The following is a 71,518-nucleotide window of genomic DNA, read 5'->3' on the forward strand; positions in this document are numbered from 1 at the left end:
GGCCAGTGTGTTCCTAGTAGGAGAAGTAGCCTGGCTAGCTGTCAGAGTTGCTGGGAATGGAATGGACTCAGAGTCAGACTGCGGTTCTGTTAGTATGTGGTGACCTGAGGAAGGGAAGACAACTACAGCTTTTTTTTTTTTCACTTTTTAAAAAAATTATTCATATTTTTATAAATTATAGTTTATTCACTGTATATCCTCACTGTTGCTCCCTCCCTTATCCCTTCCCAATCCCACCCTCTCTCCCTCATCTCCTCCCAAGTCCACTGACAGGGGAGGTCCTCCTCACCTTCCTTCTGACCCTAGCCTATAAAGTCTCATCAGGACTGGCTGCATTGTCCTCCTCTGGGGCCTGGTAAGGCTGCTCCCCAGTCAGAAGGAGGTGATCAAAGAGCCAGTCACAGAGTTCATGTCAGAGACAGTACTTGTTCCCATTACTAGGGAATCCACTTGGACACTGAGCTGCCATGGGCTACATCTGTGCAGGAGTTCTAGGGGTTCTAGGTTATCTCCATGCATGGTCTTTGGTTGGAGTATCAGTCTCAGAAAAGACCCCTATGCCCAGAATTTTTTGATCTGTTGCTCTCTTTGTGGAGCTCCTATCCCTTCAACATCTTCCTATCTCCCCTTTCTTTCATAATTCCCTGAACTCTGCCCAAAGTTTGGCTATGAGTCTCAGCATCTGCTTTGACACTACAGCTCTTGAAGTGGGAAGTTGTGGTGCTGTAATATCACTGGCCATTATGCACACACGGGCATTTATGTTTTGGGAAGATAGATTGTAAAATTGATGGTCTGTAGAAATTCTGAACATTACATTCCACTTTTAGGTTCGTGTGATAAGTTTTAGAAATTGTCTAGAAACTCTTAGGAAAAGGGTGTTGGGGATCATTCTTAAGCAACACTTAATTATAATGCTTTTAAATTTCTGCTACAGCCAGCCACAATACTGTGATTCAGGGAAATTGAGTTCCAGGATTTAAAAAAGTTTTTGAGCTGCAAAGGTTTGGAGCTCAAACCTTTGAGAAGGGTGGAGAAGGGTGGATGGATAGGGCAGATTCCACATCATGTACCATAGTCCCTGTGGCAGGACGCAGACATTACGTTCTTCTTCAACGTTGTTTTTGTGTAAGCATCAGTGGGGGCAGGGTTTGCCTGAAATTACAAGGGGGCATGAGAGGGTGCAGAGCCTCAAGAGACCTTTCTGATCACCTCTGTTTGTAGAGAGAGCTCCAGAGCATAGGACCTCTCTGTTTGAAAGAGATCTTAGTATTGGAGTGTCAATAACCTAACAGCTTAGGAGCCATGTTGAGTTAAGTTTGTCAGGTTGTGAAGTCTGTTTTTATTTAATTTCTATACAGACAATCATAGATAGTCAGGTTAGATTGGTCAAGAGTATACTTTTCCTGACTGAGTTTTTGTAGATATTTTGTTTAAAACTTGACTGTATTTTTATGGCTTTGTTCTTGGCTTTTTTTTTTTATTTCATCCTTTTATTCTCTCACAATATTGTACACATCCATGATTGTTCTAGTTTTGTGGTTAAGTATAGATGTCACACTTTGTCAATGTATGTACTAACTCTCCATAATCCCTTTGAGAATTCTGTTTACACTTGGTATGTAACTTTAAAGTGACCTTTTCTGTTTTAAATTGTTGGAAATTTTCTTTGGACTGTACTGAATTTATGGTACAAATTCAACAATGCAACATTTTAATATTGATGCATCATATTTCAAGGGATCATTTCATTCATTTGATTAATTATGTAGTTAATCTTTGAAAGATATAGTTGATTGGATAAAAAGTACTATGTGGTTGGGCAAGTCATTCAGCACATATTCTTCTTGGGGATGACCTGAGTTCAGATACCATCACCCAAGTTGGGAGGTTCATGAAGAGCTGCTACTCTAGATCCAGGGAATCTGAAACCCTCTTCTCTGATGACTTACCTCTATCCATACACGGAGTACTCTCTCTCTTTCTCTCTTTCTCTCTCTCTCTCTCTCTCTCTCTCTCTCTCACACACACACACACACACACACACACCCCACAACACCAGTGATTCTAACAGACACTTTTTTCCTTTACCATAAGAAAATGAGACACTTTTAGTAGTCAAAAGTATTTTCTCCAATGTTCTCCATCAGAACGCTTGAAGCCAATCTCTCCAATTTTGGTGGAACAGCCATCTTCACCCAACCCATTTTCTATTTCTGGAGTGCACAGTGATTCTTTTTTTTTTTTTTTTTGACTTTGAGTTTGATTAGAATCTTATAGTTCTTGTATAAGTGATCATGATATATTTGTAGATATCTTTGTGTCTCATTTTGTCATTGGTGACATCTATGTTGTATAATTTTATTAACTATAACCTAATTATATGATTTCTCTGAAAAATGATTGACCTTTACCAATTTTGTATTCAGAAAATTTACTATATTACGTTATGAGTTTCTTCAGTTTCTTGTTTGTTTGTTTTTTATTTGGGGGTTTTGTGTGGAGAAATAGTTTTGGCTTCTTCCTCTTGGTCTTAGAGGCTCACCTACTCTCATTTCTTGGCATCTCTATGTTTTTCAGTTGTTGCCATCATGATTGTTTGTATTTTGCTGCTTAGTTGATATGGCTACTATGCTGGTTTTAGATTTTAAAGCACTGTCATATAGAATTGTCTCTGTGGTTGACTTAGCTTTTGCTATCAACATGACTTACCTAGAGTTATCCAAGAGAACATCAGTTGACAGCATGCCCAGTGAAGAAAGGCTGTTCACCATGTCTAAGAAATTGTGTTGATTGAGAATTGATGGGGGAAGGCTTTTCCATTGAGGTGGCAATGTCCCTAAGCAAGTGGGCCTGGGTTGAGTAAGAGAGCTACAGGAGCATGAGACAGTGACCAAGCGAAAGAGAAAACCAGGAAACAATGTTTGCCCACAGTTATTGCCTTCATTTTCTAGCTTGGATTTCTATCCTATGCTCTCACAATGATGGATTGTGAGCCAGCATTATCAGTCAAATAAACCTGTTCATTTCCAGCATTTCATTGTAGCAACAGACAAGCAAGTTAGGAAAAAAAAAAAATAGTACCCTAAAAGTGAGTTTGTTGTTGCAAAGAACCTGGGAATGTTGATTTTGGAGGAATGTGAATGATATCATGACTTTACATGACCAAAGCCACGAGAGCTATACACAGAGCTTAATAAGCCATTCTTGCAGGACCAGGATAATAGGAGTGTCAGGAGGAATGTTGAGAGTGGAGATTCATGCCTCCCCACTAGAGCCCTCCCCATACTTAGCCTTTCTGGATGTGTTGATTGTAGCATGTGTGTGTGTCTGTATGTGTATTTGAGACAAGGCCTCACTATAAAGCCCTGGCTAGTTTGGAAATCATTCTGTAGCCTAGTCTGATCTTCATTTTACAGAGATCTGCATGCCTCTGTTTCCTGAGTTCTGGGATTAAAGGCATGTGCCAACACACAGGTTTATTACTACAATTTTTTACTATGCATACAAAATAATGGGTTTCCTCCTGACATTGTCATCCATAATCACTGTACTTGCTCTTCTGTATCCATCTGTTCTCCTACCATCCTTTTTGTGTTCTTCTTCTCCCTCCCATCTTATTCCTTCTGCTTTCATGTTTTTTGTGTGCATGTGCGTGAAAACATGTGAATGTGTTGGATATCTATAATTGTACCTATTCGACACAAATCTCTTAGGAAATCAAGTCCTTGAGCAGAGCACAGGTTCATTTTAGTAAAAAATAATATTTAAGAATTAAACCCAAAAGAATGAGAAGTTCCAGAATGTACTGCATTTAGTATATCAATGTTCTTCCATGAACCCTTTGTTTAAAATGTGTGACTATACAGTTGGGGTGTGGTGTTACAGAATGAGAAGGCCCAGCACCTTCTGGGATCTAGTAAGCATGCCTATCACAAAAGAACTGAAGAAACTACTTTGGTAGTCCATGCATGCTTATAAAACATGTATATTTCCTCTTGTTCTGCTGTGCTTCTGCGATCAGCTCAGCCCCTCCCGGTGTCCACACACTGCTGCACACAGAGCTGGAAAGAATGAACTGGAGTCTGGAACTAGTGGGGTCTGCAAGTTTCTAGGTCCAGCTGGGGGTTGTGAGTGAAAGCCCTTCTTTAATGAGTGTTAAGCTCTTTCATGCAGGTGTTTCTGGTCCTTTGCCAGAGGTCTGAGAAGTGTAGTAGTCGGGCAGCCAGTACTGGGTGGCAGCAGCATGGCAGTCAGGTCTAGCTGGCAAGGCCACCGGGTGGGCAGGTCCGAGGGTCCAGCGGTGAATGTCTTCAAGTGTTATAGCTCAAGTGAGTCAACAGCTCGTAGATGATCTTCAGTGAATCAGATTGTGCCGGCTAGTGAAGCAACTCAAGTCCCTCTTTTCCATAAATCTTGGGGAATAGGGAGGAATTTGGGGAGTGAATACTATTCCCTGGTTGGGGCTAGCATGCTGGTGATGTTTTATTTGAATCGTGACTGCTTGTGACTACTTTGAGAGCTCGGGGTTGCCAGTCTCTGTGTCCTGGGGCATGCGCACATGGAAGCAGAGAGGAAACAGCCCTACTCCTACCAGGCTCAGGATGAGAGTTTTGGTCTCAGGTGTGAGATTTTTAGTTTTGGACACTTCTCTGACCTCCCTCTAGAGCAATGCTGTTGTCTCTGGTCACCCAGGCCACATGCGCACATTCTCCCTACGTCTACCCAACACCTTTAGATCTTCCTTCTTCCCCATAGTCCTCTCTCTCCCTCTGTGTGTGTTTGCCGCATGCTTGTGTGTGCTGGCATCAACATTGGGTTTCTTTTTCTATCACTAATTTTTGAAATAATTTTAGTTTCTCACTAAAATAGGAGTTCACTAATTCAGATAGACTGGCTGGCCAGGAAAGCCTTCAAGCTCTGTCTCTCTGTGTGCCAGTCTCTGCCCCAGCACTGAGGATACAGGTGTATGCAGCCACACCAGCCTTTTGATGTGGGTGTTTCTGTTTTAGGAGTCTGTTGGCATACCTTTAAAAAAAAAAAACTTATTTATATTTTTTTATACCTTTTCCTGCCTTCTCCACCCCTGTTCCTTCCAACACTCCAATACTGGGTAGGAGAGAAAGAAGGTTAGTGGGGACTGGGGGCGGAGTTCTCTTAGGCTATTTCCTGCTGCTTAGGGTCATCAGGCTCTTTGGTGTAAGTCTCCTCTTCGTCAAACCACAACAGCAACCAGGAGCAGCAGGAAGCAGCAGCAGCCTTCTCCTTTCTCAGAGCCCTCTCCACACTGTGCTGGCCTTTATTCCCTCTCAGAGGCCTCAGAATTAAACTACCTTCAGCTGGGAAAGAGCCCCTCTCAGAGCCTGAATGAGGCAAATACTTTGCTGCTGTGAACCATCTGAATCAACCCCATATCCTATACCTGGGATCAAAACAAAAGCACGTTTCCATCCACAAAGAAGTCAGCATTCCTGATTAGACAACCTTATTTTAAAATTGAAAGATATTACTTCATTACAGAAACTGAGGTATGCAGATGACTAACCGTGAAATTTAATATGGGACAAACAATGCTCAGAGGAAGCCTCGAATTGGCTGAGTACTGTTTCTGGTTGCTAGGAGACAGCTTCTTTCATGTTCATTCCCTTCCTTTGGCACTTGTTCTCTTATTCTGGAATTTTCTTCTCAATCTACATTTTTGTACTCCTGTTAGCTTGACTTTGAATTCAGCAAGGATTCTTGCAGATGTGCATGGGCATTCAAAATAGCTCACTGAGTTCTTTTGTGGTGAATTCTCACTTGTGAGAAGCAAATGAATTCTGGAGTGAATATGTTTTGTTGATATGAGCACAGCCCCTTTAAGGACCCCAATGCTTTAGCCTGATAGAAATGGTAAAGCCTTCCTTGGGTCCATGTCAGAATGTTGACTGTGTGCAGGAAATGACCACCGAAGCTGTCTTCCCCCATCACGTTTACATCCTTCCCCACATACTAGCCCTGCCTCCCTGTGTGTCTGCATGTGATAGTCCCACTTCCCTGTTCAACTGTACGGAATAAAGGTGTTGAACTGTGGGGAGGAGAGTGGTCTGTGGCTTCTCCAAGAGCCCACCTGATCCCAGTTTATCTCTGTATGTGTGCTTGCCTTTTGTTCGTTCCCTCATAGCCTCTAGTCAGGGTTCAGGTACACAAGCTGGGCAAGGATGAGGTCCTCATGGAAGAGGGTCAGTCCTTCCTCTTCACATTTTAAATCTCTACACATTCAACAGCTGACTGGGTTTTAACAAAACAAAGAGTTTATGAAACAGCATTTACCTTTACCAAGCACAATGCATTCTGGTATTTCTCCTTGTTAGAGCCGATGCTTAAATGCGTTGCTGCAGATTTGATTATAGGGATGGAAAAGTTCTCCAAAGGAAATTATAAACCATATCTGTTGGTTGCAGAATAGTTGCCAAAGAGCATTTTATCCCCAGGTCAGGTGACAAAGATTTGATTTTTGATTCGACAGAGGTTCCCAAATTTTGCATGAGAAAAAGATATCTAGGTGACATTTATGAGATGGTTTGCAGCGGCAGCCAGGGGTGATGGTCAGGTGTTGCACGTGTGTTTATGCACATTTGTGTATGTGCAGGTGCCTGGTGGTGTGGAAACAGGAGGTCAAGAGCACTGTGACTTCTGCAATTGCTTCCTGTGATGGCTAACCTTGGTCGTCAACTTGACTACACCTGGAATTAACTAAAACCTAAACAGCTGGGCAAATCTGTGAGGGAGTTTCCTTCACTGGCTCATTGGAGGTGGGAAGATCCACCCCAAGCTGGGCCACACCTTCTGTTGGCAGCTTATGTGAAAGAACTTAGAAAAAGACAGCTTTTGCTTTTTGGCCCTCTTGCCCTCACCCTCACTGGCAAGTTCATCTATTCTGCTGCTGACAGAATCTTTCTTGTAGTAGAACTTACTCCTTTGGGAGTAGCATAGACTGGAGACCAGCTGAGACATCCAGCCTCATGGGCAAAACAACTATTGCATTCTTGGATTCTCCACTGGGAGACAGCCACTCTAATAAATTCCATATATTCATATATATATATTCATTCTTGTAGTTCTGTTTCTCTAGAGAACCTTGACTGATACACTCTCCATCTTATTTTTCTGAGGCAAGATCTCTCACTGAATGTTGTAGTTTGAACTCTGTTGCTGTTAAAAAACCCAAACTCAAAGCAAATTGGGAAAGAAATTGATTTATTTCATCTTTCATTTACAGTTAAATTACTGAGGGAAGCCAGGGCAGGGACTCAAGCAGGAGCTGAACGCAGAAAAGATGGAGGGATGCTGCTTACTGGTTTTTCTAGCTTTCACTCAGCTAGCTGTGTTAGATAGATCTAAGTTTATCTGCCCAGGGATGCTACCCCCCAAAGTGGACTCCACCCCCTCAATCAATTAGCAATCAAGAAATTGCCCCAGGGGGGTGTGGTAACATATGCCTTTGGTCCCAGCACTCAAGAGGCATAGGCAGGCAGATCTCTGTGAGTTCGAGGCCAGCCTGCGTCTACAAAGTTCAGAGTACAGGACAGCCTATACTGTTACAGAGAAGCCCTGTCTGGAAACAAACAAACAAAGAAACAAGAAAATGGCCCTTCAGACATGCCCACTGGCCAATCTGATCAAGGCACTCCCCACACTGAGACTCCCTGGGATAATTCTGGGCTGTCAAGTTGACAGATGAGGCTAACTAGGGGACTGAACTTAGCATTCATTGTGTTGTCTGGACTGTCTGGCTACCAAGCTCCAAGGTCCACCCTCCACACTCGCCTAGTACTGGGGTGTCAGGCGTATGCCACCATGCCTGGTTCCTCTCTAGGTGCTGGGGATCCAAATTCAGGTTTTCATACTTAGTAGTTTGCCCACTGGGCTGCCACCTGCCCAGCCCTAACTAAACTATTTCAATAACACATTTAAATAATTTTTGATAGTGGTGATTATTTTGTATCCATAAAATATAATTCTAGGAATATATGTACATAAATAATCAAAAATGCTCACAAAATATTCAGTGATCATGAGCTTTGTTTTCAGAAAAAATTTCAGCTCCTTTCAGCTCAGTATAGCATTTTATTTTATTTTTCTCCTGTGATCAGGTATTACGTAATTCTACATATTTTTTTAACTATTATTAAGGATTGGTTTCTACATTACTGTATATTAAAACTCTAATATTTGTGAATTAATTATTCATAGCAGCTTTACCTATAGCCACCAAAGATAGGAGAAAAAGAAAGAAAGAAACATTGAAAGGATAAAGAAAAATGGCAGAACACATGCCATGGTATAGCATTCAGCCTTAACAAAGCAGGAATGCTAACACATACTGTAACATGGATGAAACTCTTACACAATATGCTAAATGAAATTAGCTACTCCCAAAACAGACACAAAGGAGGTTGATTACATCTAACTGAGCTACCATTTAACTAAAGTAGCCCAGGTCACAAGGCTAGGGGATAGAATGCCGTTTGCTCAGGTCTGGAGAAGGGAAGACAGTGAGTTTTACTATGGTGTTTAGGCAGCACCCCTGAAGAATCCTCTCTTGCACTACAGTTCACTGTTTACTTTCTGCATAACCTCCATGAGGGACGTCATGGAATTCCCTTGAGGTCTCACGAGCCCTGTGAACTAGTCTCATGAGCGTCTCCGCTCCTCCCATGGAGAAGTGTTAACAGGCCAGATAGTTCATGGGACTCATGTTGGTGATCCCAGCTCATGCCAACCTGGAAGGAACGACTCCCCAAACAAGGAGAAAGTAGGAGAACAAATGGAGGTCAGGGCTTACGGACTACACAGGGTTTGGCTCTAAAATGCCTTAACTGTATTATTGCACAAGTGTGTGTGTGCTCATACGCACGTATGGCGATGGGAGGGCAACTCCTCTGTGGGGTCGGTCTCTCCTTCATCTTAAGGGTACTCCACGCATTGGCATCAGGTCACTGGGATTAAACTCAGGTTGTCAGCCATGCTTGCTAAGTGGGTCTACTTACTGAGCTACCTCAACAGCCCCACGTATTTGGCAGACCGAGGAGCCACGTGGAGGGTTTGGAACAGACCTGATCTGACATGCTTAAAAGGGGACCCCCACTGAGACATAAAGAGGGCATGGAGCAGGGTGAGAGGTAGGGGTGGGGTGACAAAGAATTAGAGGATTTTTCAATAAAATGTTGCAGTGAAGCCAAGTCAGTTGCCGAGGAACCGGATACAAGTCATCCGTGCAAGAGAGTTGACAATGACTTCAGCCTGCACACGTGACTCTGATGTACAGTGCAAGTCCCTTTGGCACTCTCCTTATAAGTGGCTTGGCAGAATAATCTGCCTATTTTTCCGTAAGACACACTGATCAGTGCATGAGCTGCCTGACCTATGTGGCCATGGGAAGCCACTCTTCAGTGCTCCTTCATTGGGATAAACCACCTCTCGTCCCCATCAAGTGACTTGTTCAGTACCGAGAGTTACTGACTTTTTCTAAAACGGTGTTCTACCTTTTCTTTCAATAACCAAGTGGAAGGGCTGTGGAGACAGCTCAGGAGCTAAGAGCATAAGCAGGGAGATCCACATTTGGAAACCTGGACTCAGGCATAGCTGCACATGCTTGTACTTCCGCATTGTGGGCTAGAGACAGGCAGATTGTGAGAACTCCCTGGACAGCCAGCATAGCTAAAACGCTGACCTTCTGATTCAGTGGCAAACTGTCCTAAAGCAGGAAGAGAGGGGCAAGAGACAAAAACATCCAATGTCCTGGCCTTTGTATGTGTGCATGGACACACAAACCTGCACACTCATATGCATTCACCAAACCAAAACACACACAACACACACACATACACACACACGTTCATGGATTAAATGTAATCTGAAATAATGAAAGTTGAGTTTAAAAACAAAAAAATGAAGGCTTCTGTAAGCATCTCAATGACTCTTATATATTGAATATAAAATAGTTGTAGAAATAGAAGAAAATGACAAAACTAGAGAAGTATTGTGCCTCAGACTTCCTGTAAATAATTTTAAAGCTTTGCCTGCAAGTGAATTTAGAAAGCAATACCCCACCACACACATAGACTCAAGTTCACTCATGCTCAAGTTCATTGTGTAAAATGAACGAGTAGATGCATCTAACTACTCGTTGAGGGCTGGTCTGCTGCTATGCATAGAAGTGTTAATTTCTGGACCCTAAGCTCTGATTGCTGTCCAGAAGAATACATTTTCACTTACACCAAATGATGCTGTGTAAACTTTACTCCCCAATAGTCTCTGGTTGGTTAAGTAAAATAGGGTGCATAGCCTGTAACTTGGCAGAAGGAATTGGAGCTTCAGTTTCTGGAATTGGGGTCTTGGGGAGGAACCAAGAGTTGGGGGAGAAGATCATAAGATGAAAGGGGAAGATGGAGAAAGGAAACATGACCTTGATGGAGCAGATCCAGGCCAGACAGGACAACGTGTTGACAAGTAATTTGGGCAGTGCAGCTGGGAGATAGCCAGACTGGCTTAGAAAAGATGAGATACTAGCTCACCCTTTGTAGCTCAATATAGCATGCATACTTCAAAGCATTAGCCATGTACAACATAAATTGTCAGTTCATTTCTTGAAGAATAAAAGAAGAAACAAACAAGTCTGACTTTTAGCCAGTAATCTGTTACCGTGAAGATATGCAGAATGGCCATCAGTAGCCAGAGAGCTGAGGAGGGTTGGAAGCCTCTTGAAGGTTTGTTTGATCCCTATGGTTGACACTTCCAGGGCTGCTAAAGAGCACTGCAGCCACCATCTGTGCCCAGCTCCCAGAGTAGTCAGTGTGGCAAACAGAGGGCTGCATTGGTATTACATCGAGAGTATAAATATGGAAAATAGAGAGAGCTCTTTCCTTCACCCCCTTCTGCTTTACCCATGGTAGGGGACCATTTGTCACCTGCCTACCTACGGATGTATGTATGTATCTTTATCTAGCTGTCTGTCTGTCTACCTATCTATCATCTCTTCTATCTACCAACCACCTATTTCATGTTCTCTCTTTCTCCAGTCTCTGTATGTCTCTCCTTTTTGTTTCCTGATTTCTAACCCTTCCTGTCTCAATGGGTGGAAACCCTCAGTGCCCACTCTTTCTTCCTTCCTTCTTTCCTCCCTTCCTCTTTTTTTTTTTTTAATAGGAAACACAAGAAAACTATTGAAAGTATATGAACTTGGCTATATTATTCAAATTCATAGTTTTAAATCTTCTGCCTCAGCCTAAACCCACAGATTTCTTCTTCAGGACAAAAAATAAAACCGAAGGCAACCCTGCCTGGATCCCCGAATAGCTGGGTATTTCGTCATTGTACTTGAACTAGACATTCTTGCTTCTCCTTTGGTATTTTATTGAAGGGTTCCAGATAACATTAACAGTACAATGGTCACTATAATAATATCATATGCCAACTTAATTATGACATGAATGTTAATAATTTACTGAAATTAACATTATGAACACATATGGGAAAATGTTCCTCCAAAGAGGAAGGTAAATATTAACAAATGGACAAAACTATCTTCGAGAGATAGAGATAACAGGGAAGGGTTCAGTTTGGTGTAAGGGCTTGCTGAGGTCAGAGTCCTATGTTTGCGTCTTCAAAGTCCCGAGGTTTTGAATGAGGCAGCGCAGGAAGGTGTCCAGCCGGCTCCTGGACCTGTAAGCTATCAGTCCTCCCTTGTTGGCCCAGAGATCCACCCCAGAGGCACCTTTGTTTTCCATGTGATACAGCAACTGTGGCAAATCCAGCCCCGTTTCTGGACTTCTCTCCAAGCACTCCTTCATGTCTACGATGCCCCCACCCATGGCCCTCAAGATGGCGTGAGCAGCGCAGGAATCCCACTTGTACGTGGTGTCCTCTGAGAAGATGTAAATGTCGGCCAGGCCCTGGACTACACAGAGACTCTTGTAACCGGCTCCGGCAGCAGGGAAGACACTACCTCCGCACACGCGCAACAGCGCGGCTTTGATGGTCTCTTTTTCACTTGTACTGATGACTGCCGAAAAGGGGCGGGAGACCTCACTGTCTGAGTTTTCAGTCTGGGTTTCTCCATCGTGCCTTTGAGAGATGGCGAGCTGCAGGGAATGGATGTTGGTCCCCATGTAAGAAAGGCCCCAGAAGCACTGTCCCTTCCACCTGCAGGAAACAGGGTTAGCTGGTGATTACCATGACTGTTCTGTTCATGCTGCTTTCTAACATAATGCTATGAAAATGTACAACACTTCAAAGCAAAATGAGCGTGCAGCTGCCTATGTTATTGTGAGGGGTAAACTGACATTTTACCTCACTATGGTATCCAGCCGAGGTAACACGAAAATACTGGTGGAATTTCTGATCGCCAAAGTTCAGTACTGCTTCTGCTTTTATATGAAGTCTCAGAAGGAAAGAAAATAGCACCCAAGTCCTGTAAGTCCCTCACAGTCTTCCTGACAGTCCTTCTGTCACCACCCTCCTCCTCTGTGAGCTGACTCAGTAGCTCCCCTTTGTTTTGAACACCAAGTAAGATGGACTCTGTTGTTATTCTTTGCATCAATAGTAATAACAACTTTGTTTACCCACTTTTGCCCTCTCTGTCAGGTTTACAGATAAGAGGCTAGGACTGGGGAACTCAAATAACTCCATAAGGCTGCCTGGATCCTTAGGTGGTGGAGCTTCGTTCAAACCCAGGGGCTCTCCCTGAATCTGTGGCGCCCTGAAGCTGGCCTTGGGGCCTCTGTATCAGGCTCTGAAGTGCTGGGCTTACAGGTGTGTATCGCCATGCCCAGTTTTAACATCATCTTTTAAACATTAACAAAACATATTTGTTCTGAAGAAAACCAGATGAGAGGAAAATTCCAGAGGTTTAAACTTTTAACTCCTAAACAGCAAACGATCCTTATATGAAGTAAGCCAAAGATTAATAAGAATAGGCAATCCTATTTGACAGAGATTACAAGTTGTTTTTTTTTCCCCCAAGGGAGAGCAAAAGGTTCTGCTTCTACTTCACTATGCCCTGGAGTCAGCCCCTCAGCACAGAGGCTCCTGGCCATTCTCCAGGCTGTGATGGGGTCAGTAGAAAGGCAGGGACAGAGGGGACAGGAAGGGAACTGACGCTGGTAGTACCTGAAAGAAGGTAGAGCCGATCCTGACCCAATCCCTCTGCTGAATACTCTGTACATTTTGTTCTTACTTCCTCTTCCATAATACAGAAATTCATCTGGCAATACGGCAGTGGCACCTACTCTGTTCCAATATATCTGAAGACAGTGTTTAGCATACTGAAGACAGTATGGTTTTGAGTGGATGTTAGAAAAAGGAACAGAATTGCTATATCTCAAATTCAAAGCCATGATTTCCCCAAGACAGCAATTCATTGGTTTTTAAAGTTCAGCGTGCACTTAGCCCAAACAACACAGTGCCAACTCCAGGACTGAAGACAGAAAGCCTTTTAGTGCAGCCCTGTAGACTCACCGTGGGAATGCCCCACAAAATCCAGCATGGTGGGGGGGCATGTAGAATGCCAATCCTAGGGAGCAAAGCTGACGCTAGATGACCAAAGCAGAAAATACCCATCATTTACCTTAGAGTAGTTAGGTTTTGAGACACAAAAGGCTGATTGATGACTCCCATCAGTGGCATGCCTGTCTGTATGTCATAGACGCCAATTAAAATGGTCACACACTGAAGTCCACTGGGGAAAATGCCTTGGTTGGATTTAACATTGGTAGAACCTTTAATATACTGATAGGTTGAATCTGAAAAATGAAGCAAATGTGCAGGTACAGGTTGTTTAGAAGATGATGGTGACTACAACTATGCGCTTGTCCTGTATAAGCTCCCCGGCCAATTTAGTGACCAATCAGATTTCACCACTGGGTGTGGCCTGCAGTGAATTATCTGAGCACTCATGCTTGAGCTACTTATGTTTCACTCTCTGAGTATATGAGAACTTAGCAATTTTTTAAAATTGTTGTCTTGAGACAGGGTCTCCGTTAGGCTGGTCTCTAACTGGAGATCTTCCTGCCTCTGCCTCTTGACGTGGAAGACATAGTTGCAGTCCTGTGGGATCTAGCCCAGCACCTTGCAGCAGCCCAGCATTGTCCTCAAGGGCAGTGAGGGCCAGAACAGGACTCAATGGGAAAAGTACTTCTTCACCAGCTTGGACACTTGCACTTGGATTCGCAGCACCCATGTAAGGTGTGGGGCAACGTGGTTCACACCTAGAACTCCCAGTGCAGAGAAAGGGAGGCAAGAGGACCCTGGGGTCCGCTGGCCAGCCAGGCTAAGTGAGTCAGTGAGCGCCTCCTCAGGTGGAGAAGGAATGAGGAGGACATCCCAACTCTGGCCCTCACGGGCCATGTGACCAGGAGCTTATCCACACTCCATTAAATGCATTTAAAACTCAAACAACTCCTGATAAGTGTGGTGGGCTTCTGTTTGCTTTTCATGTTTGTGGTTGTTCTCAGAAATTGTTATTAGTCAGGATTGTCACTATCTGAGGTGGAAAAGACTTTCTAGGGATCTGCCAGATGTGGGAAGCCTATTATAGTTGTTATAATTTGCCTCCCCAAGTTGTAAGAAAGGAGAAAATGAAGGCAGCATGACAGAGAAGAAGTTAATGGGCCTTGTGAGGGTTGGTTGTCAACTTGACTGGATCTGAGAGGAACTAAGGCAAGAGGATTAGCTGGAAGCATTACTTGAAAGTAGGACAATCCTCCCTCAGAATAGGCGGCACCTTGCAACAGACCAACTGTAAAGAGGTCTGAGGGAAAACAGTACTGATTTTGACTGCCTACCTTCCTCCTTGCTGGTGCCAGAATCTACTCTGCCGCTGCTGGCATGCTTCACTGAGGTAAGAATGTTAGTGTCTGTAGGCCTCTAACATGGACTGAAGACCAGTGGTTTTCAGGAATCCTCTAGACTCTCGGTAGCTTGTTGGGCTATTGAGGCATCCAGCATCATCAACTGAGCAGCTACTGGCCTCCCCAGTGTGCCACAGCCACTGCTGGCCTCCCCAGTCTTTATCAGTCTAATCTTCTTTTGGTAAGTATTCATTCCATTGCTACTCTCCCACCCCATGAACTAGCACACACTGAAGATGGGTCTGGTCCATGACCCTGAGAACCAGATAAACAACTCTGCAGGGTGGAAGTAAGGCAGAGGAGGTCCTGTCCCTCAGAATTGTGACAAATGTCAATTTACCCCTATGTGAAGGAAGATCTGGGGAGAAAGTCCTAGTGTTCATGGACAGGACATTGGCTGGGTGTTATGTCTGATGTGAGATTGTGTTGTGCTAATGTGCTTGCAGGATAGGGTGGTGACACAGTGGTCTGACTGAGCATAACGAAGGTTTCCAGTTGGGTTGAGCAGAGTTTACCAGAGACGGGAAAGTGAGGAGACTTTAGTCTTAGGACTTGGCAGTGATGGTGCTGTTGAGGAAAGAGGCTACGCTTTAAAAGCAATGCCTCAAAATAACAATTCAGCCACAAGAAGGACAAGAATTTAGTAAGCTTTGTATCAGCTCGCAAGTTGTCCAAAACACATTCGGCTGTTTTGCTCCACCATGGTTGTGATTATCGCCTAACGGTGATCAATGACTTAAAGCTAGGATTTGGGGTTAGTGTTTTAAAATCAGAAGGTCTAGCCTGTCCTTACAGATGGTAAGAAGCTGTTGGAGCTGAGCTCTCTCTAAGTGCTATGCATTGCTGTCACTTCACACTCACTGATTTACCAGTCTGAAGCCATTTAAAGATTAGTTAGTTCACATCGTGTGTGTGTGTGTGTGTGTGTGTACATCTCACAAGCATCTGTAACCCCAGTCTTGGAGTGTCTGAGAGTATCTGATGCTCTCTCCTGGCCTCCACAGGCACTGCAGCACACAGTCTATGAGTGTTTTGCCTACCTCCACACACATAAAACAAAAATAAAAGCACATCTCCAGACAGGACATGGCTACTGCACACATAAACTCAGCAGTGGTCACTGATATAAGAGCTGCATGAGATCAAGCCAGCCAAACTGCCAGCACAGTTGGGAGAGGGACTTGAGAGAGAGGAGCTGTTGGACTTGTGACAGCTACTAGGGGAGGAAAAATTATTCTTTTTGGGGGGGAGTACTCATTTGTAGTAGTATGCTCCAGTGGATGGCCTGTACTCAGGGACCTAGTGGGCAGCATGGATGAGACTTAGCGAGTTTCTAAACTAAAATTTAAAAGGACATGAAATTAGGAGGGGAACATGTTGGGGAGCTCGAGGGAGAATTGGGGTTATAAACATATTTCATTGTATACATGTGTGAAATTCTCAGACAACAATTAAAAACCAAGCCTTCCAGCAGATCTAGAGTTCCGACAGTTTCTCTGTCTTGGAGCTGCCCTGACCACTGAGAAGAACACTGTGAGCAAGAACAAGAGAGAGCATGCACCCGGGGCAGTCCTACACTCACCTATGGGATCCACCCAAATCCCAAGAATGTCCTGCGGGATCCTGATCTCCAGGGACTCCAGACTGGGGTCAGTTAAGTCCACGTCCTGATGGACCACCTTTGCCAGAGCTTCAGAAGCCAGTACATTTCCGTCGAGGACTCTGAGGAGGAGCTCTGCTGTGTCCTCTTCTGTGGACTTCAGTTCCACCGTGATCTTCTCCCCTAGAACACAGACGGACTAGAGTCAGTGCTTCTTGAGAGTCCGGGAGGACGGACGGCAGGAGGCAGAGGGGCAGGGGTGGGATGGGCGGCGGGGCTGAGCTTTTAGGCTAGGTAAGAACAGTGTATCCACAGTGATGGTTCTGGAACCTTGCCGACTGCCAGGATCCACTGCAGCACTTTACAAAGCCATGGATGCTGGTGGCTCCACGCCCTTCACCTCAACCTGCTTCCCAGGAAAAATCTACAAGGGCAAAGTTGTGCATTCAACCTAAGGGGCCCCACAGGCCAGATGAAAGTCCTCAGTCTCAGGTAAGGACTGGTCTGGTCCTCAGTTTTGCCTTTTGACTTTTCATGTGTGTGGGTTGCTCTGGCTGTGTTGGAATGTTCCTGGAAAAGATGTAGATTTTATCCATATATGGAAATGCTTTTACTTCTGTAAAAGCATTTTACAAAAATATTTTATGTTCAGTAGTATCTGTTGTGGTTGATCTCGAGTTACTATGTATTCAAATGTTAGTTACTGGTCCTCCAAGATCTGGCTACATCCCAGGTAAGCACCTTCTCACAAACACCAAGTGATGTTGTATAACTTTGCCTCCTAAATTATTCCTGCTTAACAAAAAAAAAAAAAAAGTTTGCCTATAGCCTGGACTGGGCAGAAGAAAGGCAGGCAGGGTGAAGGTTTGCATGCTTTGGGGGTTGCAGAAGGATGAAGGGAGAGTGATCTAGGAGAGAAAAAGCAAGCAGCAGGATGACCTGGGTTAGGTGAACCAGGAGCAAGTGGCCAGGAGGAACTTGGTCTAGGGATTGACATGATGGGGAGAAGCAGCACAAATGGAAAACATGTGCAAATATTTATAGGGGGGTCTTGGCTGGGGAGCAGAAGGATAGCTTATAGGGTTAAGATGTCCACATCGCTAGCGTATGGAGGCTTATTAAAAAGCCAACAGATTTCTGTGTCTTATTTAGCAGGTTAAAGAATAATTGTCACTGAATTAACAATTAGCATTAATTAATATTAATTAAATAATTTATTTTACATTTATTATATTAATAATCATACAAATTTATTACTATATTAATAACCATACAAATCAACATTATTATTAATCTTTCTACAAGTATCAGATGAGACATAATAATCTTTGAATGCAAAAAAAACTTAGTGCCTCAAAATAACACAGAAAAACTCTCCTCCCTGAAAGCCACTGGAAGCCGGGTATGAGCTGAACCCCTCTCCCACAGAAACAGAGGAAAGAGGTCTGATTTCCATCTCTTCCAACATGCATCTGGCTGGCAGCCTCCAAGACAAGAGAAAGCAAAGGCTGGGAAAATAGACAAAATTAGCTGGACATCATGGTGCATACCTAAAACCCCAGCACTTGAAGGTAATGTCAGAAGATTGGGACTTTAGGTCCAGCCTTGGCTATGTAGCAAGTGGAAGATCAGTGTGAGCCACAAGAGACCCTGTCTCAACAGTAGCAAAGGCACTGGAAGACCTGACAGCTGAGCTGAGTTTGGTGGGACACACCTTTAATCCCGACACTCAGAGGAAGGCGTGAGGAAGGCCTGGGCTACCTATGGAGACCTTCTTAAGGAAAAAAAGACAAGTGCTGGGGCGGGGTGCAGGTCCATGCTCCCATCTACCCCAGCAGTTCTAACCAGCACCAACTGGGAACTCATTGGAAACATTTCAAGCACCACCTGGATGTACTGAATTTTCAGAAAAGTCTGATAGGATCAGCACAGCTCAGGACCCAATGGGAATCGATCTATCACAGCCATAACTCTGGGAGTTTTGCTTGTTTGGGGATGCTGGCGATTCGGCCCAGGTCTCCAGGAATGCTGAGCAGCTCTTCTACCACAGAGGTGCCTCTCAAGCCTACAGCAGTGACTCTGAGCCACCAAGTGGAAGTCACTGAGAATGTGTACTTAAATTTATGTGAGCTGGTAAAGTTGGGGGTTGGCAGTCACCGTGTGGTGCTTCCACCTACTAAAACGCGTGAGGCATTCAAACGCACAAATCACAACTCCTGTGCGTCACCACACTCCTGCCCTGACCCAGCCACTACAGCCTGTACCACAGCCTTGCCCGCCTCTCCCTGTTTCTCTGTCCTTTTGCAGACAGGAAAATGAATGTGGAATGCTGTTTGCCTCTTTGGTTCTGGACAAATGAAGCATTTGACTGTTTATGAAATAGTCAAATGTAGGATTGTAAATTAGAATGTATTGTGAGTTGATCATTATAGTTATTTCTAACTATCAGAAGTTTAAATACGACTTCTGTCTGTTTTCTGAGCATCAAAGAAATGAATATAAAAGCTTGGTGCAAGCCGGGTGGGCGGCTCCTGCCTGTGACCCCAGCTACTCTGGAAGTGAGAAGATCATAGAAGCTGACAGTTTGAGACCAACCTAGGCAACAGAGCAAAGTTCCTCATCAACAGAACAGAAAAAATAAAATGAAAAATTTGTAGGAAATAGAACCTTCTAATTAATCCAAGTACCTTTACAAAGGTTCAGAGACAAAACTCAGGGGCAACTGGAGCAACAGCAGGCATTATTTCAGGACTGAGGTATCTGCTACACTCCTAGCCAGGAACTGTAGAGTCCAAGGTGTCCACAAATAGGTTTAAATCCCCATCCAGACACTGTCTGCCTGATCGTGTAAATTAGCATCTCTCTGGGGCATCAATGACCGCATTAGACTGTCAAAAGGCTGTAGAATTTTCCCAAATGCTAGGTCACACTTATTAAAATGCTACAGTTTAAATTTAGAGTGATGCATAGACTGCTAAATCATCCCAAGAAACCACCTCTCATCACTCTAACTTAAATGTCATGATATTCGGAGGTGGAGCCTAAGTAAAGTTCACACATAAACATGTTATGCTGCTTAGACCAAAAAGCTCCCTATCATTCATTCATTTTATGGTCTGAATTAGAGATTCAAATATGATAATTAAGTGACAAAACACGTAAGATTCTTATACTTACCCAAGTCATTTGTAAACTCATTGGATTCTTCTCCAAAAATTTTGTTCCCCAAGCCTGGAAACTGAATGAGTCAGAGGTTGACAAAAAACCCAAACCAAAACCAAAACCACTCCCCACACAATCAGTTCTGAGGGGAGTTCCCTGAGCACAGTTAGATTTGAAACTCACTCAAAAACTTTCACTGTAGGAGTCACCATGAACACAGAAGGAAGTCAGCTTGGATCTGTGCTTAGCATTCTAATAGTTTCCCGCTCCTTTCTAGTCTAGAAAGCCTACTCCATGGCCGAGGTCTTTCCAGCTTTCTGCTGGAGAGCCACATGCTTGGAGACACATGTTAACCCTGCTCATCCGCACTACCCGTGAATGCTCATGCTATTGTCCAAGCGCCTAAAGTAATTGCTTTTCAAAAACCAGATTTCTTTATGCTTGTATGTATTTTACGTACATGGGGACTTTGTCTGCATGTATGTCTACACGCAATTAGAGCTGTTGTGTGGGTGCTTGCAGTCCAACTCAGGTTCTCTGGAAGAGCAGCCAGTGCTCTGCCCTTAGCCGCCGAGCCAGCCCCCCAGCCCCCCAGTCCCTAAAACAATATCCTAAGGGTGAAGAGATTAGAAGGCAATCTTCAGATTTTAGTTCTATCTTCAGGTACACCTCTGTACCGGTCACGTATGTCATTAGCTTTCAGGCTAGACGATGACAGAAAAAAGAAAAAGAAAAGGAAAGAAGAGAAATACTGTAGTGATCTATGACTTAAGCATCAATACAGTATACATAAGGGATCAAATGAGACTTCTCTCTCTCCTCTGCATCAGTGACCCTAAGAAGACACTGCACCCTCTCAAAATACTGCTGACTCAGATATTCCTGATGTATTTGGAAAGGAATTGCTGCAGGTACTTAACTTGCCCACCCCAGATGGTCAAACCATCATAACGGCCACACCACCTGCTGTTCTTTTTTCTCTTTTGCAAAAGAGAACAGACCTACAAGGGCTGGCAATCTGCCAGTTCATGGGCTCTGACACGTGCTCACAGAGCTGTTTAGAGGAATGAAGACAGAGGGGGACCTAAAATTAGAGTGTCTAAAGTAGCTCGAACGGAATATATCTGTTTCATAAATTCTGTCATTACTTCATGAACAGTTGTCTGGGCTTGTTCGAATGTTCAGGGCACATGTTAACTCATAGAAGTAATGTCAACACATGCAGTCCATTTGCTCAACCAGCGCTTGTAGCCCAGTGTCTCCATCAGTGACAACAGAAAACTAGCTTCCTTTACTTAGCTCACTGAAGCCAGGAAGTAATGGCATGAAGAAAATATAGTCTGTGATGATTTCACAAAATTTATTTATTCTCTTCTCACACATGTGACCAAGATTTTACTTAATTATAAAGTAGTCCTCAGATTTAAAAAGTTCACAAAAGCTGGGTGTGGTGGCACACACCTGTAATCCCAGCACCCTCGGAGGCAGAGGCAGGCAGGTCTCTATGAGCTCGAGGCCAGCCTGGTCCACAAAGCAAGTCTAGGACAGCCAATACACAGAAAAACCCTGTCTGGAAAAACAAAACAAAACAAACAAACAAAAAATTAAGTTCATTAAAAGTATTGAAATATTTTCTGACATAAAGCTCCAACCTTCCAAATTAAAAAATAATAACAATAAAAAAACGAGTAGGGAGGACTCACAGAAAGGCAACAGCATTCGCAATGAGACAGAGTCAGGAACGATTGTCTATGTTCGAGCTCTCAAGCTGTCATGCTGTGCTGTGTAACTTCAGGCAACTGAGTCCGGCGCTCTGTGACACCCTCACCACAGCAGAACAGCTCTGAAACTGTACGGATCTGGTCTAGGGTGAACAAGCTCGCCTTCGTAAGGCCTGGCACGCAGGCACTTCTACGTGCCTGCTGCTTTTACTGTTAAGGTTTCAGAACGCTGGCTTTTTCTAGTCACTTCCGCACACAGAATCAAAATCACTCTTGTGTTCACCTTGTTTTTATAGTAGAATTAAGGCAGATTTCACCTAACTCCAAGCCCATAAGCAAGACAAAACATTACATAAATGGTTTAGTTGATAAACCAGACACGGGACAGTGTTTCGAAGTGCGACAGGCCACGGCCCACAAGAGAAGCTGCAGTGAGTGGTCCCCAGAGCATGTGGCTCAGTCATGCTCTGCTGCAGAGGACTCAGAGACCAGGCATGATTTATGCACAAGAAGCGCATGGATAAGTAAGAGGGTCAGTACTGTGTGCTCACGGTAGGACTCTGTGTGTTCCCATGCTCATTGCTCTTCTCTTCAGATTTCCTGAAAAGACCATGTCCTCAACATGGTAATGAAAACAAAGGAGAGCTGAAGGATGTCTGAACCCAAGAGACTGTAAGGGTCAGAAAAAGACTTGCTGTCTCTCAGCCACCTTGGCCCTGACCTCTTACCTTATTCTCCATGTTGTGTTTTATGACTTCCTGCACCAGCACATCCGCCAGAGTCTTGAAATCTGCAGTGAACTTCTTGTTCTTCTCTGCATCTTTCTTCTCCTGGATGAGCAGCTGGAAGAGGGCCTCCTGCTGCCGGCAGGCCCTGGCAATGTTAGCAGCCTTCTCGGAGACTCGGAGCAGCTCCCGGAGGATGTCTGACATTTCTAAGGCCGGCTGCTCAGCCTCCCCGCCCTCTGCCTCTCAGCTGCAAAAGCACAAGAATGCAAAAGAGAAAGCAGCTCAGAGATCCATGTCAGGGTGTGTCTCCCACTAAGTCCCGGCTGGCAGCGACCTGGCAGCTCCACACACCTGCTAGTGAATTATATCACAGTTTCAGCATGCAAGACTGAAGTTGCAGTCTGAAAACTGGAACTTCTTTCTCAAAATCCTGTCAAACAATCACACTCTCAAAAACCCCTCACTCAAAGAACTGAATTTACAGTGAAAAAAAAATCTTTGAATGACAATCTATACTACAGAGCCCTAGAGAAACAGTATCATCACAATGTCAGAGGGAAGCCGGATTCTTGAAATGACCTTTATGGTAATACAGCCTTAGCATGAGGACTAAAGCAGCAGTCTCTCTGTGAGACGGGTGAGGGGTGACATTCATGCGGCCAGCTCCATGTGCTAAGTGGCAGAGCAGCAGGCCTCGTGTCCTGCAAGGCTCTGAAGCCACTTTTGGGCTAGCACAGTAAAGCTTCTCATAGCCAGCTTCATTATAAACATTCCCCTGACATAAGCCATCTGCCAGCAAGTGGCAGCCTATACAACAGAGTGAGGGGAAACTTACACCTTGTTGGGACTTGACAAGTTCTGGCTTCTAAGAAGATTTAGTATGCCCAATCTTTCTTCCTGGTTTTCTTTTCTTGTGTGTAGCCCTGGCTGTCCTGGAACTCACTAAATGGTGAGATGGTGTGTGTCGCCAGGCCCTGCTGCTATCTCCTGGGCCTGCCTTGAAAGGCAGCACTCTTCTTCAGCTTCCACGCTGAGAGAATGGTTGTGAGGGTTATCCTGCCCGTATTACAGCTCAGACACTGAAGCTGGGGGGGTTGAGTAACTCCCACAGGGTTACTGAAGACTAGTGGGTGAGGCTCAGACTGTCCACACACACACACTAGGGTTCTTTATTATCCTCTAGGCTGAGAATCCACTCGGCTATGAAAATGCTGATGCAGGGGCGTGCTGAGATGCTATAGCCTGTTTGTCTTAAGTATGCTCAAATTTTTCTTAGGGTCCTGAGAAAATATGTCCCTCAACAGAAATGAAGGAAAAGTGGAAAAATAACAGTACTTGTTTTACTGTCAGTGGTCATCTCTGGAGGACAGCAGTAGGACAGGTGCTAACCCTGACAACTGGGCTTGTAAACACACAGTTTCCAGGGAGCAGCTGACATCATCGGGCCAAATCCCCACCCAGGACTCCCTCATCAGTCAGCAACTTTAAGTCCTTCCTTAACCTGAATATAAGAAATAAAATATTTTCATACAAGGCACATTAAAGTTGTTTAAGGTAGGGAAGACTAGGATAACAGGCTCTGTTTTCTTTTGGAGGCGGGCTCTCCTGTTGCCCAGGCTGCCCCTAACTTGCTCTGTACCTGACCTTGAGGGCTTAATGTTCCAGCCTCCCCTTTCTGCTGTGAATCACAGGCGCGTACCAGTGCTCCAGTTTGCCTTCTATTACCGTGTAAGCCCCATGCCTAAAACCAACCTGGAGAGGAAAGGGTTTATTTGGCTCACACTTCCTGGGTCATCATCCATTCCTGAGCAAATTCAGGGCAGTAACTGAAGCAGGAACTATACAGAACTGGTGCTGGCCTGTTCCCTGCCTGCTGCTCCGCTAGCTTTCCTGCGCAGCCGAGGACAACCCGCCTAAAGGAGGGTGCCACCCACAGCAGGCTGGGCCCAATGAAGTTAAGAGAACAGACATGCCCACAGCCCTCTCTGACGGAGGCAGTTCTTAAGTTCTCTCCTCCCAGCTATGTCCAATTGACAATAAAAACTAACAAGAGCTACGAGGTCTGGCCAAATGATGCTCTGTGTTTATGTATATGTGTTTAAGTGCGTCTTGAAGGTGACATGTGTATGCGGGTGTATGGCTTCTGGGTGTGCATATACATGCATGTGCATGTACGTGTGCACATGTACGAATGGGTGTGCATGCGGGTACATGCGTGTGGACGTAAGTATGCGCAGGTGTGCATGCTGTGTAGATTAGGTTGGCATTTGGTGTTTTTCTTAAACTCTTCGCAATTTGTATTAGACAGAGTATCTCATTGAACCTGGAATCCACAGACTGGCCGGACTGGCGGGCATCCGCCTGCTCCTGCTTTCCGAGTGCTGGGAGCAGAGGCCTGCGGCACTCCAGGCCTCCCGATGTGCATGCTTTCCTCACTGAGCCCCTCTCCACTCCTACCTCCAAACCTCAAGTTTGGCAAAACGTAAGAAAACTGTGTGGCCCGGATATGTTTCTGAGAAATGATTAGTTAAAAAACACAAGTGCTATAACATTAAATACAAACTGACGTATAGCCGTATTTGCGCGTTTGTATTTTACTATTATTATATTATCAGTTTGTCATTATATTATTGATTTGTGTGAAAGGGACTAATAGGTGATGTTCTCAAGCTAGTCGGTTTATACTGTAGTTGTAGATTACTTAATTTGACTTTCCATAATAAAATATTCATTATAATTCTACAAGAAATGACATTATTTGGGGCTTTGTGTGTTGCAGGTGTGTGACTGGGGCTGAACCTTGGGTCTCACACATGCTTACAGATGTTTCACGCTGAGCTACCTTCCTAGCTGTAAATGTTTAATATCTGAGACTGTGTCTTGCTAACATGCCCACGATGGCCTCAACTGGATAGATGTCCTGGCCAACCTTGAACTTTAGATTTCTCACCCCAGACTCCTAAGTAGCTGGGATTACCACCCTGCACCAAACACCAGCAAAGAAATGACATTGAAAAAAAAAAGCTAAAAATGGCCAAGTGGTGGTAACACATAATTCCAGTATTTGGTAGACAGAGGCAGGTGGATCTCTGAGTTCGATCCCAGTCTGGTCTACAGATCTAGTTCCAGGATAGCCAGATCTACACAGAGAAACCCTGTCTTAAAAAACCAAAAGAGAAAAAAAAAAACCTAAAAATGAATTTATAAATATTTCTGGGCTTCTTGATGCCATGGTCCAAGCAAAATGTGCCTATGATAAAAACAGAACTTTCTAGATCTACAGGATAAGAAAAAGCTCCTTTATTTCCAGACTTGACCCTGTTAGAAGGTTCTTTGCTGTGGACCTACACACTAAGAAAAGCAGCATTCATATAGCAAAGAAATTATTTATGGCATCTATTATATAAATACTTGCCACAAATTATAAGTTATATGTTCAGAAAGATGCATAAGTATTCTCACATTAACACATGAGTCATAAGAGTATAAATTCAGTGACCTTAACTTTGATATTAGCAAATATTCTGCAAGACTGTAAGAGCAAAGAGCCAATGAACCAAGGCCATCTAAGTCCCTTCTTCTTTAGGAGCAGCACGGGGACATAAAGGAGCTCACTTTGGAGTAAAGTACACATCATCCGCTGTCACATTCAACAGCACTAAAGTAATGTTTATCCCCCGTTTTTATCTGAAAGAACATATTGTACAGTTACACTATTGGGCAAGCTTCTACACAGCCACCTCCCAGAACCCGGAATCTGTCCACTCAAGTCCTCAGTTATTCTAGTGGTCAATTCCCCTACCTGAACAGACTTTACTTAGCAAGTACAGGACCTGGCCAAGAGGACAGACTTTCGGCTGTGAGCTGTGGACTGTGACTCATGGGGGTACGGGCTCTAGAAATCTGAGTCCACATCTGGGTTTTCATATCCAGACTCACCCTACCGTGTCAATCCTAACCTCTTCTTCTCCTGGCCCAAGACACCACTGTGACATTTTGTCAGGCTCCAGATGTCTCTGGGTTCCTTGGCCAGTTTCAGTTGAGACTTTCTCCAGCTGGCTTAACTAACATAAGCACGTCTCCAGCTCATTCACGTTCTCTGTTCTCTGGGATCTCAGGTCCCTGAATAACAACCTCCTACAGCCTACACACACAACTTTCTAAATTTCCAGCAGTGTTATAAGTTTACATTCTGGGAGATGGATGCAGCTAATCCCAGGAGTTTGAGGCCAGCTGGGACAACTTCCTACTTAGCTGGCTGACCTACTACTTTCTGGCTGGAATGCTCATTTCTTCCCCACAGACTCACCCTTGTGGGCCTCTGTAAGCTCCTTTCTTATCTCTGCCAATTTATCTTGAGCTCATTCATGCAGATAAGAGAATAGCCTTGAGCACTTCCCTGTACCTGGAATACTCGAGACAGGCTGTTTATGAAAAGAACTGGGGGGAACACCAGCACAAATTTCTCCACTTTTCTATGGAAATTATCTTTCAAATCACTTTAAAAAGCAACTTTATTTGTCTTACTCATTTTAGATGGCCTCTTTTGGAGGCCGTTTGGCACCTGATGGCAGGAACCTTAGTAGAACTATACATGGAAGAGGATTCATAGACAAGATTAGGCAGGTTGTTGGTAATGGTTGTTTCAATTTTAATAATGCGCGTGCTCACCGGAATTATTACACAGTAAAGGCCTGAGCATGCGGTAAGTATTCTACAATAAGCTACATTCCTGGTTCTTGGGTCTCACTGTGTAGCTCAGGCTAGCCTTGGGCTCAATCTGATCTGTATGTCACTATTTAATTGACAGTTAGTATCCCTTTTGCTCTCAGAATAGCCCTTTCCTTGGCTAGTGCTCATACTCATTGTAAAGTGCTTCACTAGGTACTTATAAGTTCATGGTCCGGTGATGTCCCTCTGAACCAACTGCAGGGCATTGGGGATAGGGACAGACAGGGGCGTGAATCACCACAAATGACCAGTTCTTCTTATATTCCTTTGCTGTTTAAGACTTGGTGGCCTCCAGATCAGAAATGTGTTTCCTCACCACTCTGGGGTTGGCAGCCAGCCCATCTGTGTCCTCACCTGGTGTCTCCTCTGTGGGCAAATCTAGCGTGTCTTCTTCTTATAGAGACTCAGTCAGACTTTGTCAGGACCCACCCCTGTGACCTCATGCCACCTTTAGAAGTCCTTCCTCCAAACAGTCAATTCACAGTGTTCTCAGCTTGGCTCTAGGTTCTCCAAAGACACTGAAATACATGTATGCTCAGGTCGTCATGTAAAATGGCTCAATATTTCCACAGAACCTAGGCAAGGCCCCTGACGCTTTCAACAAACTCTAGATTACTAATAATATCTGTTGGCCTTTAGATTCGGGACAGGGGCTGAAGGGTCCTTGTAACCAAAGCAGACTTGGCCTCCAGGTTCTCCCAGCATCCCTCAGGCCCTACCCTGAATTTTCCAGCCCACAGGCTCGGCATCCATATATAATCCAGACATTTTGGTTCCCCCTTCTCTTTTTCTGTGTTTCTCCTTTCATCCCTCTCTCTCCTCTCTCTCATTCTGCATTCTTTCTCTCTGCTTTCCCTGTCTCCTCTCTCTGTTCATACTTTCTCTCCCTGAACCCCCCTCCTTTTCTGTCTCCCCCTGCATGGTGACTTACCCAGCCCCATCCCTTGGGACCTGTGAACCCGCAGAAAGCTGCATTCATAAACTCTAATCTGGCTTGAACTGGCTCATTTCATTGGGTGGAAGAATGCTTATCAAGATCTAGCTTACTGCAAATAAATAAGTCTTCGTCTGTATTTAGGAAACAGTTTTGTGTGTTCAACCCACATTTGACACATTTCGTTAAATATTTCCCACTCATGTTTGACCCAGGCAGGAGAGTTCATGAAGGCACTGGACTGCACTGACTGGGCTCAGGGCTTCAGTACCTCTCCTGAGAGGGGCCAACACATCCCACCCTTTGTCTTTTGTTTTCTGGAAAGATTATAAAAATAGGATAGATTTTCTTCTTTGCTTGTGTGTTCAAGAAGTTTACCTCTGTGAGACAAACTTTCCAGTTAGCTGCTAGTCTAGCGGCCAGCCCACCAGGGGCACAGTGAGAACAGCTCCAGCACAAGCCTTGTTCTGCAACCTAACAAGCCACTGCCAGAGACACAGGCTTGGTGAAGCATCATTCTTCATCTCAGACTAAATGTGTGTGAGTGTGTGCACATAGAATGCATAAATAGCAACAGACATGAGTTCATACAGACATAAAATTAGCTGGGTGTGGTGCCACATGTCTGTGATCCCAGCACTCTGGGAGGCAGAGGCAGGTGAATCCCTGTGAGTTCAAGGCCAGCCTGATCTACAAAGCAAGTCCAGGACAGCCAAGGCTACACAGAAAAACCGCGAAAAAAAGAAAAATGAAGAAAGAAATAGGACAGTCAAAAACAAAGTTCAAAAAAACAAACAAACAAAGCAGAGTGAGGGCTGGGGCGATGGCTCAATCTGCAAAGTGCTTGCTACACAGCCACATGGCCCTGAGATTTTGATGCTCAGCACTCATAAAGCTGAGCATGGTGGTGCTCGCTGTAACCCTAGCTTGTATGTGTGTGTGGGGGGGGCAGCAGGGACCACTGGTCAGACCAAAAAGCAGAACTTTAGAGCTCAAGATTCACTGAGAGACCCTGTCTCAAAGAGTAAGGAAGGCGTAATTGAAGATGTCCAAAGTTGCCCTTTGATTTCCTCATGCATGCATACATACATGGTCCTGTATGTATATACTGGAGTACACACACACACAAATGCAACATGCCCCCCCCCTCCAAAAACAACAACAACAACAAAAAACTATTTACAAAGACAAGCCTCATGTTTAATTTCTACCTACTCTCTCTTCTCATTAGAACACTGGAGGCAAGCCAGACCTGCAGCAGGCACGCCTGTGCAGCGCCCAGGAGGGAGGGTCAAGCAACTGCAGGTAGTTCAAGATGAGTTCAAGGCCTACCTGGGTTACACGAAACCCTATCTCAAAAGAAAACCAAATCAGACGTTTAAAATCAGATCTGGGACTAGAGAAGTAGAGTAGCAGAAGAGCATTTGCCTAGCATGAGTGACCTCTGAGTTTGATTCCCAGTATGAAAAGAAAATAATCAGAATACTTTTCACAAATTTAAGAGGCAATGAACAATATAATGTGAAAGGCACAAGCTTTGCAATCAAACTGACCTGGATTCTAAACCTAGTTCAGCCGCAACCTAGCTGTGCAGCATCAGGTAATTTACTCAGCCTCTTGGAGCCTCTCCTCATCTGCAATTGTGGAATAAAACTTACCTTGCAGTGAAGGCTGAAGATCAAATGAGGTGTCTGCAAAGGCACTAGCTCAGAGCCTGCACTCAGCAGAGACTAACTGGCAGCTCTGGCTGTTAAATGCCGCACAGACAGCACAGTTATGTTTCTTGAGAAGGTACGAGGCTGGCAAGTTATGTGGGTCACTGAAACCTTTGCTTAACATTTACTAGTTCATTAAATCCCAGAGCATGGGAACTATTCGTAATGCTTTGGACTCCCCAGAATAAAGTCCCTTTATGTAGGCCAGTTCTGATCTCTTCAATTTCTGGGAGTATGGATGGAAACTCTGGCTCCTGGAAGCTGTGTGGAGACTCTGGCTTCATGTCAGACCATCTGAGGGTGGCCAGGATAGACACTTTTCTATGAAGGGGAGGTTTTGTCAGGAGACTGGGAGGATTCTGAAGTCCAGGGGTCTGATCTTGTGAGAAGAGCCTGGCTGTGCCCAAGTGATAAAAGCATAAGGTAGAGAAGTGGGTGCTCAACAAAATAGATGGCTCTTTTGCTAATGACAAATAGTTCACAAGTGTTTCTACTGCCATCCCCTCCTTCTGGCAGAAAACCAAGTCTGCACAGATGATGTCTATTTCCCCCGAGGCATTGACTGCATCCTAACCCCACCACTCACATGCCAGTCAGCTTTTTAATCACCCACTGAGTGCTGGTGATTTGAACTCACTGTGTGGAGGCCCTGCTTGACAGATGGTTGTGTCTGAAGGAGGAAAGGCTGTCCTGGCAAAAGTGAAACGGACAGGGCAGGTGAGACAGCTTAGTGGTTACGAGGACCTGGGTTCGATTCCCAGCACCCACAAGGGTGGCTTACAACCAAACATCCATAACTCCAGTTCCAAGGAACCTGGTGCTCTCCTCTGACCTCCCCAGGCACCAGGCAAGCGCATGGTGCCCACACATACATGCAGGCAGAACCTGCATAAATATTTTATTAAGATTAAAAAGGAGCAGGGAACAGAAGCCAGGCTCCAGTAATCGTAGACCAGGGCTCACTCTCGTGTACAGCTTGCTAACAGTAACTGTGCTGTGGCTCCTGGGGATGCTCAGATGCCCACCCGGTTACCTGGCCCTGAGGAAACTCAACCATATGCTTTAGGTGAGACTTACAATCCTGCCTCTAAGTTTACTGAAAACTAAAACTAAAACTGCCTGGTTGAATTTCTTACATTTAGCTATCAAAGATTTCTTGGAAGCCAGTATTACAGAATGGTACTGCCTGTACTGTGACCTTGTGGCCTCACCCTGTCATAGACCCTAAGTCTTACCTTTCAGCCACTGATTTCTGATTTCTTATCCACTGTCTCTGGGCTCTGGGAACACTATGCACGTTCATGTGCTGTGCACCCTTGCTCACAGGCTCTCCTCTTTCTTTGCCTCCTTCAAATTTCTACCACTCTTAGAATTTGTTCAAGGGCAAAACACTTGAATAAGTACCTCATAGAAGACACCCAATCTCCGACCACAAACACTCAACAAACAGGTGAGAAACTCTACCTTGAAAGTGGTTAGACAATGCAACCTAAAATCTCAACATGTGTAATGTTTAAAATTATCTTGTAAGCCCCACCTCCCCAAGGATCAGGTAACTGCCTGGAATTCTGGGAGTTGTAGCTCTTGGAAAAATAACAAAGCCTCATGGGAAAGTACGGTGGCCTATAGGTTAGTCTTTGCAAACCCCTGCAACAAGTGTCTGTGGTCGCTCAGCTGGAAAATCCCAGGGGTTAGTTCTAACCAAAGCCCATCTCTTAGTCGGTATTTAATATTTAATAAAGCTTGCTTTAAATTTGGCCCAATATAGCATAATTAATTTTTCTCCAGAAAAATCTCAGAATTAACACAGGCCTGCTGGAACCACTTACATGAAAAGGACTGAGGAGTTTGCATCTGGATGAAGACATGGAACAATGACCTCTCAAACAGTGGCAGCAGGAATTAAATGGGTACAACTGCCTGGAAAACCACTGTGGTTTGTTGAATGTAAACATAATCCATGATTCAGCAATTCCCCTTGTTCACATAAACTAACTAATGTATGCACATACACATTAAAAGATATGTTAAAGAGCATTGACACCATTCTTCCAATGACCTAAGACTGGCAATAACTGAAATAACCACCAATCATAAAATGAATTCAACTATAGCTCACTCACGCAGCTTAGACATGAATGACTGTAACAGGTAACAACAGAGGCAGCTCAGAAAGCATTCTGTCATTAAAGAAGGCTGTGAGTGCCATTTCATTCATCTCAGCTTCTCTCTCTCTCTCTCTCTCTCTCTCTCTCTCTCTCTCTGTGTGTGTGTGTGTGTGTATTTAAGGTAACCTTCAGACTTCTTTCACTCTGGTCCTGGGCTGAGTGAAAACAGGAATGTGCTGTATCCCAAATACACTATACATTTACTTGTGTTCTGTTTGGCAAGATACTTAAAACATCTGTGATTACTTATAACTCTCAGGGCGTACTCAGTAGTGTTCAATAAATGCTAATGATGGATTTCCCCTTAGTTTTATAAATACTGCATCTACCCTTGCCATGGTGTTTATCATACTTGGATTTTGTCAGCATTACCCAGGAGCTGTAAGGCACATGGCCATATTTGTTTATAGGAAAGTCTACGTACATTCCATATTGGTTGTAAGAATAAACCACAGCTCTCCCTGGGTGGCAAACAAATGAACTACATTTTTTTGAGCACTGAATCAGAATATGAAATTATATTGTCTCATTTAAAGGTGACCCATCCTTCATTTAGATAATAAGTCACCAAAATATTAAGTTAACTACTTTTTTTATTCTGGCTGTGGCCCCCTCCCTCATCTCCTCCCAATCCTACCCTCCCTCCCTCTTCTTCCCCTAATCCACTAATAGGGGAGGGCCTCCTCCCCTTCTATTTGACACTAGCCTATCAGATCTCATCAGGACTGGCTGCATTGTCTTCTTCTGTGGCCTGGCAAGGCTGACCCCCCCCACCCCCAGGGGAGGCTGTCATTTAGTGAGTCCTAGTTCTGGAGACCGGCAGGGCTGGTAGTTGCACAAGGTTGGAAATGTACTTGATGCCAAAATGTATATGAGAAAATGGCTGAACAGATACAAAATTACACATCCACAGGTATGCCTAACTCAAATGTGTCTGACATTTACCATCTACCTCAGAAGGCATAATAAATATTTGTTAATTGAATTTTTAAAAAAAGAGGTTGAAATAAGAGTTTAACAATTATTTTGGTGCTGGACATGGTGGCACACATATTTAATCTTAACACTCAGGAGGCAGAGGCAGGCAGATCTTTGTGAGTATGAAGCCAGCCTGCTTGACACAGTAAGACCTTGAACGTATATATAAGAAAGAGCATTGTTATAGGTCTTGATGCTGACTTTGCTTAGCAATTGCACTGACTGATTTAATAGACTATGTGTTATAGTCCTTTTGATTTGAGTATGAGGGAAGGGGTTAATGAGTGAAGGGGTTCTTCCGGGGGCAGCATGGTCCTCACTCCAAAGCTGGCAAATGCCTTCCAAACAGTATACACACATCCTTTTCCCCCAAGACACACTGACAGAGTTGTCATTATGTCTCACTTTCATTCCCTTAGACGTGTTTGAAGGGATTTTCATACACCAACACAGAATCTGGAAAGGATTATTTACTATTCAAACCTTAGAACTATTAGAAACCATAAGCTGAAAGAGTGCTTTTAAGAGTTCCCTAGATGTGCTGGGCTCCATGGCACATGCCTGAAATCCAGCACTTGGGCAGGCAGAGGCAGGCGGATCTCTGTGAGTTCAAGGCCAGCCTGGTCTATAAAGCAAATCTAGGATAGCCAAGGCTACACAGAGAAACCCTGTCTCAAGAAACAAAAACAAAGAAAAAACAAAGAGTTCCCTAGATAATGATGGCCTTTTTCTGCAGTAGTAAGTAACTTAACCCAAAACACCTCCCAAAAGCTACAGGTAGTTAGAGCATGACTCACGTTAGGCAGCAAAATGACATTGCTAGCCTGCAGGGCAGATCCTACTATTCATTCTATTTGCTCTTGCACTTCCCAGAAACAGGTGCTATTTTAAACAGGTGTTTCAAGATGTGGAAGAGTGCACTACAAAATGCAAAATATAACATTTACCCTTAGAGAAAAAAAATACAATAAAAGAATATTTATAGTATCATTGATCTAAAAAGCTCAAAACACAAAAACACATGTGTGGTTCATAAAAACCACAAAGTATCTAAACAGAATACTCTTGCATTCCTGGTAATCTTAACCGTAATCTGGTTATTATTTATCCTCCTAATCTCATTTTTATTTTCACATTTTTTCTATTAATGAGGCTTATAACCACTCAGTTTTCTAAAACAGGCTTTTAATAATTTCCAGAACAAACTGGGGTTGTACACAAGTACTGTAAATTCTGAGGAGTTGAGTAGAGGTATGTTTTGAAATTTGGTAGTTCAAGCCCTCATCAAAAAGATTACTAACAGGGGTAGGGAAGATGGTCGGGAGAAACGTGCTTGGCGGCTAAGAGCACTGGATTCTCTTCTAGAGGATCCAGGTTTGATTTGTGAGCCTGCATGGCTCACAACTCTTTGTAACTCCAGTTCCAACGTCTTTGACACTCTCTTGTGGCCTCCCTCAGCCTGTCCTGAGAATCTGCTCCTGCCCCTTAAATGCTGGAGGTACAGGAGGACCGCTATGCCTGCCCCCCTTCTGTATGGGTTCTGGGGATTCCGAGTACTTTATTCAGTGAGCCATGAACCCACCCCACCCCAGTGTTTACCATCATCTTCATTCCTTCCCTGCCCATTAGCTGAGGCATTGTTACTAAACAGATACGATTAGGAAACACTAATTGTGAGAAACAGGAAGCAAAACTTTAATTTCCAAACTAACCCAGACAAAAGCATGAACACTGACTCCTACGGACCTCACTAGGACACAGAAGGAATTTTAACAAGGGCTTTTATAAGGCCTTGTAAAGAGAATTTTATCAAGAATTCCCACCTGGAAAAAGTTTCATATATGCCATCCTTACCTTTAAAACTGAAGATGTTTGTTTTTAATGGATTACATATTTATCTTTGAAGCAGTTTTGGTACAACGTGAAATAGAATAAGGCATTTTTCTAATTATTACTCAAGGTCGAAATAAAAGAGGAAATACCTATAATGATTTACCTTTATTGCTTGTATTTTGTTGGCCTGCCGAGTCTCAAAGAACTTAGCATTCTCTCTCCAGTTGCTCCAAATGTTTATAATTTAAATCTGCAATAATGAATTTCACACTACAGAACATGAGTCTCAGGTGCGCTCACCAAACAAGCAGAGGCTTTAGTTCAAAAGTTTGCAAAGAAGAGGTACTTATTCAATCCAAAAAGTAAAGTGCAGCTTTATGCGTTTTACATAATCCCTTCGTGACTAAGAATTAACTGCAAAAGTGTTATAAAAGTCCTTTAAAGGAAAGTACGTTCTTAACAAAAGAGCGAACAGGTGTGTGCAGGGTCAAACGGGGCTTTCCCGTTGCCTGCATTTTCCCTCATGTTCTGAACTTTCCGAGGCCTAGCAGAGGTGATCCAGCTAGTTCATCAGCCAACAAGTGGTTCAGCAGCTTGTTTTGTCCTTAGATTGTTACCACATGGGGGACCTGAGAACTTATCAACCTATCAAAACTGGGAATGAAGGGCATGGAAGCAAAAAACGTCTCATTCCGCACTTAAGTGGCCTGTCCACACGGCCTCACTCCCTTTTGAAGGGAACACCCTCACACAGTGGGCACACATCCACGTGTTCCAGTTCTAGTTTTAAGGACGGAAACATCTCCAACGCACACGTCCTGCATGCTAACGAGCATTCCCTGGGTTTTCAGTCACACTAATGTCTGACTGTCCACAGGATTTCACCAAACCCTCGCTAAGTGACACCCTCCTATGCTGTCCACACCCGCTGCCTAGGCACGGCTCACAAAATCATGCTTCAAAATGTAGAAAGAATTACAAGGGAAGAGGTGAAGATCTGTCTAAACACAGTCCCAGGCTGTTCTTTCTACACCCATCCAATGAGTCTCTAGGTAGTCAACATCTGTCTGCGCTGAGAGGCACCTCTCAAGCAAACTGCTTCCCTACTTCTTGACATGTACACCGTCGAACCTGGGCCTCTGCTTTCGACCTCTCTCAGATCGGCTCATCAAGCCTAGAAGCCCGTGGTAGGACTGAGCGGGGGGGGGGGGGGGGAGAGAGAAAGTTGCTCGCTACTCTGCCTTCCTGCGCGGATTTCTTCCGGCGGCTCCTGCAGAGCTCAGGGGGCCGCGGGACCCCCGGTTGGCGACCCGGGCTCTGCGGGTGGCACGGCCAGGCCCGAGCGGCCGAGCGGCGGCGACCCGGGACCTCGCAGGCCCAGGCTCCGGGGCCGGCCGCTGCGGCCGGTGACCGACTCACCTGCCTCCGGAGAGACGATGGAGCGCGCGCCGCTCGCGGGGACCCAGATGCGCGAAGGTGGAGGCGCCGGCGCGGGGACACCGGACAAGGGTGGCGAAAGCAGGAAAGCGGATTACCAAAGCGGGGATGCGGAGCCCAGAAGCAGGCTGCAGCCCTTCCCCGAGAAACGGAAGAGGCGGAGGAGGGGCGAGCGAGGAGGAAGGGAGCGCCCGCGCCGGGAGGTGGTCGCGCTGCGACCCCACGCCCGCGTCCTGGGGCGGGCACCGCCTGTGGGCCAGCGGCCGGGAGGACCGCGGAGGTCACCGCAGCCGAGGCGGGGAGGCGCCCTGCCTCTCTTGGCTCGCGAGGCGAGCAGCCCAGTTTCTGCCAGCTCCCCGCCCCAGCTCTTTCCCCGGGCGGTGGCGTGGGAAGGCGCGGTGACGCCTCCTGGTTCTGGGGCGGGCGAGGGCGCGCTGGCCGGAGTCCGGCGTCCGCGACGTCACAAGTGAAGCGTGGTGAATTTACATGTAAGAGCCAGAAAGCTCAGGGTCGCCTCCTCCACGGCTCACGGTGTGCGTTGTTTCCTCCGGAACCGCCCACAGACGCTTTGAGAATATTCACCCTCCGTTCATTTAGACCCTGGGTGTTATGGGTTTGACAGATGCACTTAAAGCTGTGAGGCTCAACTTCCTGCTAGCTCTGTTTGAGCACCCCTGTTCCAATTGACGTGTCTAGGTTGCTGCATGCTCATTTAGCTGAAGCAGTGTCTTCTGGACATACGCCTTATAAGCTGTGGGCCAAGGACCAGGCAGGCAGTAAGCTCAGCCTGGGTGTGGAGCTCGTCTCTCACTGCAACTCTAAATTAGTGCTCGGTGTGTTAGTTAGGAATGGTAGGTGGAAATAGGAACGGGTGGTGGTGGAAGATGCTGTCCGCACTCGCTGCCGAGGGCAGGAATGTTAAAAGGGCAACATAAAACTTTGAGACAGAAGTCTCCGTGCCTTCTAACGCAGCGTCTCACCGCTCATTTAGCTTCAAACAACTAGGACAGAACAATCTTGCAAAGCCATCAAAGACTGCAGAAGAAGCTGCTTCTGCAGAGGGTGACCGGGCCTTTGCGACCTGGTAAGCTGTATCCACCGGCTTCCCTACAGCTCTTTCTGTGGCTGAAACTGGCAAGCTCTTCAACAGTTCTCGCCAGCAGGTTTTCTCGTCCACCGTTCACCACGCCGCCATTTATCCGTATCACCGTGACGGCAACTCGCTGAACAACGTGGAACCACTAAGCCAGGAGCATCGGTCAACTGTGGCCCAGCTGGCTCCCGTCGGCGCCCCGCCCGTGTCCAGCTCCGGTTCACCCTCGGGTTCAGTAGATTCAGCATTCTGCCTCAGATTATTGTTTTTAAATTTTTTTATATTTCGGACAGAGTCTCACTTTATAGCCTGCTTGGCCTCAGATTCCCACTCCCCTGTTTCTGCCTTCTGGGAGTGGGAATGTGTGCTACCACGTTTAGATTCTCAAACCAACCTTTAGATCCAGTCTCTGAGTCCATCCTTGCCGTCACTGCTGTTATTGATTATGGAATCATAGCTATTGTTGAGGAATTTTAATTCAGGGTATGGCTGCCCTGGCAAGACATCACATCCAAAGATCTTCTAGGTCTGGCTGGAATACAGACACGCCTTTAATCCAGGACACAGAGGCAAACAGATCTGAGTTCAAGACCAGTCTGGTATAGAGCAAGTTTCAGGTAAAGAAAAGTTTAGATCCAGGCGTGTTGGTAGATACCTTTAATCCCATATAATGAAGGTAGAGTCAGTTTGTAGAAGGAAGCACCATGTTTCAAAGTGATGTCTAATTGAGTGGCAGAAACAGTGATGAATTAGAGAAAGATTTGACAGAATAGGATATGCTCAACTCTCAAAAGAAGAGAGGAAAGGGAAGCTGTTTAAGGGGCAAGACAGAGAGAGAAGACAGTTTTACCAGGATGAATATACAGAGACAAGTTGAAGAGAAAACAAGCTAGACACAGGTAAAGACAGAATGAGCCAGAGAATGAAAAGGAGCCAGAAGATTAAAAAAGATTGCTGGAGTTACTTTGAGGCCAAGCAGAGCAATTCAGAGGCTGAGAGAGACAGATTGAAAAATTAGCTGGGAAAGGAGTTAGAGCCAGAACAGCTGAGTTGAACTAGCTAGTCCAGAGCTCCGTAAGAACAAGAAAGTGTGAGCTCATTCAGCAGTGAGTCTCAGAGGCTGAAAACATTCTAGGCATAGCTAAGATTGTATGGAGGCTAGAATCTTCCAGTCCTAGGCCTAGGTTAGCAGAAGAAGGCAGTAAGCCTCCAAGACGACAATTAAAACAGGAGAATAAAAGTTTACTTTTACAATCTATGACAGCAAAATCAAGAAATAGCAATTAAGATGTTTAGGAGAAGTACATAGATTTGTATGTAGGAGGAGAACTGGGGAGCAGATAGAGTCAGGCTATGAATCTCGCCCATTTCTCACTCCGCCACTGCAGAGACCACCCTGCAATAGACAGGCCTCTTGCTTGCCTAGAAGATCCTGATCTCTGCCAAGTGGGAGCAACCTCCTGGTGATCAAGGCCCATTGTCCCTCCCATCTCTCAACGCTGTCACTCACACTTAATGGCCCGTTTGCCAAACCTCCTCTGTCCATAAACACTTATAACTCCATGTCTCTCGGCAGCACTGCTACTACCATGAACAGTCTCTTGCAGGTAGAGCACACAGCTATAACAGCTGTATAATTGGGAAGTCATAGACATACGACTTACCAATAATATGTATGACATATATTATAGTGTATAAAATATAATTAAATATAATTATATAGTAGTCATTATATAATGCATAATTATATATTTATATGATAAAATTATATCATATATAACACATATGACTGGTAAGTCTTACTTTAATCGTGAGCTGATGAGATGGCACAGCAGGTAAAGGTGGCTGCTGCCAAGCCTAATGGCCTTGATTTTTGATTTTTGGTACCCACATGGTAAAAATAGAGAACTGACTCCCAGGAGTTATCCTCTGACCTCCCCTTATGTGCCATGGTACACCTGTATGCTCATGTTGACACATAATAACATAAAAAATTTTTTTAAAATTTTACCCCAATCTTAGGGTAGTTATTATGGTGATCTTCCTTTTGTAAAGAAGAATTTTATTTATTATTATTAAAAATTATTATAACAAATATATTTTATAAATAATTATAATATGTTACTCTATTACAAATTATTTATAAGAAATATTAAGACTATTAAGAAATATTGAGAATATTAAGACGTAAAGGGCTTAGTTTCTGCAGTACTTGCTCAGACTAAGTTTGAACCTGCAAATTTGGCTTCAGTGTTCACGTGGTGTTACCCATTCATCATTTTAAAACCTTTCTCAGAGTGTTACGGTTTAGCTATAAAATGTCACCCACAAGCTCACACATTCGGACATCTCACCCCAGCTTGTGGTGCTGTTTTGATGAGTTACAGGAGAACCTTTGCTGGGGCGGGTGGTGTCTCTGGGAGAAGCAGAGGATGGAGCAATATGCAGTTCTAGCCTGGTCAGTGACCAGCTCTTTGCCTCCTTGTGTCTTTTTCTCTCTCTGTTTCTGGAAGGAATGTGGAAGAAGTTGTAGCTGTGGACTAGAGAAGCCTTAGAACACTGTATGCAGAGCCTAACAGGCCATTCTGGTGGAAATGTAGAAAAGCAAAATGCCAGTAGAAAAAGACCAGAAAGAAACTTCTCAAGAGGTTTCAGAGGGAAAGGAGGGCTTTGTGGTGAGGGAACTAGCCTAGAGACCATTTATGTTACAGTGTCACAAAGTCTCTGGCCACGTTTCCTGTAAATGCAAGCGAAGCTGGATTCAAATGTAAAGGAATAATTTATTTTGTGGAGGAAATTTCAAGGCAGCCCAGTATTTGTTCTTGCTGCTTTTATCTATTTTGCAGTGAGAACTCTGAGTGGAAAGTGAAGCAGAAAAATGTGGAAATATGCATTTGGGCCAGGAAATGAAGGAGAGTAAAGTTTGAGTTGTGGACAAAGTCACTGCCTGAAATGCTACAGAGTGTTAAAGAGAGCAGCACAACTAGAAGAGAACTCGGCAGCTTCCCGCTGCAGTAGGAATGGTTCCTTCAGCACAGGACAGCGCCTAGGCACCCTACTCTAGCTCAGCCAGCTAGGGAGCCATGTTGGTAGTCGGAGGCTGCACAGCCAAGGCGAGAGGGAGCCAGGCTGTGTACCGGGTCGGCATCGGAACTTAGTGCTGATTTTGCGAGCATGCAAGATTCCAGAGTTACAGTGTTGTGGAAGCTCACACCCAGGTTCTAGATGACCACTGAGGATGGGCAATAAGGAGCAGGTTTGGACCCCAAGCCTGGAGCAACATCCCAGTGGGTAGAAGAAGCTTAGAAGTAAAGCTTAAGTTGCCATGGATTCAAGGATGCTAAAGATACCAGGAACGTGAGTGGCTGCCAAGGAAAGCTTTAGCAGAGACTTAGTCCAAGATAGACAACATGCTGTAGGGAAGGGGCCCACACATCCATTGGATCCCAGATGGTGCCACAGAGGCACCAGACACCACACACAGGCTGCAGGGGTCAGCACAGAGGCGTCTGGTTTTGCTTTGGTTCAGTCCTTCCTGGCAATAGTCTCAGTTACCCCTTTCAGGACAGAACTTTTGCCCTTCGTTACTGTATATTGAACAGTGGTAACTTGGTTTTTTGTTTGTTTTGTTTTTCCATTCATAGTTAAGATATTTCCTACAGTCTTAGACTTTAGACTTTTGGCTTTGACTGGTGTTGAAGCTATAAAACAATGTGGACCAGTTGGACAGATTCCATTTTTTACTATGAAGTGGCAATAGCCTATAGGAAGCAAGACAGAAATAATATGGTCCAAAGAAAAAATGTCCCTCCTGTGTTTGAGCGCTCAGTCCCCAGCTCGAGGCACAGCTATGGGAGGTTCTGGAACTAAATGGACACGGGGCCCAGCTTATGGAGGTAGAGCCTTTGTGGTGGGACTTAAGGGCATGACACAGCTTTGCTTCTGGAAGGAGCTCTCTTCTTGTCCCTTCCCGTTTTCTTCTTCTTTCCTCTTCTCCTTCTTAGTCTGTGGGGATGTGAAGGACCCCTGAGACCCACACACTCCTTGCTCTCCAGTACTCCATCAGCCTTCATTGCATGAGACTGAGCCAGACGAGATCCTTCTGCCTAGAGTTGTTCCAATCAGGCATCTTCCACAAAAATGAGAAAAGCAACTGACAAAAGTAACTCATCACTCTTGAAGAAAATAAAAGGTTAGACTTTTTGAAGACTTAAACTGTGCTTCTCAACCTGAGGGTCACAACCTTCAAAGGGGTTGAATGACCCTTTCACAGGGGTCACCTAAGACCATTGGAAAACACAGATATTTACACTATGATTCATAACAGCAGCAAAATTAGTTATGAAGTAGCAACAAAAACAGTATTATATTTGGGCACAACATGAGGAGCTGTATTAAAGCATTAGGAAGGTTGAGAACCGCTGCCTTAGCAGGTTAAGGGCTCTCAAAGCAAGTGTGGAGTAAAGAGAAAGATTACTAAGAAAAGTAGCGATTTGAATAGTGGACTTTTAAACTTATTTTACATGAAAACGCCACAGAATAAGATAAAGAAAAAATATTTAAAATTTGTAATTTATAGAAGATTAGACAGTAACACTCTTGTTCAGAAAGAGGTCTTACGAGTAGAATGAAAACATTCTGTCCCCAAGTGGGACATGTAAGTTAGTTAAATAAAACAAACAAACAAACAAACAAAAACTACAAATGACCAAACATTGTTAAGGGAAGTGAAACCTTGAACAATGCACCATCAAACTGGCTGAGAGGAAAGAATATTTAGAACATGTGGTTTGGGTCAGCCAGCTGTGGGGGACGGACTGTTGTAACTGACAAAATCAATGTATTACTGAGGAGGGCGTGAATTGGCTCAAGGATTCTGAGGAGAGTTTGGTAGAATGTAATAAAAAAGCCTCACAAATATTCATAGCCATCTACTAAAAATTGCACTTGGGGGTTTATTATAGAGAAATGTTCCATGACAGGTGTTAACATTTTTTTGTGTGTGAAAGACTGGATGGTAAATAAATACTTTACATCTCAGAGACCACACTTGTCGAATTCCTTGTCTTCCCTAACTGTACTGTAAAAAGACAAAAAGAAAAACAGACAAACAAAAAACAACCTAAAACTGTACAAATGGTTTATAGGCTGTACGAAACAGGGCAGTGGCCCAAAACTTGCTGGAAGGCTAGAAAGACAGCGCAAGTCTAAGTGGAAGAGTATCACATGTGTTTGTTCCTAAGACAAGGGAAGAAACCAAATGACATGTCTGAGAAATGGAGGTTGTGGTTATAACCAGTGTATCGGCTGCAATTCTCTAAAGGAACAACTGATACAGTGAATGTAGATGTGGATTTATTAGACTGGCTTACAGGATGTGGTCAGGGTAGTCCGCAGCCCCTGTCTCACAACACAAAGGCGAGAATTGTGTAGTTGCTCAGTCAACAGGCTGATGTCTCAGCAGTCCCAATCTGGCATTGGGATCCTAGAGGATTCCTGGAGAGCTGCTGGTCTTTAGCTGTGTTGGAACCCAGATGAAGTTGGATTTAATACTGGCAGCAACAGGTGAGATGAGCTTGCTGGTGAGAGTGGAGACAGGCAGGCGAAAGGTGATGTTTCCTTCTTCCATGCCCTTTTATTTAGGCTGTCTTGAGAAGGTGTGGCCCAGATTTAGGGTAGGTCTTCCTGCTTCATATTAATCTGATTATGAAAATGCCTCACAGCAATGCCCAGCCGTTTAGGTTTCAGTTGATTTCAGAAGCAGTTAGGTTGACAACCAATATTAGCCATCACAACTGGATACAAAGAAAGTTTTACAAGGCTTTTAAATTAATGTTATCTCTTGCATAAAATAGTATTTCTGAGTTGTTCACTGAAAATATAATTTATAAAAGAATATTTATGGTATTTTATAACATACAGTAAACTAGCATTTATATATACATATATAATATATATATAAATACAATACAAATATTATATTGCATTTTGGAACATATTGTAGATAGTCTTGTAAATATGTATGTATATATGTGTATGTTTAAATATATATTTATAGATAGATACATACATACATACACACTTGCACACTTAGAAAAAGACCTGGAGAGGTGGAAAGGTGGAAAGGGTTAGAGTGGTCTGGGGTGGTCTAAGGATGGAGTTATCTGTGTACCATTTGTATTTTTGTTGTGTATGTGACTCCTCTAGTTGGAATGTAGCATCTTGTTTGTTGCTCACTGTGTAGTTTGCGCTGGCCTCTTGTGCCTTCTGGTTGCTAGGATTATAGACATGCACCCCACCCTGGACTAATTTATGAGAAAGAGAGAGGGGGGAGATAGGCTTGCAGGACAACAAAGCACCTCAGTTGTCAGTCTGAGGAAATCCTGAACTCCTCCAGGTAGACTGGGTCAGGTTCTCCTTTGAGCTTCCTGATTCCGTAACATTCTTTTTGAAAGCGATTACTTAAGCTTTCTTCAGTTATCGGGCATTGGCCCTATACTTTTACTGTAATAAATCTGCCAATCCTTCTCTTGTTTGACCGTGCCTTAAAAGATGGACATTAATATGCTATTCTCTTAGGTGACAATTGTGGGTGACCAAACTGGACATTAAATGATATAAAAGGAGAAGTATTGGGATTCTTCTTTTAAACTCTTTTTAAGCTTTTGATGGGGTTCTGACCATGGCTGGTGAGGTGATTGCAGCCACATTTCCTCGGCCTAGCCCAACTAGCGTTCTTACTGAGTGCCTGCTCATTCATGTCCTTGCTGGCTGCTTTCCCAGCCTGGCTGACTTTAACCCTAACATCTTAGTCTCTTCGATATAATCTTTGCAGTTTCAACATCTGAGTAGAGTGGGTTCCTGCAATGACGGACTGGTCTATATTAAGGGACACTTTTGTCATCACAGAATATAGACTCTTCTTCCTCATTGCAACAGGCCATGGACATCTGAGGTAATGATTCACATTCACTGTGGATTTGAATTGCTGCCCTGAGGTCAGTGTTTGGGAATGTAATACTCTTGACTCCTAACTTTTCCAGCAGTGTTTGAAAGGTAGCTTTCCTGCATCTGATCGAGGAATTATGTACTGCAATGTAGTTAGTGGTGTTCAACTTTTCATATTTTCAGTATCTATTTTTCCTCTACCTCTTTGATTTCAGTTGCCTTTTCACATTTGATCATTTCTCTGTTCATTCAACATATTCATTCCTTACATAATGTTCTGGCCTTAGTCGAATATATGTAAGCAGTCACGGAGCCGGCGATGCGTCTGTGTTCATGGAGCTCAGAGCAGCAACAAGGAACACTCACTTATTCTGTGAAATTCCACTAGCAATATTGCAAACATTGCAACCCATCCTCATATGTTACAGATGTTTCCATAGTTTGCTTACCAATTTTATGTGACAATTTTTTTTCAGATGGTACAGCTCGACTGCCTAGGTCACACTGACAGTTCCTTTATTTGTTGCCATTGTCCCCTTCAGGGATGCTGTGCCATAGATGGCAACATTCCAAAGACAACTCAGTGCAAAAACGTCACCTTTTGGAAATAGTCTTAATATTTATACTTCAAGGTGAAACATATTTGACATGTTCAGTGTTATGTTCTGATTACATAAGTATTGCATTATGAAGAAAGATTCATGGGGACTTTGAAAATGTGAAAAAATAAAGAGGAAATACATCCTTCCCTATAAACTATAACTGTTGACATTTTGGGTATAGTTTTTTTAGTCTTCTGTGTGCATTTAGGAATAAAAAATATCACTGTATATTGTTTTCTAAAGTACGCTTTTATCATCATACAAGGGCATTTTCTCCAAGCCATCAAATACTCCTCTGAAGGAGCTTTCAATGGCATATTAGCCACCGTGTCTAAGCGTCAACCACAGCAGTTCAATACAGCTCTCAGGCACCCTTCACTCAGTTATATTATTTGCAGAGAATTGTTTTATTGGGCGCAGGCTTGGCACTACAGCACACAGCTTGTGCTGCTCCTGCAAGAGACTTGAATTTGCTTCACCGCGCTCCCGTGGTACCGAACAGCTGCCTGTGAGTCCAGCCCCAGGGGAACGGATGCCCCTGGCTTCCACATCACTGACGCTCACACGCACACACCCCCACCCCCAACATAGTCACATAAAAAAAGGCTGTCTGTCACACTAGCATCAAACTGACCAACGTAGTGTGCTGGTCACTGTCTGTACCTAGTAACGTGAGCTCAACAGCGGAGAAGCTGGAAGTGACTTTGGCTGTGGCTCCCCAGGCGGATGCTGCAGCGTTGACAACCTGTACGACTTCTGTTAGGCAGCTGTAACAGTAGCTCTGTCACAGGAGGCTTGGGAATGAATAATTGCATGCCACTCACAGCATGGCCGGAGTCTGAATTGATAGCCTCGTAAGAGGGTCCTTTCACTATGTTACTTTTGTGCTACCTTTAAATCATTAATGAATGTAAAGCAATCTTTGGTCTTAAAATGAAGTGCCAGGAAAGTCAAATTTGTCTTAGGTATTGGTAAAGGAACTTTTAGCCGGGCATCATGGCACATGCCTTTAGTCCTGGCACACAGTGAGGCAGAGGCAGGCAGATCTGTGTGAGTTTGAGGCCAGTCTGGTCTACAAAGTGAGTTCAGGAGAGCCAACGCTACACAGAGAAACCCTGTCTCAAAAAAGAAAGAAGACAGACAGAAAGAAAGGAAGAAAAAAGGAAGGAAAGAAGAAACTTTTAGAGAGGGCTTCTTAACATTTACGAATATTGAAAACTGAAGTTTTTAAAGTGCAGAGTTCTTAAACTAGAGGGGATCAAATGAGGTATTTCAGCTAAAAGTAGTTAAAAGGTCAAAAGCAGAGGATGGACAAATTATGGCAGATGTATTTAGAGTTACCTCATATGCTTGGAAATAAATGCCTTTCTTTTCCAGGGTCTCATTGAGCCGTGGGAACATATGTCGACCTGGGAAGATGGGAATTACAGTTTTCCGCTTGCCTTTCCACAGAAGTGGTGCTCACTGGATTCCCTGATAGCAATGCAGTAAAGGCTAACGCTTTGAAGTACAGGGACCCCAGGTTGCCAGCTCTTTTCTGTCTCAGGGAAATTCCAGGCTGGAATATGAGAGTGGAAATTCCAGGAAGGAATGTTGGGGTGCCTTTCCCTGTGTGCTATCTAAACACCCTCATGTAAATGGCTGACCCAGCCTCTCTCGAAGGGCCACTTCCCTGCTGTCCAGCACAGAGATTCTCCTCTCATGCAGGAATATTGTCAAGGACTCATTTCCTTCCACCCTTTAGCTTCCCACAGAGGAAGGCGCTTATTGCTGGGTTCTACTTGGTGCACGATAGTCTGTAATATTTTAATGCATGGTTTGTGTATGGAATATTTGTGCCCTACTTGGTACTCTTTTTCATATATTTTGCTTTGAAATGAGGTTCTTTGGTTTTGTTTTCAGAACTGCATGCAATTTGTTAATGTTTTCTTATTTTGTGGTATTGACATAAAATTAATTTCATAGAAAATAATGCATTTATTTGTAAGCCCCATGGTGTCTCCTCTAGAGCTCATGTTACAGCTTATTCTGGTAAAAACTTAAGCCCAGGACAAGACTGGATGGGCAAGTGCAGGCGAGTGGGTCTCTCCTGTGCTGATTCTCCTGACTTTTTGTTTTGTTTTTTGAGACATGGCTTTTCTGTGTAGGCCTGGCTGCCTGGCTGTCCTGGAACTTGAACTGTAGACAAGGCTGGCCCTGAACTAGAGACTCTGCCTCTCAAGAGCTGGGATTAGAGGTGTGTGCCACCGCTGCCCGGCTCTTCTGACTCGTAAAACTACCAAAAATCTTCCCTTTATAATTTAAAACATTTTCCTAAGTTTTTTGCCTGAGAAAAAAAATATGGCTTTGGGAACATATAAGTATGTATAAACTGGGCATATAAATCACACATTTACTGAAAATAAATCAGAAAAAAATATCTTAAAACAATTCTTTGAAGAAACAAACAAACAAACAAACAAAAAAAAAAAAACCAAAAAAGTCTTTGGCATAAGTAAAATGTTACCATTTTAACAGATGACTGCAAATTTGGATTCTAATGAAATTAATGTGGCTTATTTCTATATAAAAATTAAATCTTGCCTGGATATTTGATTCCATAGGACACAGAACATCTTCAATATTTTTCAGTATTGATCAATATCCTGAGTTTTTTTTAATCAGCAAAGCTGAGAATTCTGATTTACATAAATAGAAAATAAAATGACAGAAATATGTTTCAGAATTGCTGGAAATCCTGTCCTGTTCTCATTACAGGTCATTAAAACAAATTAAAATTTTGTTTAATGATTATTTTATGAAACTCAAATCAGCAACTCAGTGATTTTACAAAATCAAATATTCTAAGCAATCTTCCATAGCTGCACCAATTTCCACAGATACACTAATTGTTACTTACATGCTGAGAAATAATGGTAAAAAGTAGCCAAAGTGTTTTCTCTGTAATTAATCTGTCTGTACTGGAGGAATGCTATAACTTACAACGGAATTCTCAAGTCTTAACTGAGATGCAGTGACGTGGGCTTTCACATAAGTGAGCACAGTCAAGAGCTGCTTGGACTCATCCTGGATTTCATGTTAAATTCATTTTTGCTCTTTGTATATTTAGAACATTTTTCCTGTTGCCATTTTCTGTTCTGAGCCCTACGTTGAGTTATGTTGCTTCATAGGGCTGAGATGCACAGTTTAACAGGAAGTTGGGCTAGGAAGTGCCTCACTGTTTAGGTAGTGCTGCTGGGCAGTGTCTGTGGACACACCTTTACTCCTGGTCCCCCAGAGCTCAAAACAGTCACTTTTCAGAATTACTACACATACAAAATAGCTTATCTTGTATGCTTTTACAGTCGCTTTGTAGAATGTACTAGTACTGAAATGTTTGCTTAGTGTGATTAACTGAGTGTTTCCTCTAATTGCTGTGAATGAGGGAAAAGATCGGAAAATCAGAAAGAGCATATGATTGACAAAAAACAACAAAAACAAAAAACCCTCTTCACAGTTTCTTCCTTCATAGTCATGTTCCCTACTTCCTACTATTTTTAGATACTTTTTATACTGTTTTATATACTTTTTATACTGTTCCAGAGATTGTGAAGAATACTTAATTGTCTAGTTGATGTATACAGCTAAATTTTATCTTGAAAATAACAAATGCAACCAATTGTTCTACAAGTCCAACAAATGAAAGGAGTCTTGTAGACCACTTTTTGACGTCAGGATGGGAAGGAAGTAGGTTCCCAGCCCCTGCTTGCATCTTCCATGTCTGGTCTTCCGTTCTCCATTCTTTTAGACATTCTGTTCTTAGGAAACAGTGTGGTGATTAGACTGAAAAGTAGTATGCTCTGTATGAGAAGGTCCATGCAGCATTGCCTCTGTCTCTAATTTGTCATCATTGGTGATGTCAATTTCACATGGGAAAACATTTCTCATCAGTCTTTTGCCCACTGCAAGTTGTTTCCCCCATTAGAACGTCAAAAACCTAACGTTGCTGCTTTGCCTTCCACTGTCTTTTTGCCCCTAAATATCAGTAGGGATTATACATATTTAAGTCATCTTTGCTACCAGTGTTATGGGATGAGTCACTGTTGTCTTTTGTTAGGTTTTTGAGGGAAAAGTTTCACAGGGAGGATTTCTGAGCATAGTAACAGTATAAGAATACTCATATCAATATTTGCTATTTTCTCTTTTTTGCCTCCACATTTTCCGTAAGTGAAGAAAACGAATAGTGAATGACTAGCAGAAAACTTCTGACCATCAAATACTTGTACAATGAAAAGATTTAGAAAAACACTCAATCTTTTTCTTGTACATGGAAGCGCATACCTCTCAACACACATTTAACTTTATTTTTCCTCTCCAAAATAAATATACATATTTAGAAATCCAGTGTCACTAGAAATATCCGTGTACTCTAAAATTTATATTATGTACCAATTTATATGTATTATATGATCTGCATATAATATTGCTATGCATATGTTTCTATAAATAAGCATGGAGAAATTTTGAATGATAGTTTGCAGTGGCTTTTGCTTATCCAGCTCCCCAAGGGATTTGCTAACATCACAGGCTTCATAAACTTATCAATCTGTGGCTATGTAACAGAAACATAAAGTAGGAAGTTGACTTTCTGTGACTTACAGACACTGTACTGTTACTATGCACCAAGCTAGTATTGACAACAGTGCAGTCTTTAAAATGTCAATATCACATTTTGTGTTGTAAATGTATGATGTATTTTAATTTTGATTACTGGAGAATATGACATGTGATACAGCAAATGATGCAACGCACTGAAGTTCTTCTCTAATGATTCTTGTTCAGAGCAATTGTCTATAGAAAACTCATCTTTCAATTTTATGGGATGGGATATAGTCACCACCTCACAATTATCTAGGAAGAAAAAACAAACTTGTTCACAAGGGATTTGTGGAATTACCTATTCAAAAGAAAATATATGGTTGATAGCATGTAATATCCCTAATTTAAAAAAAATCCATGTTTGAGAGTTGGAGAAATTACTCAGTTATTAAAATCAGTGGCTGCTTTTCCAGAGGACCAGGGTTTGAGTGCCAGGACCCACATGGCAGCTCACAACAGTCTATAACTCCAGTTTCTTGATGTCCTTTGTGGGCACTGGACATATATGGTATACACACATATGTACTGGCAAACACACGCACATGAAAATGAATAAATAAGTAAATAAATTGTAAGCCCTTGTTTGTTTTTGTTACAACTACACATTCTTTTTTTGCATGTAAAATATGTTTTATTGTTCTTTAAAAGAGTTAATGGTTTGGTTTTAAATCAAGCTGCACACCTTTCATCAGTCTGACATCTCTCTGACATGTCAAACTGGCTTCAGCTAGCAATACTTCATTAAATCCAAAAGAAAAAATAATTTTAATTTTGAGGGAAAAAGTCCAGTTTAGAAAACAATTAACGTTAGTCTTATTTAAGACAAATGAAGGCTGTTTTATATTACAACTACACATCCTTCAGTGCAACAAGAAAGCAGGTAAATGTGCATAAGAACTGTGTCACTCATTTCCACAGCCATCTACTGTTGACATTTTGGGTCTGCATTTCTCTTGGATGTTTCCAGACATATACACATTTCTTTTATTTAACAAAAACCACTTTAAAATTTCCCTTTTTTAAATGTTTATTTTATATTGTCTGTTATTTAAAGTGATTCTGTGAACATGAGGATTGGTTGATGAACTCAAAAATAATTCATCCTTGCCTGACAGATGTCATAATTTTGGAACCTATGAACAATCTCAGTAGCTAAACAGATGATTAGACATGGAGTGTTGGTCCAAAGTGGCCCATTCATAGTTCAGAAAAGTTATGGGGATGGAGTAATGGCTCTGCAGTTAAGTAAACTTGCTGCTCCTAAAAAAAAACTCTCATTCAGTCCCCAACACCCACATAGTAGCTTGTAAACATCTGGAATTCAGTTCTAGCGTATCTGATGCCCTTTTCCATACATGCATGCAGGCAAATACTCATACACACAAAAACTGTATCTTAAAAACAAACAAACAAAAAACCTCATAGAGCTAAACAGATTGCCCTTCTGAGTTTAGAAAGTGAGAAACTGACCAGTTAGTGAGCACAACAAATCAAGAAACAACGATGTCTAAATGCTTTTGTGGGACGATGTTATAAATTACAGCTGATAGTAGACCAACGAAGGAAGTGAAAACTCTCTTACAAGTCAAGTTGGAATAAAGGTACCAAAAAGATTTATGTGCTGGAGCCCACCAGCAAAGTCAAACAGTACCTGAATGGGGAGTGAGGATTGAAAGAAATTAAGAAAAACCCAAGGGATCAGCTTGAGAAGACTGTCAGTGAATACTGAAGCCTTGAGTTTATTCAACAGCTCCTTTTTTTAGGCAAAGCAAAACAAGTCATATCAATATAAGGAAGAAGTTCCTGGAATGGTCAAACTGTTTTCTTAAACCCCTTCCCTATAGCAGATATGGTCCAAGGTCACACAAACAAATTAAAGGAACTTGGCAAAATATCCTACTTATATGTGTTTCAAGGTAAAGGCCAGGGTGAAAATATGTTTTTTTTGCTGAATACTCAATAACAAAGCAGCTTGCCAAGCAAGCAGCTCTCCACATCCACGGAAGGGTTTGGGAAACCTCTGACATACTTTATATGCTTCAAAGTGAGGCAGATTGGATTCAAGTCTGATTATGTCATATTTCCTCTTAAATACCTGTACGGTGGCTTCTCAGGCCTTTGGTAATCTCCCAGGAAATAACTAGAATATATAGTTATGGAGAGATAGGAGTGGATTAAATGGGGAAGAGGAGGGAAGAGGGGTGTGATAGCTGTTCTCAGTTGTCAGCTTGACTATATCTGGAATGAACTAAATGCACTTTTGCATTATGCTATGGCTACAAGTCTATGGGGACAGGGAGTGGAATGTGGCAGTTTGAATATGTTTGGCCCAATAGACTCATGTGTTTGCATGTTGGCTCATAGGGACTTGTGTTATTTGGAGATGTATCCTTAATTGGAGTAGGTGTGGCCTTGTTGGAGGAACTGTCTCTGCGGGGGGTAGACTTTGAGGTCTCCTGTGTTCAAGCTCAGCCCAGTGTGAAATACAGTCTCTTCCTGGCTGCCTTCAGATCAATATGTAGAACTCTCTGCTCTCTCCAGCACCATGCCTGCCTGTAGGTTACATGTTTCATGCTATGATAGTAGTGGACTAAACTTCCTACGCTGTAAGACAGCCCCAGTTAAGCATCTTCCTTTATAAAAGTTGCTGTGGTCATGGTGTCTCTTCACAGCAATGGAAACCCTAACTAAGACAAGGGGTAAAAGAGGGACTATGGGGAGGACCAAGCAACACTGAGGGCCATTTGAAGGAAACTTACCCTATGGAAACCTTCTACTGTAGAAGCTTCTTAAAATGTATTTATATGTTAAAGAAAATTTAAGAGTCACCAAATAATGGAAAAAATAATGTCCCAACTAGACATCTCTTGCCACCAAGTGAAACATCCACTGCCAGAAAATAAGTTACATCTAGTGAGGCATTGGCCAAAGGGATCCTCTGAAAACCCCCAAATAACTTAGGGTATTGTCAAGGTTACAGGTTGCTCTCTACAAATTGATGGTAAGGCTTTATTTCAGGGGGAAAGAAAACCCAAACAAACTACTCAAACAAACTACCTTCCTATCTCATTGAACACAGAGAAGTCAATCTGGTGCCTAACTAGAGCCGTTTCCCCTACCAACTAGTGTTCATGGTACTGGAAGGTACTATTGCACACTACCAGAGGAGAAGGGAAACTGCCAACCCAGCTATTCCTGTTATACACAATGATGATGTGCCCACAGATACATTGGTGCAATAGAGACACAAATGTTGTGGGAATAACCAACCACTCTCTGACTGGATTTAAAGTCCACTCCAAGAGATGGAACCTATATTTGACACCGTTTGAGAAGCCAAGAACCTGAGATTGGCTAGACCATTGTTCTGCTAAAGGTACATAACAATAAAATGACTCCTAATGATATTTTATACCCATAGATTAGTGCCTCACTCAGTCATCATTAGAGAAGCTTCCTCTTGAAGTAAATGGGAACTAACACAGAGACCCACAATTGGACAGTGTGCAGAAAATTCAAGACTTTGGAATACATCCTAAATGGGATATCTTCATCAAACCATTTGATGGGATAAATGTGGTGAGTGCTGGGGTACCTTTGGCAGGTCAGTGCCAAGGTGTGCCACTGAGAAATTATGCTACGCAACAGATCCGATGCATGAGGTTTTTGCGGGGGGGGGGGGTAGGAGGGAGTGAAGAGCAAAAGGCTGTCTCAGAGTGGGACAGGCACAACATCCGCCCCAAAGAGGTTTCTCATAACAAAATAGAAAGATAAGCACAACAGATTTCTGCTCTGTTTTCCCTGCCATGGAAGCCAAACACACAGAGAGGAGAGTAGATGGTGGGATTCCATGTCCACCAAAACTCTCCACTTGGTGGGTGGGCTCTCCGTCAACCACTCTAACCTCATCCACCAAAAACAGGCAGGTAGACTCTCAGTCAACCATCCCAGGGCCAGGGATGTCTCCTGGGATACCAATGGCTGTGACCACCAAGTGCATCCTCTCCTAGCCATGTCTTGTCATTTAAATGAACATCTCGAGGTTTTTCAGAGAACAAAAAGTAGACACATACACAGACACTGCACACAGACACTGAGACAAAAACTATTTACCAGCCAGTACTAGACCCTCCAGACTGAGGTTCTGGGGTCCAGCGGTGGGGGGTCCCAGAATCTTGGTGGGACCTCCAATTTTTGTACCCAGATCGTGAGACTCCAAAAGACCACCAGAAGTTGAGTCTGTTGCAAAACACATGAGGGTTTACTTAATACAAGCTTGAGCCCAGGTCGCAGCAAACTCCCTGGTGAAGAGGAGGAGTGCAGCGGGGAAGTCTAGGGAAACAAGGATTTTAAAGGGCAAAACTGGAAGCAGGGAGTTACATGCCTTGGTGTTACATGATTGGGTAAGGGAAATTGACTTTTGAAATGATTGGTTTACTTTAAGTGTCAAGACCATAAACAGTTCTGGCCTGGCCATCTGGGTGGGTTGCTAGGAGATGTAATCTAAGTGGTTCTGGTCAGGCCATCTGGACCGGTTTCCTAGCAACTGTATCTCTAGTAGGCAGGAAAAGAATGTGGTAAGGCTAGTTCCTCCCGAAGGTGGTTGGACATGTCTCCACCTGGCTAGCCTTCGTACAGGCTTGTGCTTTAAACTTTAATTCAATAACCCCCAAAACGAATTTTTACGTTTTTGGTCTCTTAGGGAGTTGAGGTCTGTGAGGCACATTTGAGAGTTATCTTCAGCATATCTCCAAACTGCAACCAGAATCCAGCAACTGGAAACAAACAGCAGCAGGAATAAACAGAGGCACCGGCAGCAGTGGGGAGCAGCATCCATTCTGCCTCTCGGGCTCTTGCATTGTATACCTTCTGAAGAGCCCCCAGAATTCCTCAGCTGCAAAATCACACCCTTGGCAAAACACAAGGCAAATCATGGCTGCTGTGGACAATCTGAAGCAGCCCCATATCCCACACCTGGGATTAAAACAAAAACATGTTCTAATATTTTTGTGGTTTTAAAAAACCAAAAATTCTTACTGTATATAATCATGAAAATAAGTTCAAATTTTTCTTTTTTTTTAAGTCATTGGCTTGGTTGCCATAAAAAGGCCTGTCTCTGGTCTGGGCTTTAATTCTCCTACTCCTGATAAGACTGTGTAAGTCTGGCTCAGCCATAAAAATAAAATTTTTGCCTCGCAGCATTTCAGTGTTAGCTCTTTTTTTTAAAATTAATTTTCTAATTACAGTTTATTCATTTTGCATCAGCTCTTGTTTTTTGACACCATAACAATTAAACACTGATGTTGGATTGTCTTTGACATACTATAGGAACTTAATTTAAGAATCATTTGCATTTTGACAAATTTTATACTCTATTTTTTCCACACAAAGGGGTTTACCCTAATCTAAATGTAAGAGTTATTCATAACCAAAATCTCTTGCATGATCAGCTAAATGACACTTCCAATTTGTGTTTGGGAAAGAAGATTATTGGGACTTGGGAGACAGATGTTGGCTGGTAAGGTGTTTGCCATGGAGAGACTGAGGACCTGAGTAAGATCTCTGATGCCCATGTGAAGAGATTGGCAGAGTAAGTCTTGTAATCCAGAGCTGGGGATTGACGGATCTTGGGTCTTGTAGGCTCTCTAGATGAGCCCAGCAAGTGAATCCCAGGTCCAAGACTCCTTGAAAACCAGATGGACAGCTGCTGAGAAGTGACACTTGTGGTTCACCAGTGGCCTCCATATGCACTTGCTTGTACACACAGTTGCACATGCATGAACAGACACACTCATGCGCATACACAAAATTAGCATCCAACAAAGAATCATGTAGCAGCAGTGGGCTATGCTTATTAGAAGTGTAATTAAAGTTCAGAAAATAGAAGCTCAGCACAGGCTAGAGTGAAGAGTTTGGGAAGATCATGTCTAGAGTCCAGGATAGCCTTTAGGAAGGGTAAAAGTGTGATCTAAGACACCATGTCAGCTAAGGTAGCAGGACAGAAAATCAACATCACATGAGCAGGGTCCTCCAGGAGGGATGCATGTGACAAGAATAAGAAAAATAAATGAGAAACAAGGGTGATAATTATAAGGTGGAGACTGGATTCTTTTGGCCCCAAACCAGTCAGCTGGAATCGAATGAGAGAGGCCACTGTTGGCTAATGCAGATAAAATTAAGTCACATGTAAAATTAAAAAGGTTCCTGAAAAGGGGCATGTGAAATCAACTTTCATATCATATTTTCCTTACCTCAGTATATCTAAAATATTGTCAGTTTAATATGCATTAAATATAATTTTATACTGCTTTCAGTTTGAATTCAAGATTTAAGAATTTTGTTTCCTCAGTTAGATTAGCTGCACTTCAGTGGCTCAATATCTCCACATATCTAGTCTTAGAAACATAGCTACACATAATTGTGAGATTATTTAGTATCTAAGAACAAACAAAAAAGTGGTATCTTAAGATTCACTTTTGGGTGTGAAATGCATACGGAGTGGTGCCTGGAGCAGTTGTAGGATTTGGAATGAATTACAAGGGTGATGAGCACAGCAGCATGTGTGTGTTGAGCAGGGAAATCTGAGAGACCTTTCAATGAAATTATAGAGGTGCTTCAACGATTGACTGTTGACCAGAAAAGAAAGAAAGAAGCAAGTGTAAGAACCAGTTTCCAGACAGCCCTCAAGGCTCTTTGCCTCCTTGCCTTGTGTGGCCAATAAAACACACAGTGGTAAATCACTTCCAAGTTTAGGTTATAAAAATACTTCATCTTGCTGTTGGTGTTTGTCTCCCCAGGACCTCTTGCTCTGGTAGAAGGCAGCTTCTACATGGCAGCGATTCTCAAGGAAGGCCCACAGAGTGAGATTTAGATGAAAATACCAAACAACCAGATTATTTTTTTTATTTCAGCCACTTCTTTAAGTGATTAGACAGTTCACCTATGACCCAACAATTCCAGTCTTACATATATACCTAAAATAAATGAACACAGACCACAGACCACAGACAACATAGGCTTATGTGACATAAAGCAATACAGGAAAGTTCACAGCATGTCTCTTCATAGTAGCCCAAAGTGGAGACAACAGAATATCTATCAACTGATGAAAAATTCCAAACAGAAGTGATCTATCTGGGGGCTTCGGATGCAGGTCAGTTGGTAGAGTGCCTGCCTGGCATTGATGATGCCCGCGGTTGAATTCCCCATGTCACGTAATCCAGGCATGTGGTGTACACTCCTGTAATCTCCAGCACTTGGAAAGCAAAACATGAAGATCAGTTCAAGGTTATCCTAAACTATCTACAGTTCTAAACAAGTCTTCCTCCCTCTTTATCCTCCTACCCCCTCTTCCCTCTCACATACAATCCCACCAATGTAAAAAGCATGATTCAGTAAGAAGAAGGAGTGAAGTGCTAATATATGTGAATGAATCTTAGAAAATACTGTGTGGAGTGGAAGAAGCTAATTGCAAAGGTCCACATATTAATTATCAATTATACATTATACGCCCAACATAGGCTTATGTGACATCAAGCAGAGTTCTTCTGTGGCCTCTGCTTTCCTTCAGATCAGGGTAGGAACTATATATAAACTCAAAGCTGACGCTTTTGTTTATGGTCTATCACACCAACAGAAAGCTAACTAGAATAGATACAGAATATCCTTATGGAATAATGAAAATATTATAAGCCGGATGTGGTGCACGCCTTTAATCCTAACACTAAGGAGGCAGAGGCAGGCAGCTCTTCATGAGTTCCAGGCCAGCCTGGTCTACAAAGCAAGTCCAGGACAGCCAAGGCTACACAGAGAAACCCTGTCTTGAAAAACAAATTCTTTAGTGAGCCGTGATGCTGAGGGGAGGACTACATTTCTTAAGGTATAAAGTGGAAATGTAGAGCCCTTTCTTCCAACATTAATAGGGGACTATCAAGATGCTTCACTGGGTAAAGGCACTTGCCTCTCAGCCTGACAACCTGAGTTCCATCGCTGAGACCCACATGGAGCAAGGAGAAAACCAATTCCTGCAGGTCGTCCTCTGACCTCTGCATATGCACCATCGAACTTGAATGCGTATAGACACACACAGCAAATAAATGAATGAAATATTTTAATAGCAGAGTTAGACCAGAATGGGGCCCCTGTATTCATAGAGACAGGACCCTTCACATGAAGTCAGGAAAAGGATGATATAGCTGTGACTACAATCGAAAAGCTCATATTTCAGTAACATATGCTAGATAGGCTAATACATTCATTCTTTCCCAAAATGAATGCCGAATGATGGATGCCATTTGACGGTGAAGCCAAATGTGACCGCTTGCACCTATTTGAGGACTAATTGCAGGTCAGGTCAGGAATTCCCTGTGTCTGTTGGCTTCCTTTGTTCTCTGGGTATTATTATAAATGACACCAGAAAGATAACATCTGATCATCCTAAATGCCAACGACTAACTTCTTTAAGGATAGGGTATAGTTTGGTGGATGCCACACACTCCTTTAATTTCCGGCTTTCTGAACCTCTTCTCTGAATTCATTTATTATTATTAATATGCCAATACATTTTTGGTGATGAAATGCTTACAGCTATACATCTGTGTGGGTCTAGGAGCAACTCAACAGCAGTGGGTAGTTAAATACGGGTTTTACTCAATAAGCTGTTTTCTAGTGTAGGTTTGCTTTCGCTGAGAAAAGCGACTTCAAGTTTAGTCGGTGAGTCTTTTCGTAATCAGACATTTTTGTCTGACAGAGGAAGCCTGAGGGATCTCTAACTTTTCCCAAATCAATTAGACAATTAGAAATGTTTCAAAGCAAGTTCAGCTATGCACAGTGAGTACGGAAAGACTTTGCGCTGCTCTTGATATCAAATACATGTTTGATTCTCAAAGAACATTAAATTTACTTACTTTTCTGAGGCAGAGCTTTGCTGTGTAGTCTAGGGTGGCCTGCAACTGGTGACCATTCTCCTGCCTCAGCTTTCTGCGTTGTGAGATTACAAGAGCGCATCGTCAGCTCCGGTTTAAATTTACCTTTGCATTTAGAAATTATTAAAATTCCACAAAATTTCTTAAGCTCAATCGACCGCTGCTGGTCATACTTGAAGGTCAAACCTAGACGACCAACTGGGCGTTTCCCAAAACAGCCTAATCTAGGGAGCAAACTCACTTTCTCTTTCCAACTCCGTTTTCTCTTCTCTTTGCTTTTGGCTACCTACCTCTATCGGCCTTCCCTTTGGCCCCGCCCCAGACCCCGGCCCCGGCCCAGACTCCGGCCCCGCCCCAGACCCCGGTCCCGCCCCAGGCCTCGGCCCCGCCCCCAGACCCCGGCCCTGCCCTTCGCTCTTACTCATTTCCTCCGGCGCTTGTTTTGCCCCGCCCGCGAGCGTAGCGGAAATGCGGTCTGTGCGCCGCTCTGGCCCTCCGGAGGACTTGTCGTCGGTGTCCGCAGCTATTCCGCTGGGGTTGGTGGTGGGCGGGTTCGGCAGGTGGTTGGTTGCTCCACTCTGCTTCGGCTCCGGGTTTTCAGGCCATGGGGCAGCAGGACGCGTGGCGGCTCCTGTCGAGGTGAGTTAGCGAGCGAGCAGCCGCCTTAGCGGCCGCCAGTCCCTCTCGCTGGAGAAGACGGCTCGCGAGTGTCCACTGCAGGCCTCGCGGAGTTAGTCTTCCCGCCGGCACGCGTCCTCCTACTTGGCTCTCTCTAGCTTGAATTCGGCCTTGACGTCGCACGACTTTGCTTGTCTTTTGATTCTTTGTTGTCTTTCTTGGAGGTGGTGTAGTGTGGGGACGTGCCACGTTATTTTTTGTGTGGGGTACTTTCTCAGGGCTCCAGAACTTGGTTAGCTTTTCAGCCGGTTGCAGCAGCAGCGCGGATGTTTGGAGCTCACAGAATAATGTTGTGTCAAGCTCCCGCATTGGCAGAAGCACCAGCGCAGATACTAACTTTAAAAGTGCCTCTCGCTGCACCCCGACCTCTGCACAGGGAATGTGGTAGCACTCATTCTAGGAGCTTTGGCTTGTGCAATGCCTTGTCCCCATACACAAAAAGCACAAGCAAACAAACAAAAACAACTTTAATTGCCGCTTGTCAAACGCTTCACTGAAGTATTTTTTGGGTGCTGTTTACTGTTAGATGGCTGTGTGGTCCAGGAGCAACTCAACGTTAGAACTCACCCTTATTCGGTCTGCAAGTTCCTATGACTTACAGTTTGTTTTGGAAGGTTCCTGCAAAGGCACGGGAGTGTTTCTTTGTTCTAAGTGAATAGTTAGTGTTGGAGCCAGAGAGATGGCTTAGCAGTTTTAAGAGCCTGTACAGCTGTTGAAGGAAAGGCTCAGAGAACAGGAGTTCTGTTCCCTGTGTGGCTCATAACTAACTGTAACTCCAGCTCTTAGGACTAACCGTCTCTTCTGGACTCACAGGACACCTGTACTCACAGGGGCACACACATACACATAATTAAAAGTAAATCTTAAAATAGTGCGGTCTCAGCGGAAAGCACCTGACATTGTATCCGATTATTTGATTCTTAAATATTTGTTGTACATTGAGTTACCTTGCTTCTCTTTTTTCTTTCTTTCGTGGTGAATACTAACATTTGCTCCTATATTCATTGTTGCTGTTTTTTGATAATGGCAAATTCCAAACTATTTGGGAACCATGTTGCAGAGACACGTATATTTACAAAGTTAATTTTATCTTGAAAGATTCTGCTGATCCTGTAGTTCAGCTTATCCCTATTTCATTCCACATTCCAGCATATAAACTGCCAGGACCAAATTGGGCAGTGTTGATCTGAAGTCCCTTTTCTAGATCCAGTCCTGGAAAGGGTGTTGCCCTGGCAAAAGAGATTGGAGTCAAGACCACGCAGCCGCGAGGGAGAGAAGCGTACACCACAGATGTTTAAGGGATCTGAGAGTGTTTCTGGAAGGGAAAGGACCGCTGTGTCTTGGTTGATTTGATTGGCTAATGCAGTTGAACTTAGCCTCACTTTGCCCTTGTGATGCTGTTGTTCCTACCATTGCAGTGCCAATTTAGCTCTTGGGTGTTTTTCTTTTTCCCCATATCACTTCTGATCTCCATGCTGAACGCCTCAGTTGCACTTCAGATGTGTGCAATTGTGTGGATAATAGATTTCTAAATGACCTTTGTCAGTAGTTTTTGTTTTGTTTTGAAACTTGGTGGGGTTACTTCTTCCAGCTTGATTAAGTTCTGTATATGAATGCTCCACAAAACATACTGAGTTTTACTTCAGAACTTGCTTTCATCTGCTTAGAAGCTCTCCTAAGTACCTTCCAGTTTACTTGGAATAAAATAATGTGTTGTAATACTGGAGACATTGTTCTGGGCACTGGTTATCCTGTAGGCAGTGTGGGCAGGTACTAACCAGCTCTTAAGCAAATACTTAAAGTGATATTTAGTTGCTGATCTTGATAAGTGTTTCAAAGGAAAAAGTGCAGAGAGGGTAAAGCCAGCTTTAGATAGAAGAGGTTAATTCTGAAAAAAAAAAAAGAAAGAAAAAAAGAAAGAGAGAGACAGAGAAAGAAAGAAAAAGAGAGAGAGAGAGAAGAAAGAAAGAAAGAAAGAAAGAAAAAGAAAGAAAGAAAGAAAGAAAGAGAAAGAGAAATGCTGTTAAGCTATACACCTCCTGCCCTCTGCCTAACTACAATGTTTGGCTCCTGCTGTTTGCTGCCTCTGTTCCTTCAAGTCTAGTTGTAAAAAGATGCACTCTTTGAGGCTCTGTTAACCATCCCCCCATTTTTTTTTTCTGGGTTAGGAGCTATAAACCCAATCAGAGACCGACCATTTAGTGAAGGTCACTATATGACAGAGGTGGGGACCAGTGAGGGACTATTGGGTGAGGGAGAAGGCTCTTTGTCTCAGAGGGAGCTTCTCTGTTCTCTCATTAGTACTGTTAGGAGAATGCAGACCCTCTAGTCCCACAACTATCAGGGTGGCTTTTTAAAAATTTGTTTTTGCTTTGAAAATCTGGAAAACTGCAGCTTAGGCAAAATCTCTTGATTTAAAAAAAAAATGCTTATGGTGGGCTTGAGAGATGGCTCAGCAATTAAGAGCACCAGCTACTCTTCCAGAGATCCTGAGTTCAATTCTCAGCAACCATGTGGTGACTCACAACCATCCATAGTGGGGTCTGACGCCCTCTTCTGTCATGCAGGCATGCATGCAAAGAGAGCACTCATGTATAAATAAATAAATCTAGTTTTAAAGAACTTGTGGTTTTAAAATAACTGTTGATTAAATAGGAAGAAAATAATAACAAAGACGTTTGCAAACCAGGCACAGGAGTAGGAGTCTTCTTAATTTGCCACAAGCGCCAGTGTTTGTATTGATTCCTTACAGACAAGTGGATCTTCTAGCGCCTCTGTGGTTGTTCCTAATGTGTCTCCAGTCCTCATTTCTCTGTTAGGCTTCAGGGTCCTTTCTTCATTTGTTGTTGAATATTTCTGCTTTATATCACAGCAAACACAAGCTAAAAATCAAATTCCTACTTTATTCATGTAAAGCAGCCATTGTCTTTTAAGAGTCCCAGGACCTGTACTCTCCTTTCTATTCTTGCTTGAAGTCTTCTTCTTTTTCGGAGTTTTCAATTTATAATATAGTAAGCCATGTCCCTGTTTTCCATCAGTTCACCCCTGGGTTACTCATTGGACTTTCTGCCCTGCTTATCTTGCCAGCTGCTGGGGTCCTTTTATCACCTACCTGGCCTGAACAGTTTCACATAGAGTTGTGTGATTTTGTAAGTTTGTATTTGCTTTAGTAGATAATTGCAAAGAAAGTTTCTAAAAATTTTATCCAAGATATAGGTGTTTTGTTGTTTGTTTGGTTGGTTGGTTTTTGAGACAGAGCCTCACTATAACTTGCTCTGTAGTCCAGGTTGGCCTCAAACTCTGAGATCACCCTGCCTCCATCTCCCCAGTGCTGGGACTAAAGGCATGTGCTAAAGGCCCAGCTATCCCGGTTGCTTTTACTCCTTAGTATGTATTGTAATCACCAGGAAGATTTCCATGTCCTGCCTTCAGTTTCTTTTGTAGTAGGTCTCTGATGGAGCAAATAATTTGCATTTCAAGCCAAGTAGCCAGTGTATACCTGGTTCTTGTCCATGAACCATACTTTGAGAAACTAATTTCATATCTACTTGAAGGTATTACTTAAGCTTGATAATTAAACAAGGACTTCAGCACTAGCTGAGATGTGTGTGACCTTCTCCTGTCCACCAGATGGCAGTTTTGGAAGTAAAAGAAAAGAAAGATAATAAGTTTGGAATTTTGGAGACTGAACGCTCACATATCATATTTTATGTGTTTGTAGTTGTGGGGATTGAACCAAATGCTGTACCTTTGAGCTACATCCCCAGCCCCAAGACTTGTTTTTAAATATTAGTTTCGTATAAATGGCACTAAATGGAAGCAATATGATTGTTATAGAAAATGGTGGAGAAATTAGTTAGACCTAACTTCCTTTACTTTCATTGTCATCAGTCTGAGATCTTTGTGGCCTACAAGTGCCTTGCCAGTGTTTTGCACTTGGGTGTGGTAGGTTTGGGTTAACTTCTCTTGATTCCGAGCGAGAGAACTGTAGCTCATTAATTAAACTGGGATTTGAAGTTAGGCCCGTGTTTCTCATGCCCTAGTATCTCAGAGCGTGCTTGAGTTGTTACTTAGATTTCCCAGTCTAGCAGCACCCTCTGTAACTTTCAGCTGGTACATAGGTGCTGGCCTCATTAAGGACTCTGGAGACACTGTGGTTTGAAAGAAATAATTCTTTTTTTTTTTTTTTCCTTCCTTTGCTGTGCTGGGGAACTAAGCCAAGGGCCAAGCACATGTGTTTGTGGTACTTAAGCTTCTTAATACTGAAAAGTTGCCAAAGACAAAATTGAGTCAAGTAGAATTTTTTGAGTGTTCCGGTGTTTCATATTTGAAAAGTCTGTATGAGGGGCTGGGGATAAGTTGGCTAGTAAAGGCTTGCACCGGCGTGAATCTCTTAGATCAGATCCCAGCATCCACTTAAAAGCCCATATTGGGAGGCGGAGAGAGGTGCTCTGGGCTTGCTGCAAGTCTAGTCTAACCTGTCCAGTGAAAGGCTTTGTCTTAAAAATAAGCTTGAACTTGAAATTAGGCCTTGACTAGTCAGCCCTGACCGCTGGCCTCTGCATGCACCCAAAGCCTGCATAAAAGCCTTTTCTAGAAAATACTTGTAAATTACCTGTCCTTCATTACTTCACGTTAATTTTTATAATGTTTTTACAACTTGCTTGCACTTTGTAGTAGTCATTTTGGGGAACTTCAAACGAAATCCCCACACCCGTGCCTCACTTCCATAGTCTATATTTAACTGGGTTTGTTGTGAACAGAGTTTTAGGGTATTTACCAGAGTCTTCAGCGGATTCTAGTGTACACATTCACAGACACACAGGCACACACAGATACACACATATACACACATACCCAACATGGGGTACTGGAGTCTTCAACAGATTCTAGTGTACACACACACACACACACACACACACACACACACACAACACTGGGGTCTTCAAAAGATTGTAGTGTACAGACACATAGGGAACTCTGGGGTCAGAGGATTTCACTTGAGGTGAGCAAATTCAAAATATGCTAGATCAGAATTTGAATTGTGACTTAGACAAATATGTGTTTTTTTTCTTTTGGTGGTATTGCTTGATTTGAACTTAATTTAAAAGGAAAATAGCATAACTTCTGGAAAGTCAATTGGATTTCAGTTGTTTATATACAACAGTTTAATGTATTTTTAAGTGGTAAGCGTGGTGCTACTAGGTTTTCTTTCTTTCTTGCCTCATTTATTCAACCTACATTGAAGGGATCACTGAAAGACATCAAGACCTGGCAGTTTATTAGTGCCATCATGTATGCATATCTGCAGATGGCACAGACCTTGCAAGGCTGTGCCTACTGTTTCTTGCTTTGTTTTTTTTTTTTCTCCTTAGTTTAATATCTTGTTATAAAAAATGAAAATTGCAAATCGTTCGATTTTACCAGTGAAGACTCAGGAGCCAGGTGCTGGCGTGAAAACCTACTAGCTCAGAGGGGCAGAGAAAGCATTCAGCTGACCGTCCTCCTAAGCTCAGGTCCAATGGAAAAAGCCTTTGTTAGTCAGCTCATGTCCTAGATAGAAAAATCCCAAAAGCCTGCTAGTTCAGCTGATGGCCCCAGAGGAAAAGGCCTGATAGCTCACTCAACAGCCCAGGAAAAAAGGCCAAAAGTGCTCAGTAAGAACAAGAAAGGGTCATCCTATTAAGCTGTAAGTCTCAGAGGCTGCAAACATTCTAGGCCTAGGTTAGATTGTATGGAGGATAGATGCTTCCAGGACTAGGCCTAGGTTAGCAGACAGAGGCAGTAAGCCTCTAAGACGACAGTTGAAACAGACAAATAAAAGTTCATTTTACAGTGTCTTCAATAAGAAGCATGTATCCCAGAGTACTGTAGCAATATCAGTTTTGATGTGGTTATTACTTTGTGAGTTCTTCAAGAGCATGAGATGAGATGCTGTCTTCGGAGGAACTCTTTGAAAAAGTGTAAATATGCAGTTTGATTAATGTTCACAAACAAAGCATGCCTGTTACTGTCAGCTGGTTCAAGAAACAGGTTAATACATTTTGGAGGCCATTCTTATGTACCTTCCAGCCATTACCTTCCCTGATCTCAAGTTTCTCAATTTCTTGCTAAATGAAAATTTACATAAGGTACCAAATGCACTATTCTGAAGTTTATAGCTTAGTGAAATATTTATATTATTCTTGAGCCATCATCTACATATATATATATGTAGGGGCTGGGAGGTGTTGCCCAGGCTGGTCTCTTGCTCAACATTCTCCTGTCCCACCTCACAAATCCTGAGATTACAGTTGTGCACCACCTTATGCTTAATTACACATGATTTCCTGCCTTCTCATGTCTCTCCCAGCTTCTTCATCACCAATCACATGTCTATCAGTTGGTCGCTTTTGTCAAGCTCTATGTTAGCTGCTTTCGTAGCCTAATGCTTTTAGAGAACATGAGGAGTGTAGTATTTCTGTTATTGATAGATAGCTTTTAAATTGTGTGTCATAACTTTCTCCATGTTGTATTACTTACATAACTTAAAGTATGTGTAATGGTTGTGTGGAGATGACACATTGTTTAAAAGTATTGCGCTGTTAGGTATCTTCAGTTTTCCCCTAGTTCAAAAACTGAATGGGTTAGTAAATCATAGTTTGCAAGTGCTTGAGAAATGGCCAGATGGCGTGAGGGTCCGGGAGATGCTGAAAGAACGACCCCAGACTTGAGTAGCCTGCAAGCAACAACGGGCGTTTATTCTGCAGAAGTCCAGCATGCTGGGGTCACTACCTTTACAACGTGGCAACAACCACAAGGGGAGCTCCAAAGCTCCTTTTAAAGCCAGAGAGGGGGATTCCTGCATAACTGGGCTTGGGATTGGCTGGTATGTGTGGAGGCCACGTGACTCTGGAATAAGCAACCTTATCTTCCCAGGCCAGATGTCTTTGGCTGTTTCTGGTTGGTTGACTTTTTCTGTGTGTGTGTGTGTGTGTGTGTGTGTGTGTGTGTGTGTGTGTGTGTTTTCTTCCTGAAACTCTTAGGTCTGTTTTGTCTAGCAAGAAAATGAGGCCTGTCATGGAGTTGGCGGGAATATTTAACCAGGCCCTTGCAGTGGAAAGTGAAAGGACATGTAAGGTTTACTTGTTTTCTTTTGTGATAGGGTCTTACTGTGTTGAGCAGTGTGGCTTTGAATTCCTGGGATCAAGTGGTCCTTTTTCCTCAGTATTCCTAGGAACTATGTGTGCATGCCACTATACTCAGCTAAACGTTTAAGACCTAGAGGTTGTCCTGGTTAGGCTTTGGGTTCGTGTGTGTGTGTGTATGTGTGTGTGTGTGTGTGTGTGTGTGTGTGTGTGTGACATTTTGACACATGCTAGAGTCATCTGAGAAACTGAGAAAATTTTCTCAACTGAGAAAATACCTCTCTAAGATTGACTTACAGGCAAGCCTTTGGGGCATTTTCTTCTTTGATGTAGGAGGGACCATCATATGGGCAGTGCCATCCCTGGGCCTGTGGTTCTGGGCTGTACAAGAAAGCAAACTGAGCAAGCCAGGAGGAGTCAGCCAGTAGTCAGTGTTCCTCCATGACCCTGCTTCAGTCCTCCATGCCCTAGCTTACGCCATGATGGTGTGTGACCTGTAAGCTGAATAAACCATTTTCTCCCTAAGTTGGATTCATCACAGCAATAGAAAGCAAATTATGACTGAGGTTATAGGTCTGTATTTCCATATTGCCTATTAAGGAGGTCAGAGTAACTCAGATCTCCCCCAGGGTGTCTCAGAGCATATTGTGTTGCATCCTTACCAAATTAAAAAAAAAAAAAATTACAGATGCCTCATACCCCAAATAAATAATCAGAATGTAATTTTAAAAATTTACAGACTTTTATTTGTAGATTAATATTTTTAGATTTCAGAAAATTAAACTGAAAATTTGTACAAAGATTTTAATAACTATCTAATGCATGTACAGTGTTATACAGATTAGTTTGAACATATCACCACCATCCTTTCCTCTCCCCTCTTAAATTGCTGACAGCTGTTTGTTTTTCTGTGAATTCCAGAATTCTGTCATTCTCAAAATATTTTACACTTGAAATCTCAGTGTTAGTCTTTTCAGATTTACGTCTTAGGAGCACACAATATTTAGTTTTCATCCTTCTGTGTGTGGGGTGTCTGTGTAGGTAGCACATTTCTTTTTGTGGCACATTGTCTTGCAAGCAGCTACACAGGTATGTGTGCACGCATGCAGGCGTGAATGCAGCTACACATGTGCGGAGCCCAGGCTTATTGACTGTTGACAGTTTTTCATGGAGGGTTTGGGAAGTCTAGCAGGCCCTCATCTGAGCTTCTAGCCTCTCCCTCCTGCAACTCCCAGTCTTTTGTATGTAATTCTTTCCTACTTGCACATGACCTTGGTCTTGGAAGGTGCCAGAGTTAACCTTCCTTGATCATGGAAGGTTAACAGAAGCAGGGATTCCATCTGTGTAGCTATGGAAAAGTTGATATCTGTGTTGGGACAAGACATTCTGGAGGTGCGGCTGCTTTCCGGTCCCCCACACCTCTGTAACTCACAACTCACATGTGCTCTGAGTAACCCCAATACGGTCATTGGTTTCCCACACTGCACTAAGTGGCATTACTTAGGTGTCTTTGATGTCCTGTAAGTAGGGGGTTGACATTTGTTTCCATCCCCAAGGAAGTTCCTAAAACACATGGGAAGAAGGTATTTAGTTTTGGAAGAAACTGCCAAAGTTCTTTAAAATGGCTCCATCATTTCATTGCTGTGCCCGTCAACAGTCAATCTCTTTTGCAAGGTTTTGTTCCAATAACCTTTAGAAGAGGCTTTATAGAGTTTGTACATCAAGGAGTGGTTGCCTGGGTTACCATGCTCTTCTCCATTCCTTTCAGGTTCAGCTCACTCAGGAGAGCCAGTGTTGTTCTGCGGCATCTGGTAAGTCTGACCTTTGTTTTTCTGGGATTGTTAGTTTATGGCACAATTTAAAGAGATGTTACTGAGATGGCAGGTTTCCTTGAACCCCCTAATCACTGTCCTCAATCTTCTAACCACTTGCCACCTCCATCACACTGTGTTGTAGTGAATGTGGGTAAATACTACTGTCCTGTTTTAAATCCTGAGTCTGCAACTTAATCTTGGACAAACGCTTGGTTTCTTACCACATACTGCTCCTAAATGTTAAAGAGATACTATGTTTTAAAAATTTAGCATGTGGGCTGGAGAAAATGGTTAAGATACTGGCTGCTATCACAGAGGACTGGGGTTCAGTTCCCAGCACCCACATGGTGGCTCACAGCAATATGAAATTTCAGTTCCAGGGTATCTGGTGCCCATTTCTGGCCTCTGCAGGCACTGTGTTGTGGGCTATAATATTTACTATTGATATATCTTTTAGTTAAGCAGCAGTTTTTCCTAAACAGCTGTATACCCAAATCACACACAGAGACTAGGATTTATTTAATTAACTCCATTTATTTAATTACTCCCTCCTAAACCTCCAAACCAGCATAGTTTCCTACCATTCAGATTTCACCCATTATTCTGCTTTTAGTCATATCTTAGGTCCAGTTCATCTCTCCTCATGGTTCCAAGACCTCTCCTACAGATTCTCCTCTTCTCCTCCCTGCTTCCTTCCTCTTCCTATCACTCTGGACCAGGAAGTCCCACCCTATCCTCTCTATTGCTCAGCATTGTGGCTGGTCATTTTAATTGACAATATAGAGACAGATGGTGCCATGTTTACACAAACTTGAGACAGGTGATGCTTCGAATAAGCATCACAATGCAATGTCTGGATTGAAACCAGTTACTGGGGTAGCAAAGTCAGCATTTGAATGAACAAAGGTAAAGTGTATACATTCCACAAGAACTTTATACCAACACACTGTAAGCATTTACTGAATAGACATGCCATGCAGACAAAGCACCTGTATACAAAATTTAAAAATCTTAAACTAATATAGTGTATAGTGTATTAATGACCTAATACTTTAGCAGTTATTATGCCTATTGTACCTTGCAAAGTTAAACATTCATTGTTTATCAGATTATAGGAAAATACTTTTAAATTCAGTTTTGTATCTTTTTTAGAACCTGATGAATCCCTTAGTATGAATGAGCCATCTGCTATAGCACTATCCTCTAAGTACTTAATATAGGAATGTACTCAGTTAATTCTCGTTATAGGCCTATGAAGGCCTGTAGCTCTCATGTGTAGTTCTAAAGCTTTTTCAGTAAAGTTTTTTGTTGTTGCTTTTAATGTGTAGTAAGTGGACTGTTCAGAACTTAACTGCAGCTCCTTTTGCCTTTATCATGGCACGTGACCGCCACAGAGCAACATGGGAAGAACTTGTCTTTTTAAAAAAGTGGAATATTGTTTTTCTTGGCTGTAGTTCCTGCTTCCACAGCATGTGTTTCCTCACACACTGGACTGGATAAGATAGCAGAATTTCTGATCTTTGTAAAGTTGCTTGAGAAGTATATCTTATTACAGGGACAATTTTATTTAACTAATTTTTTTTCTGATGAGAAATTTAAATTAAAAGGATGAATACTTTTCTATTGTTCAGTGGGATTTCTTAAAGCTCCGCTAAGCGCATATCATTTTTGTTTTTTATGTAGTAATGAATTGTAAGAATTAATTACACATGATTTTACAAAGGAAAATGTGAACATGTCTAAGCTGTCAAAATGTAGTTGTCTAAATTTTATCATATATTAGGTATATGTGTGGATTGTATGGATTTAATACATACAAGTCCAGGTAAAATTTAAAGTGATTTATCTTTAAAATTTTGTGGTACTGAATATTGAATTATTTTGCAGTCCTGAGGATTGAATTGAAGATTTGCTCATGCTGAGGAAGCACTCCACCACTGACCTACAATTTTAAATTTTAAACCGACTTTCAGTTGTGTATGTTTTGGATTCACTTTTAGTATTTTTAATTATGTCTATGTGTGAATGTCTGTGTGTGGATATGTGTGTGAGTACAGGTGGCCATGGCAGCAGATCCCCCTGGAGTTGGAGTTATAGGCAATAATGGGCAGCCTATTATGGATGCTGGGAACTGAATTCTGTGCAAAGACAGTACATACTCTTAACCACTGAGCCATCTCTCCAGTCTTATACTGTGTACTGATCCCATGTGTTGCTACTCTATTTGGTGACATGAACCTGGGAGAGTAAAAATAGCGAGCTGTTTTCAGGACATCAGACAGTTTATATCTTGAGGGTATTACAAGGGTTAAACAAGGTGATGTGAGAAAGTTCACCTGAGTTCAAGCTGTATACAGTGAGGAGGACAACTCATGCCTGAAACATCATTCTGAATAATTGTGGGTAAGATGATGGCTAATCTAAAGTCAAACTCATTTCTGTTACTACGTGAAATGGGCACAAAAGAATATTCCAAGAACAACCCAAGTTATGAAGGAAGAGATTTCAGGATTCTTGTTTACTTGGAGTTTTGGCACAAGGTCTCAGAAATCTCTTCACACAGCTTCAGTCATGGACCGTGTGTGTGAGGTTTAAATTATTGTTCATGGATAAAACAAGGTCTTAGGGAAGGTGGTGCTATTAGCTCTGGCAGCTGTGTGTGTCCGAATCCTATAAGGTTGCTGTGTAGTTAAACTCGTGTTTCTTACAGGCACTGTGGTTACTTCACATAGCTCTTTTTTTGTTTTTTTCACATTTCCTTTTGTTTCCTGCCGCTATTAGTTTCACTGACTTTTTAAAACAGTGATGCTAGCTCTTAGGGCACGAGTGTGCCAGTCTGATCTGTTTCTACATTACATCCTTTTGGGTGGAAGACAGTTTTGTTAGTACGGTAGTTCCATGACTGGTGGCAAAGTAGTCCTGTGTGAGACCCTAAGCCAGTGTGTAGACGTCTTTCCAACACAGAATATAGAAATCTGAACTCTTGTTATCTGGCATTACTGCTTGCCTGGCTGTACTCCCATTGCTCATTTTCTTGTCCAGCCTTTGTTGCACTCACCTTTAGCATCTCAGCAATTTCAGAAATTCATTGTGGATGGCTAGTACTTGCCATTGTTCTACTTAGAATTCTCACCTCCCTTTTTCTTAGTATGTCAAACCCCAGCCCAGATGCTTCTTTTTTCAAGTTATCAATAGTTACTATGTAGAAAGATTATTTGCTCTCCCCATTTTCTAAGCACCTAATATAAATTTTGAAATGTGGTAACAGACTACAAGATTTAAGAGCATTTCACAGTCCAGGGAACTCAAGGAAGAGGCTGTATTTTAGATTAGCTGATTTGAGCCACAGAGAAAAATAGTAAAAATTGAGGACATGTGCATGGTTTGCTTGTGGACTCCATCTATATAATCAGAGAAACCTTTGTTAGGCATCCCTAGGTAGCCATTCCTCTAGTTATTGCCTAAAATGCACTTGGTGTGTGTTTTGCAGTACACATATAATGACACTTGTGATGTTACTCTTTGTTCTCTCAGAGAGTGTCCATGCACACAGAGGCTGCAGAAGTGCTGCTGGAGAGGAGAGGCTGTGCTGGGCTCATAACGCTCAGCAGACCCAAGTTCCTCAATGCGCTGTCTCTGAACATGATCCGGCAGATCTATCCACAGCTAAAGGTCGGTAATCATCTGAAAACATGGTGTAGATCCTTCTGAAGTACACTGTAGGATAAGATTTCTGGAATTGTGTCACGGGACTGTTGACTCAGCACCGATGATGCTTTCCTCTGGGCCCATTCCC

At 43.0% G+C, this 71,518-nt stretch overlaps 2 protein-coding genes and 1 long non-coding RNA gene across 7 annotated transcripts in view; 1 reads left to right on the plus strand and 2 right to left on the minus strand.

Annotated features, from left to right (window-relative positions):
- Positions 1-11,373: 11,373 nt before the first annotated feature.
- On the minus strand, positions 11,374-36,330 carry Inpp1 (inositol polyphosphate-1-phosphatase). 3 transcript variants are annotated; one of them, XM_055616826.1, is made up of 7 exons: positions 35,881-36,330; positions 34,625-34,711; positions 22,103-22,349; positions 19,669-19,729; positions 16,474-16,674; positions 13,610-13,784; positions 11,374-12,186 (listed from the first exon to the last, which is right to left on the minus strand). In XM_055616826.1, exons 3-7 carry the CDS (start codon positions 22,304-22,306, stop codon positions 11,634-11,636), a joined length of 1,194 nt encoding a protein of 397 aa, XP_055472801.1. In that variant the 5' UTR covers positions 22,307-22,349; positions 34,625-34,711; positions 35,881-36,330; the 3' UTR covers positions 11,374-11,633. The 3 variants fall into 3 exon arrangements, with proteins under 3 accessions (XP_055472801.1, XP_055472800.1, XP_055472802.1); XM_055616825.1 differs by lacking the exon at positions 34,625-34,711; XM_055616827.1 differs by lacking the exons at positions 34,625-34,711; positions 35,881-36,330 and adding an exon at positions 33,426-33,494.
- A 19,715-nt stretch (positions 36,331-56,045) lies between these two features.
- LOC129683796 (uncharacterized) lies at positions 56,046-58,455 on the minus strand. Of its 2 annotated transcripts, XR_008721199.1 has the most exons (3): positions 58,394-58,455; positions 58,086-58,158; positions 56,046-56,434 (listed from the first exon to the last, which is right to left on the minus strand). It is a non-coding gene; the product is annotated as an uncharacterized LOC129683796 (long non-coding RNA). The 2 variants fall into 2 exon arrangements; XR_008721198.1 differs by lacking the exon at positions 58,394-58,455 and having other exon boundaries at positions 58,086-58,384.
- Positions 58,456-58,569: 114 nt separating this feature from the next.
- Positions 58,570-71,518, plus strand: part of Hibch (3-hydroxyisobutyryl-CoA hydrolase) — a 68,127-nt gene continuing 55,178 nt past the window's right edge. The window contains exons 1-4 of one of the 2 annotated variants that reach the window (XM_055616502.1): positions 58,722-58,742; positions 67,677-67,719; positions 69,610-69,699; positions 71,257-71,394. In XM_055616502.1, coding sequence (XP_055472477.1) covers positions 71,266-71,394 — 129 coding nt within the window. In that variant the 5' untranslated portion in view covers positions 58,722-58,742; positions 67,677-67,719; positions 69,610-69,699; positions 71,257-71,265. Of the gene's footprint in view, positions 58,743-67,676; positions 67,720-69,609; positions 69,700-71,256; positions 71,395-71,518 lie in introns of both variants that reach the window. The other variant, XM_055616501.1, reaches the window with a different exon arrangement.

Source organism: Psammomys obesus, unplaced genomic scaffold (genome assembly GCF_907164565.1).
Source record: "Psammomys obesus unplaced genomic scaffold, mPsaObe1.curated_primary_1811, whole genome shotgun sequence".
NCBI classification, from domain to species: domain Eukaryota; kingdom Metazoa; phylum Chordata; class Mammalia; order Rodentia; family Muridae; genus Psammomys; species Psammomys obesus.

Bases quoted from the DNA above. Each gene is read 5' to 3' on its own strand.
- Inpp1 (XM_055616825.1), bottom strand. From the start codon at position 22,306: ATGTCAGACATCCTCCGGGAGCTGCTCCGAGTCTCCGAGAAGGCTGCT. The intron at 16,675-19,668 runs GTAAGTATAAGA...TCTGTGTTCTAG, and splicing joins TGAGTTTACAAATGACTTGG to GGGAGAAGATCACGGTGGAA. The intron at 13,785-16,473 runs GTGAGTGTAGGA...TTCATTTTTCAG, and splicing joins GATTTGGGTGGATCCCATAG to ATTCAACCTATCAGTATATT.